Source organism: Panthera uncia, chromosome X (genome assembly GCF_023721935.1).
Source record: "Panthera uncia isolate 11264 chromosome X, Puncia_PCG_1.0, whole genome shotgun sequence".
Taxonomy (NCBI): Eukaryota; Metazoa; Chordata; class Mammalia; order Carnivora; family Felidae; genus Panthera; species Panthera uncia.
In genome coordinates, this window is record NC_064817.1 from 40,055,709 (window position 1) to 40,127,797 (window position 72,089).

General features: G+C 41.3%; 2 protein-coding genes and 1 non-coding gene across 4 annotated transcripts; 1 reads left to right on the forward strand and 2 right to left on the reverse strand.

The window, feature by feature from the left end:
- Nucleotides 1-11,440: 11,440 nt before the first annotated feature.
- Nucleotides 11,441-11,505, reverse strand: LOC125932466 (small nucleolar RNA SNORD43). Its single transcript, XR_007460627.1, has one exon. It is a non-coding gene; the product is annotated as a small nucleolar RNA SNORD43 (small nucleolar RNA).
- Nucleotides 11,506-25,435: 13,930 nt separating this feature from the next.
- Nucleotides 25,436-55,279, reverse strand: ZNF182 (zinc finger protein 182). 2 transcript variants are annotated; one of them, XM_049643770.1, is made up of 6 exons: nt 55,049-55,279; nt 54,625-54,712; nt 53,691-53,749; nt 33,014-33,140; nt 32,607-32,702; nt 25,436-28,364 (listed from the first exon to the last, which is right to left on the reverse strand). In XM_049643770.1, exons 3-6 carry the CDS (start codon nt 53,703-53,705, stop codon nt 26,734-26,736), a joined length of 1,869 nt encoding a protein of 622 aa, XP_049499727.1. In that variant the 5' UTR covers nt 53,706-53,749; nt 54,625-54,712; nt 55,049-55,279; the 3' UTR covers nt 25,436-26,733. The 2 variants fall into 2 exon arrangements, with proteins under 2 accessions (XP_049499727.1, XP_049499726.1); XM_049643769.1 differs by having other exon boundaries at nt 54,625-54,808.
- Nucleotides 55,280-60,868: 5,589 nt separating this feature from the next.
- Nucleotides 60,869-63,389, forward strand: LOC125932363 (sperm acrosome-associated protein 5-like). The gene is made up of 4 exons (XM_049644887.1): nt 60,869-61,054; nt 61,476-61,634; nt 63,104-63,182; nt 63,286-63,389. Exons 1-4 carry the CDS (start codon nt 60,910-60,912, stop codon nt 63,383-63,385), a joined length of 483 nt encoding a protein of 160 aa, XP_049500844.1. The 5' UTR covers nt 60,869-60,909; the 3' UTR covers nt 63,386-63,389.
- Nucleotides 63,390-72,089: the final 8,700 nt, after the last annotated feature.

Below are 72,089 nucleotides of genomic sequence, written 5' to 3' on the forward strand. Positions count from 1 at the left end.
GGCCAGCTCCCTGGCATCAGGGGCTGCCCCTTTCGCACCAGCATCCCAGAATTCCCCTCCTAGCTACTTCCAGGAACAGTCCCTGCAAAGGTAACCATCATCCTGACTTCTCTCAAGCTAGATTAGCTGTGTCTGTGTTTGAACTTTATCTAAATGGCATCACATGGTATGCCCTCTTTTAGGTCAGCCTTTCAGCCATCATTATCTTAGGAGATTCACCCACATTATTGCATCTACCTGTAGTTCATTTTCATTACTTTCTAGTATTCTGTTCTATAGATGTGCCACAGATCTTTTGTCCATTCTACTGCAGATTGACCTTTCTTCTTACTCGCGGTATAATTGACATAACATTATATTAGTTGCAGGTGTACAGCATAATGATGTGATCTTTGCATACATTGCAAAATGATCACAGTAAGTCTAGTTAACATCTGTTACCATACATAGTTACAAAAAATTCTTTTTCTTGTGATGACAACTTTTAAGATCTACTCTTTTAGCAACTTCCAAATATGAATTCTTTATGCACTTTGGACATTGGTCCCTTATCAAATATGTGATATGCAAATATTTTCTCCCATTCAGTAGGTTGCCTTTTCATTTTGTTAATAGTTTCCTTTGCTGTGCAAAAGATTTTAGTGTGATGTAGTTCCACTTGTTTATTTTTGCTTTTATTTTGGTAGCAGGCATGGGGGTGGCCACACTGAGTTCTGTTTGCTTGTGGGATGTTGCATACCTGTGAGATATGCTGACCTCCAGTCAATTTGGTGGTATGAAAATGGGGGCAGTTTCAAAGTTAACTGGATTCTTCCACCCTCATTTATTCCAAAAAAAAAAAAAGTTTTTTTGGTTGTGGCAGAGATCATTAAAGCAGAAGGTCCCCAATGGGGAAAGGCACATTTCAGGAGACAGAGTTCAGCTGCCTCTCCACACCAGGGAATTGTCCTTCCTAAGCTAAACCCCAAAGGTCCTAGGGTGTGAGAAGCCAAATTCCATCACAGATGGACTCCAAACAAAAATCAACTACTCTTTACAAACGGAAATCTAGAATTTTATTCTGTTTGTTCTAGAGAGCAATGGTTACTTGAGTCAAATGTATGGAGAAGTTATTTTATTTACATTTTTTAATGTTTATTTATTTTTGAGACAGAGAGAGACAGAGCATGAGCGGGGGAGGGGCAGAGAGAGAAGGAGACACAGAATCCAAAGCAGGCTCCAGGCTCTGAGCTGTCAGCACAGAGCCCGATGCGGGGCGCGAACTCACAGACTGTGAGATCATGACCTGAGCTGCAGTCGGACACCCAACCGGCTGAGCCACCCAGGCGCCCCTTATTTAAAGTTTTGATACCCAAAATCATGTTTCTAGTGTAATATAGGCTTGACAGAGACAGAAACCAAGGGCATACTATCAGTACCAGATACACCCTTTACAGCTAACATTAGCCATAGGTGGAGACTGGTGCAGTAGCCCTTAAAGGGGCCCAACCATGTCTATCCCACTCACATTAAAAAGCGAAAAGAAAAAGAGTAAGATTTTTTTTAGCTACACGACAGAACTATTCAAAGTACACAAGTAGTAACTTTTCATCTGTTCAGTGCCAACTTTGTCTCACACTATGTACGGACAGTGAGCTCCACATTGCCTTTCACTGAGTCAGAGTCTTACATTGCCTGCTCTCCCTCACCTACCCCTGGCATCTTGATGTGGTACAGGCCAGAGCGACAGCATTCCTGCTCTGTTCTGCTCTTCTTCACCTAGGCCAGTCTGGTTCTCAGCTAGAAAATGGAAATTTGTGTACAAGGTTACTACACCAAGGAAGAGTCACTGAAGCTTTCACTTACAAGAGACCGCCATTCTCTGTGCCAGTGTGGTTAACACAGCCAGAGGCCAGAGGGGCCCAGAAGAGCCTCTGCTCACAGTTAAGTCTTTGCTGTGCTGGACAGAGTGGCTGCAGCAAAAGTTATTGGTCCATTGGGTATAGGAGAGTAGTTAAAGTCGAAGAGGCAGGTCACCTGGGGGCAGATCCCAGTTCCTTCATCATCCAGCTGGGTGGCTCTTACCCAGACCCTGAGGCCCTCCCCAATTTCCCCTGTAAGTCAGGCCTGCTGCCAACCTCACAGAGGAGCTGTGAGGATTAAATGACAGCAAGTATGTACCTTCCGTGGCACTGTGTCTTCCCCTAGTGATTGATCATTAGACATTGGCTGTTCTTGTTCCAAGTCTTTTCAGAAGAACACGCAAGCCATTGACCAGTGTTCCAAGAAAAATGGATCTTCAGGTTTCACAGAGGAGACCAGGTAAAAAAAAATCAATGATTTAAGGCAGAATATGATCAATGCATGACCTAGATAAAGATGAACCTAATGTCATGGAGTTCAGGTCATGTTATTTTGAGCTAATTCTTTAAAAATGGGAAGATTTAGTAGACTGACTTCAGAGAGGTGAAATTCCAGGAAGGAGGCTTCACATGGACAAGAAGAAGGAGATGTGAAAGTGTGGGATGTACTTACAGCCTGAAGCCCCATCTAAGATGATTCATGAGACTTAAGACAGGAAACCCAGGGTGGGGCCCCTTCACAGGGGTGGGAATCTTATTTGGAATACACAAGAGAGTCATTGAAGGGAGAATGTGCATATAACGATCCTAACTTGCTAGTAATCACAGAAATCGTAAGATGAGGTATGGAAAGTGGCCACAGAAATTAGGTGAAGTAACGAGAAATTTTTCAGGCCCAGGTAGGAAATTTCTTTCCTCTTCCACACATTCAGAAACCCAAATCTTAGCACACTTATGGTATGCTGGGATTATGCTAAGTGAAGAGATACGGAGTACTATAAAATGGAGTCTGCTCTGGAGGAGCTTTAAAATCTATCTGGAGGGGGCACCTGGGTGGCTCAGTCAGTTAAGCATCCAACTTCAGCTCAGGTCATGATCTCGCAGCTCGTGAGTTCGAGCCCCACATCGGGTTCTCTGCTGTCAGCGTGGAGCCCGCTTTCTGATCCTCTGTCTCCCTGTCCCTCTGCCCCTACCCTACTCACACATGCATGCTCTCTCTCTCAAAAATAAAAAATAAACGTTAAAAAATCTACCTGGAGGACACCCCCATAAATAGTGATTTTCACACAATGAGGAACCAAGAAGACAAATGTTGGGCTCTGGCTGGGAGGGTAGTGTGGCCCAAGGCTGCTAGCACTGAGATGGGGGAAGAATTAGGGTGGAAATGGAACTACTATAATGAAGATCCCTCAAAGTGCTTTGACTCAAACAGACAGAGGCTCATTTTCCCTCCCACAAGAGTCCAGGGTGATTGGTGGCCCTCTGTGGGTAGAGGGTAACAGGCCACACTGCTGTCCCCCAAAGCACTGCCCCTATCTGCTGCACGGTGAGACTTCTTGGGTCCCAGGCCACCAGGGGGAAGAGTATAGGTCCCATTGGCAGGGTGGTGACTGGAACTGGCTCCTGATACACTGGGAAACCATGTCACACAAGGTCTCTTGCAATGCAGCTTCTCAGTCCCCCAGGGGCACAGGCTGAACCCTAGTCCCTAATAGAGGATCCAGCACTTTGCTGACTGAGAAATGACTCCAAGAGTCAATGCACAACAGCATTTCAAAAGTACTATGCATCTGTCACCTGGGTGCTGCTCAAGGTGGGTTCCCAAGGAAGTGGGGGACTCGCTACAGTTGAGAAGGTGCAGAAAGGGCCCGGGGAGTGGGGATCTCAGCCACAATCTAAAGAAGTGTATTCCATTGCACGTGGACAGAAATGGTGGTGGGGCACACAGGAAGGGCTGAAGCAGAGCAGCTCCAGTGCTGGCTGGGGGTCACTCTTCCAAGAGGGTGTGAGCAGAGGTTTCCCAGACGGTGGGGACAGGGCTGGATGATCCCTCAGGGGGTAGGCCCCAAGAAGCCCACTGAGTGAAGGGAACAAAAGAGGGTGCTTCTCCACCCTCTGCAACAGAGAGAGGCTTGACAGGGACATGCAGGCCAGGTGGAAGCCTCCTGTTGGGGGCCAGCTGGACTCTTCCAGAGGAATCCTGAGCACGTCCCATCTTCCCAGCTCTCTGCCAGGCTGCCAGTGTGTTGAAGACTTTGGGCTCTGCCTCCCTTTGGAAAGGAGACAACGTGTGATGGGTGGGGTCTAGGGTCAGCATGATGGCCTTTTTGTTTGGGTGAGATGGAGGGAGGAGTTGATAAAAGGAAGTATTGAGTCATTGTCCTGTTCTGGGTGAGGATTGTTAGGGACTTGTGCTCTGTCTCACACAAAGCAAAGAGAGAGGTCTCAATATGTCATTAGGGAACAGGGAAATGCTTTGTAGTGCCCTGGATGAATTTCAGTGCAGTAGAATACATAAATATAGTTCTAAAATACTCCTCAGGGCACGTGGGTGACTCAGTTGGTTAAGCATCCAACTTTGGTTAGGTCATGATCTCCTGTTTCATGAGTTCAGGCCCCACATCAGTCTGTCTGCTGTCAGCACAGAACCTGCTTCAGATCCTCTGTCTTCCTCTCTCTGTCCCTCCCTTGATCTCTCTCTCACTCACTCACTCTCTCTCACTCTCTCTCGCTTTCTCTCAAAAATAAATAAACACTTGGGGTGCCTGGGTGGCTCAGTCGGTTGAGCATCCGACTTCGGCTCAGGTCATGATCTCACAGTTCATGAGTTCGAGCCCCGTGTCGAGCTCTGTGCTGACAGCTCAGAGCCTGGAGCCTGCTTTGGATTCTGTGTCTCCCTCTGTCTCTGCCTCTCTCCTGCTCATACTCTGTTTCTCTGCCTCTCAAAAATAAGTAAACATTAAAACTTTTTCAAAATAGACATTAATTATATTATACATTTCGCAGTTTCTGTCCTTTTTTATCATGACTTTGCTGTGTTGCAGTAGAAGACCACATGCTCCATCACTTCTCTTCTAGGGGAAATTTTTCTAGGGCAGACTCAGAAGTTGCCCCATGGAAGAAGGTGATGTGACTACACCAAATTCCCTCCCAGGTTAGGCTTGCCTCTAACCTTTTCATTACAGCTTCCATCTCCTCTGTTGTGGGGTCTGTACATTTTTAAAGGATTCCCCCAGTAGAGTTACATTGGGTGACAGTTTCACCCAAATATTTCTGCAGCCTTATTAATGGCCTTGGTGGGCCCAGCAAATGTTATAATACCTGTGAGCAAGTAGTTGTGGTTTGGGTGGAAAGTAGTTGTGGATTTGGGTAGAGACACACCCATGCAGAGAGTGGTTAGATTTCTCCACGGGATGGGGCCCCTGGGTGGCTTAGTGGTTAAGCATCTGACTTTGGTTCAGGTCATGATGTCACAGTCCGTGAGTTCAAGTCCTGCATCAGGTGAGCACAAGCCTCACTTCAGGTGAGCTCAAGCGCCACATGGGCGAACATGAGCCCCTGTTTGGGTGAATATGAGGCCCTCTTTGAGTGAGCCCTGCTTCTCCCTCTGCCCCTCATGAGATTATCTCTCTTTCTTTCTCTCCCTGCCCCTTCCCCTTGCTCACTTGCTCTCTTTCTCTCTCTCTCTCTCTCAAAAAAAAAAAAAAAAGATTTCTCCATGGGATCATATATGAGTTTTGTGAGAATTTTCCTTGCTGTAACACCTAAGAGCTCTGCTCGTTCACTGTGGCAGCCAGTGTTACAATTGTTGCAGAGCCTCCCTCCACTCTGAGTGTAAGGTCAACTTGCCCTTGGTGTTGTGAGAGAACGTTAAAGAGGAATTCCCAAGCTGATTGAGAGAGAGAGAGAGAGAGAAAGTGGGAGAGGGGCAGAGAGAGAGAGGGAGGCACAGAATCTGAAGCAGGCTCCAGGCTCTGTGCTGACAGCTCAGAGGCTTGAACCCACTTGAGGCTTGAACCCACGAACTGCAAGATCATGAACTGAGCCTAAGTCAAGACACTTAACCGATTGAGCCACCCAGACGCCCCCAAAGCTATGCTATTTTTTAATTGAGGTATAATTGACATATAACGTTATATTAGTTTCAGGTGTATAACATAATGATTCAATATTGTTATATACCATGAAATGATCACCACAAAAGTCTAGCTAACATCCGTCACCATATATTGTCAAAAAAATTTTTTTCCTTGTTCTAAGGACTTAAAAAAATTTTTTTAATGTTTATTTAGTTTTGAGTGAGAGAGAGAGAGAGAGAGAGAGCACAAGCAGGGGACAGGCAGAGAGAGAGGGAGACATAGAATCCGAAGCAGGCTCCAGGCTCCGAGCTGTCAGCCCTGAGCCTGACATGGGGCTCGAACCCATAAACCGCGAGACCATAACCTGAGCCGAAATCAGATACCCAACCGACTGGGCCACCCAGGCACCCTACCTTGTGCTAAGGACTTTTAAGACTTGCTCTCTTAGAAACTTTCAAATATGCAATACAGTATTATTAGCTATAATTACCATGCTGGACATTACATCCCCAGGACTTATTTATTTTATAAATGTAAGTTTGTACCTTTTGACTCCTTTTACCCATTCGCCCACCTCACAACCCCTGACACTGACAGCCATCAATCTGTTCTCTGTATCTATGTGCTTGGTTTTAGTTTTTGGCTTTTTTAAGATTCCACATATAAGTGAGACCATATGGTATTTGTGTTTCCCTGTTTGACTTATTTCACTTAGAATAATGCTTTGGGGGCACCCGGCCAGATCAGTCAGTAGAGCATGTGACTTTTAATCTCAGGGTCATGAGTTCAAGCCCCACATTGGGCATAGAGCTTACTAAAATAAAATAAAATAATAGGATAATGCTCTGAAGGTCCATCCATGTTGTTGCAAATGGCAAGGTTTCATTTTTTTTAATGGCTGAATAATATTTCATTATATATGCCATATTTTTTAATCCATTCATTTATCAGTAGACACTTAGATTGTTTCCATATTCTGTATTATAAATAGTGTTGTAATGCACATGGGGATGCATATATCTTTTTACATTTTTTAATGATTAAATTGCTTTTATTGTATTGTTATTTTTGTTTTAATCTTTTTTCTTTTTTGATTTCAGTGTAGTTGACCCACAATGTTACAACTACTTTCAGGTGTACAACATAGTGATCCAACAAGTATATACATTATGCTAAGCTCATCTCAAGTGTAGCTACAATCTGTCACCACACAATGCTATTACAATACCACTGGCTATATTCCCTATGCTGTGCCCTTTATTCTTGGGATTTATTCATTCCATAACTGGAAGCCTGTATATTCCCCTCCCCTTTACCCATTTTGCCCAGCCCCCCACCCTACCCAGTTGGTAACCATCACTTTTTCCTCTGTATTTATAGATCTGATTCTGCCTTTTGTTTGTTTATTCATTTGCATATATCTTTTTGAATTCATATTTTTGTTTTCTTTGGATAAATATCCAGAAGTGAAATTCCTGGATTATATGTAGTTCTACTTTTACTTTTTTTTTGAGGAACCTCCACACTGTTTTCCACAGTAGCTGCACAAATTTACATTCCCACCAAGAGTGCACAAGTGTTATCTTTCCTCCACATCCTCACCAACACTTGTTATTTCTTATAACTGCCATTCTAACAGATGTGAGGTGATGTCTCATTGTGATTTTGATTTGAATTTCCCTGATGATTAATGATGTTGAGCATCTTTTCTGTGTCTGTTGGCCATCTGTATGTCTCCTTTGGGAAAATGTCTATTCATGTTCTCTGTCCATTTTTTAACAGGATTGTTTTTTTGATGTTGAGTTATATATGTTCTTTATATATTTTGGATACTAACCCTTTATCAGATATATCATTTGCAAACATCTTCTCCCATTCACTAGGTTGCCTTTTTTGTTTTGTCAATGGTTTGGGGTTTTGTTTTGTTTTGTTTTGTTTTGCTGTGCAAAAGCTTTTTATTTTAGTGTAGTTCTAATTGTTTAATTTTGCTTTTGTTCCCTTTGCCTTAAGGGATATAATAGAAAAATGTTGCTACAGCCAATGTCAGAGAAATTACTGTCTATGTTACCTTCTAGGATTTTTTTATGGTTTCAAGTCTCATGTTTAGATCTTTAATCCATTTTGAATTTATTTTTGCATATGGTGTAAGAAGGTGGTCCAGTTTCATTCTTTTGCATGTTGCTGTCTAGTTTTCCCAGTGCAGCTAACATCCTACTCAGTGGTGAAAAATGGAGATATTTTCCTCTAAGATCAGAAACAGGACAAAGATGTCCACTCTCACCACTTTTATTCAACGTAGTACTGGAAGTCCTAGTCACAGCAGTCAGACAAGAAAATGATATGAGTCATTCATATTGATAAGGCAGAAATTAAACTGTCACTATTTTCAGATGACACAATACATATGCATAGAAAAACCTGAAGATTCCATCAAAACCCTACTAGAAGTAATAAATTCAGTAAAGTTTAAGGATACAAAATTAACACCCAGAAAATAATATTGTTTCTATACTCTAGCAACAAAGTAGCAGAAAGAGAAATTAAGAAAACGGTTGCATTTATTATTGTACCAAAAAGAATAAAATACCTAGGAATAAACTTAACCAAAAAGGCAAAAGTCCTGTACTTAGAAAACTATAAAACATTGATGAAAGAAATTGAAACTGACAAAAATGGAAAGATATACTTTGCTCATGTATTGGAAGAATTAATATTGTTAAAATGTCCATGCTACCCAAAGCAATCTATAGATTTGATGCAATTCGTATCAAAATACCAACAGAGGGATGCCTGGGTGGCTCAGTCAGTTAAGCATCCGACTTCGGCTCAGGTCATGATCTCCCAGTTCGTGAGTTCGAGCCCCGCATCGGGCTCTGTGCTGACAGCTCGGAACCTGGAGCCTGCTTCGGATCCTGTGTCTCCCTCTCTCTCTGCCCCTCCCCACTTGTGCTCTGTCTCTATCAAAAATAAATAAAATATAAAAAAGCAATAAAAAAACTTTAAAAAAACCCAAAAAACAAAATACCAACAGAATTTTTCACAGAGGTAGAAAAATGATACTAAAACTTCTGTGGAACTACAAAATACCCAAAAGCCAAAGCAATCTTAAAAAAAAAAATGAACAAGGCTGGAGGTATCACAATCCCAGATTTCAAGATATACTACAAACCTATAGTAATCAAAACAGTATGGTGGCAGCACAAACATAGACACATAGATCAGTATAACAGAATAGAGACCCCAGAAATAAACTCACACTTACTTAACAAAGGAGGCAGGAATATACAGTATGGAAAAGAGTCTCTTCATTAGATAGCGTTTTCATTTTGTTGATGATTTCCTTTTTTTTTTTTTTTTTGCATTAGCTTTTAACATTATATAGTCCCACTTATTTATTTTTGCTTTTGGAGTCAGATCAGATCCAAAAAATCATCACCAAGACAGATGTCACATAGCTTCCTGTCTATGTTTTCTTCTAGGAGTTTTATGGTTTCAGGTCTTAAATTCAGCTGTTTATTCCATTTTGAGTTGTTTTTTATGCATGGTGTAATATAGTCTAATGCTTTTGCATGTTGCTGTACAGTTTCAAGAGCCTTTATTGAAGAGACTGTCCTACTAGCATGTGATGCAGTCCCTAATGGCTTTGTTCTCTGCCATGACAGTTCCTCTATTAATGATCCATTTTCGGGGTGCCTGAATGACTCAGTCAGTTAAGTGACTGACTCTTGATTTCAGCTCAGGTCATGATCTCATGCTTCATGAGATTTAACCCCACATTGGGCTCTGTGCTAAGTGTAGAGTCTGCTTGAGATTCTCTCTCCCTCTCCCTCTGCCCTTCCCCCACTCATTCTTTCCATTCTCTCTCTCCCTTTCTTTCTCTCTCACTCAAAATAAATAAATAAAACATCTAAAAAGTTTTCTTCAGAGGAGAGGAAGATGGTGGCGGCATAGGAGGACCTTAGGCTTGTGTCATCCCACGAACACAAGATAACCATCAAATCATCCTAAATATGCCAGATATCAGCCTGAACACTGACAGAACACACTCCACAACTAAAGGGAGAGAAGAAGCCACACTGAAGAGGGTAGGAAGTACAGAGATGTGGTTTAGGGGAGAAACGGATCGTGGCTGGTGCAGAAAGGAGGGAACCATGGTCCTGGAGAAGGGTGAGAGAGAGAGAGGAACACACAACGAGAATGTTTCCCCAAAACTGTTGGCTTGGAAAAGAAGAGGGGCTGATTTTTGTGAGTTCTTACAACCAGTGGGGCCTGGAGTTTTAAGTTCAGCAGCCTTGGCTGAGATAGAGCCTGAAAGGCACTGCACTGCTCCTGGAGAGAAGGCAGGGAAACCATTCAGAGGCAGACAGTGTTGGAACAGTGATCTGAAGAGCTCCTGGGGCACATAGTGAGGGAGATTATTCATTCTTCTTGCAGTGGATCCCTGAGAGGCATATAATTTTTCCTAATGTTCTCTTATAATTATTTTTTATTTCTGTGGTGTTGTTTTTTATTTCTCCTCTTTAATTTGTGATTTTTAAAATTTATTTCGGTACTTTCTCTTTTCTTTTTGCTGAGTCTGGCTAGAGACTTTCTAGAGTATGGCTACTGCAGCTTTATTTTGACATTCATTATGTGATAAATGTTTCTCCATCCCCTCACTTTCAATCTGCAGGTGTCTTTAGGTCTAAAAGGAGTCTCTTGAAGGCAACATATAGATGGGTCTTTTTTTCAACCATTCTGACACCCTATGTCTTTTGATTGGAGCATTTAGTCCATTTACATTCAGAGTAATTATTGATAGATATGTATATTGTGCCATATTTTTACTTGTTTATGGACATTTCTCTGATCCTTTCTTGTCTTTATCACTTTTGTTCTCTCCTTTGTGCTCAAATTGTTCTCTTTTATATTTCTTACAGGCCTGGCTTAGTGGTCATGAACTCCTTTAGTTTTTGTTTATCTGGGAAACTCTTTATCTCTCCTTCTATTCTGAATGCAGCCTTGCCAAAAACAGTATCCTTGGCTGCAGATTTTTCCCACTCAGCACTTTGAATATATCATGCCACTCCCTTCTGGCTTGCCAAGTTTTTTTTGTGTTGTTTTTTGATAAATCTGCAGCTAGCCTTGTGGGTCTTCCCTTGTAAGTTAAGAACTTATTATTATTATTAGTTTTTTTACCATGAATGCTTTTATTTAATCATTTTTGTTTACAACTGAAACTCTGGGAACTCAAAGTTAACATCCTTGCCCATGAGCTTCTTATAGATGCCAGAGAAAGTTTCAACCTTGTATTCCACATTGTTCTGCTGTTTATCCCAATGTATCTTTATGAGCTGGCTGCCATCCAGTTTCACATGGATTCTCTTGCCTACAAACTCTCTTGAGAAAAGTAAGTCCTCCAGGATCACATCGTGCACGGCTATCAATGTGCGGCTCCTGGGATGCTTTTGCTTATTTTTTGTACAGCTTTTTCGAGTTGACTTAGAATTCTCCTCTGAGCAATAAAGACAACATGCTTCCCACTGAACTTACATGACAATCAGCACAGAGTCTCTATCTGCCCATCAATAAATTCATCATCTGTGTAAAATTTTATTTTTAAGTAATCTATACACCCAACCTGGGGCTTGAACCCACAACCCCAAGATCAAGACTTGCATATTCTACTACTGAGCCAGTCAGGCACCCCTAGCTAGGACTTGTTTTGTCCTGCTGCTTTTTAATTTAATTATAATATGTCTTGGTGTTGGCCTACTTTTGTTGATTTAGATGAGAGATCTCTGTGCCTCTTGGATCTGGATGTCTTTTTCCTTCCCCAGAATAGGATGTTTTCAGCTATTATTTCCTCAAATAAATTTTCTGCTCCCTTTTCCCTCTCTTCTTCTGGGACTACTATAATACAAATGTTATTACGTTTGATGGAGTCACAGAGTTCCCTAAGCCTATTCTTGTGTTGTGTAATTCTTGTTTCTCTTTTTTTGTCAGCTTCGTTATTTTTCATTAATTTGTCTTCTAATTCCTCTGCTTCTTCCAGCTTACTGTTCACTGTATGAAGCCTATTTCCAATCTCATTTATTGAATTCTTCCTCTCTAACTGATTCTTTTAAAACTCTTTTATCTCTGTGGTAAGGGTCTCATGAGTATCTTCCATTCTATGAGTATCCTTATGATTGTTGCTTTAAATTCTCCATCAGACTGGGTGGCTCAGTCAGTTAGGCTTCTGACTTCAGCTCAGGTCATGATCTCTCAGTCCATGAGTTCAAGCCCCACATCCGGCTCTGTGCTGACAGCTCAGAGCCTAGAGCCTGCTTTGGATTCTGTGTCTCCCCCTCTCTGCCCCTCCCCATATCACACTTGGTGTCTGTCTCTCTCGCTCTCAAAAATAAACATTAAAAAAATAATAAATTCTCCATCAGGCATGTTACTTATATCTGTTTTGCTTAGATCTCTGGCCATGGCCTTTTCTTGTCCTTCATTTGGGATAAATTCCTCCATCTTGGCATTTTATCTAAGTCTCTTCCTTCTTCTCTGTGTTAGAATAGCCAGTCATGTTTCCTATTTCTGAGAATAATGGCTTTATAAAGAAGAGGTCATGTAGCACTCAGGGAATGTTTCTGGTATGTGCTTCATACACTCTGCTCTTGTATTCTAGCTGCTCTGTCCTTCAGACCAGGCATCTGCAGAAGCTCTCCTTGTTTCCTGTGGACACTGTTTGGTCCCTGGTCTAAATGTAGTCGGTATTGAGTAGATGTGCTCTGGTCTGCTTGTGAAATGAGATCTGACATCACTCCCGCCAGAACTGGGGCCTCCATCTCCTCAGCAGCTTTCTGATGCCCCCAAATATTGTCTTTTATCCACTTTTTTATTTGACCTCAGCAGGAAAGTTGGTCTGCTAAAAGCTTCTCTGTCATCACCAAAAGCAGAAGTTTCTCTAATTAGATTTTTGTTTCTCGTCCAACATGTAACTTAAACCAGGTTGAATGCAGGCATTCTTTTTGTGAACAGAGAAGATGTTCCCACAAAACGTTTCCTCATCATCCAGGGATGGCTACTTAGATGGAGTCATGTGTCATTACAAAATCAGTGATGTTTGAGGATGAGGAAGAAACTTAGCTTTCAAAACCTAAAAATAAAAGATACCGTGTAGTGTTGCATCCACACGACTCCTGAAACAGAATGCTACGGGCACCAGTGACAGTCACAACAAAGTTTATTACAATGAGAGGCAAGGCCGACCGATCGGGACCAACACTCTTGATAAGAGTGCGGCCCCGAACAGCCGGGGTACAGAGTTTTTATAACCGATCACATCGTTTTATCATCACCTGGGAACAGAACAAAGAAACAATTTCCAGATGAGTTAGAAACAGTTGCCTAATGAGGTGTTTACTTTAGACTTTCTGCCTCTAAGTTGCAACCAGTGGATCTCCTTGACCCTGCCTCTGATGCTCTTTTCTTTGAACTTTTGCTTCCTTAATTGGTGAAGCCTAATTTACAAGAGTATGAGGCGTAATTTATAAGAGTAAAGCAAGGCTGTTATCTCTTAACCTTCAATGTCAACACAAAGCTGTTATTTTTCAAGCTAAGCATTAGCCCTACACTACAATTTAACCCTTACAGTAGGACACAATAATCATAAGTACCAAATTGTTGGGGGAGCCTTCCTTGCCCCCAGAGACCAGGTGGCTGTAATTCTCCAATATCACATCTCCACACAGAGTTTTATGAGCAGGGCCCAGGTGCTGCCACTCTTGCCAGGTGAAGTCCTCAACCTTATCTTCAAATGTCATTTATCTTGTGATTGCTCCATCTGAAATGATCATCTGTTAGAGAAGGTCATCAAGAGGATGTAACCACCAGGTGGCCTGTGAGCTAGAACCAGGCTGTTGGAGGCTCCTCACCTCCTCTCCTGTCATGTCCTTGGAATGTATACTCTGCCCACCATTCCCAAGTGAGCGCTGTTTGCAAGGATGCAGCCTCAAGAGAGTGATGTGTTGTGGAGACTACTTGGATTGTATACATGACTAAACCCCCTTAAGGCCTCTCTATAAACTGTTAAAATTCTGGCAGGCAGACACGGAGATCTGATCATCTTATGACCACCTAAGACAAGCCTCATAAGTTCCCTTGCTTATTAAAGCTGTCACTTACCAATATGGAGTGGGTTGTCTCTTTCTTTGGTCTCTCATTGCACTCCATGAATGGGGGCCAGTTTGTGAAACAATAATTGGTGAGCCAAACAAAAGTCCAAACAAATGCATTGGTTTGCAACCCTCTTGGGAGCTCCCAGAGTACAATCTGAAACTGGCCACTGGTACTCAGAGGACAGGGAGAGAACAAAGGAAGAGGCAGGCCACTCCAGGTTAGTATGTAGCAGGTTTAATAAGCAAAGGAAACTTACATACAAGATTTGTCTTAGGCAGAAGCAAGATGAGTATATCCCTGCACCTACCCAGCAAATCTTAAAAATTTATATAGAGAGAAGCTTTAACTGTGTTTAGTCAAGTATACTATGCAGATGTTCTCAACACCACATCATTATCTCTGGACAGATTTGGATCTCTTTGGGGCCTATCTTTGGAGAAGCCTCTGGGAGTAGGAAAGGCAAGTGGAACCTGAACTTCAAGGAAAGGGTGGGGAGGAAGGGGCCTTCAATTGCCCTGGGTCCAGCTTACAGGTTAACTGTCAAATACTTCCTCTTGATGACTTTCTCCAACAAAATGGGCCTTGGGAAAAAGACATCCATAGGGGAAATCCCGAGGTGGCCATCAACCTCTCTGTGGGTAAGGGTGGCCCAGATATTAGATGCTTGTGGACTACTATGTGAGTAGGGGGATGCCCCATAACACTTGCTGGTTTGATGTGCTTGTTTGAGGAACAATGCAGAGTGTACTGCAGCAGAGAATGGAAAAAAAATGGCTGCCGCAGTGGGCTGACCACCTCTGTAAACAGTTCATCTGCCCAACTAGAGGCTGAAACTCAAGTTAGAAAGTTGGGAGAAGAGCTGAAATTAGAAAAGGACATGCAGTTGTCCACTACTTTGCTACCTTTGGGGCTGACAGACAAGGTGGAGGAACAGGATAATAAGTTGGAGACCTTAGCATGCCATTTTGCAAAGCTAGGAGGGTACAAACTGCTACAGATTAAGGTCTGAACACTTGTGGAAAAATCTGATTAGGATGCTGAGAGGTAGAATCCCTGGGAAAGTGAGGAGAGTGGAGAGGAGGGTATTGTGGTGATTGACAGTGGAAGAGACAAAGTGCCCCATGCTATATGACCCCTGATACAAAGGAAAATTTTAAATAGTAATTATCCTGACTTCTTTTTTTAATGTTTTATTTATTTTTGAGAGAGAGAGAGAGAGAGAGAAAGAGAGAGAGACAGACAGAGTGTGAGTGGAGGAGGGGCAGAGAGAGGGAGACACAGAATCTGAAGCAGGCTCCAGGCTCCGAGCTGTCAGCACAGAGCCTGATGCAGGGCTCGAACCCATGAACTGTGAGATCATGACCTGAGCTGAAGTTGGATGCTTAACCAACTAAACCACCCAGGTACCCCGCCCCCCCCCCCCCGACTTCTGATAATAGAGAAATATATCCCAAACCCCCTAGGAAAAAAATTTGCATTCTTTCTCTGTCCCTTAAGATTGTAAATCTCATCCTGTCTTTGAAAAGTAAACACCCCAGGAGATAACTAAAACACTGCCCACGATTGCCTGAGACTGAAGAGAAAAAAAGGGGAAATAGGCTTTGAAAAATACTACTACAGAAGCTACCTTGCCCCAAATCCATCCCACAGTTTCCAGAGGGTTACTTGTTAAAGGCAAATACAAATCATAAGTCCCCACAAATGTTAATGAAAAGTTTTAGCCAGGTAAGTGGGTAACCTTAACTTGTTCCATCTGATAAGTTTTAATATCAATAGTGTGCTCATGTAAAACTAAAACTTAATTTTCTTTCATCTGCTAAAAGAACAAACTTTTCTTGTACTATTGACCTGTTCTTAATGAAGTCGTGAAAGGTTTTTCTTACCTTTTAAGTAATCTGCCTCAAAAACAAAGATTCTGTGTTTTATCAAAATAATTTCCTGTGTTCAATGTTGTCTTTATGTCTTTGATTACTTAAGAAAACAGTATTCTCTATTGAAACCACTAAGGTTTTGTAACGATGTAACTTTCTGTATTTGCTTTTGAAGTCTTTGTTACTGATTAAATGGACAACTAAGTATTGTTTCACAGTGATCTATGATTCTGTTTAATCAAGTGTTTTAAATTATTTTGATATTTTTAGGGGCGCCTGGGTGGCTCAGTTGGTTAAGTGTCTGACTTAGGCTCAGGTCATGATCTCATGATTTGTGAGTTCAAGCCCACATTGGGCTCTGTGCTGACAGCTCAGAGCCTGGAGCCTGCTTCAGATTCTGTGTCTCCCCCTCTCTCTCTGCCCCTCCCCCACTCGTGCTCTGTCTCTCTCTCTCTCTCTCTCAGAAATAAAAATTGAAAAAAATTAAAAATTCTTTTGATATTTTTGACAAATGTCACAAATTCTGAAGTTTTTTTTACTTCAAACTAACTTTGGGATTTTCTAGACAATCCCTGGAACATCTCAAAAGATGTGTTCTCTCCTTATAAAAGGAAGATATTAAACTAATTAGGCTTATTTGATATGTTAAATTACAAGGGAAGCATTGTCAAATAAGAAGTGATGCTGAACTTTCATTAGGTTATATTTATATATGTTATATAAGTGCTCCAGAAATTGTATGAAATTTCTAAAACTCTGATATACCCTGGTATAATGTTATCGATCATAATTCTAGTTATTTTTTTTGTTTTATTTTATTTTTTATTTTTTAAAATTTACATCCAAATTAGCATATAGTGAAACAACGATTTCAGGAGTAGATTCCTTAATGCCCCTTACCCATTTAGCCCATCCCCCCTCCCACAACCCCTCCAGCAACCCTCAGTTTGTTGTCCATATTTATGATTCTCTTCTGTTTTGTCCCCCTCCCTGTTTTTATATTATTTTTGTTTCCCTTCCCTATGTTCATTCTAGTTATTTTTTAAAGGATGTCACAGAAATAGCAAACTTTCCCCCCAGATCTTTCTTACCACTTTTCTCAGACTCCTTCTCTCCCAGCAGAGCCTCAGGAAGCCTGTCACTCCCTGCCTTTATATAATTTAGAGTTGTTCTCTCAAAAAAAAGAAAGAAAGAAAAAAAAGAAAAACTTTCCTTGTCAATTGGATTTTAATTAACTCTCATCAGATCTTTAATCATGACCATTTTTAAGTCTTTTGTCATCTACAGTTATTCTTTTTCTGTACTGCTTTTTCAAAAGTGTTACTGCAAAAGTGTTCCTACAAAAGTGTTTCACCTTCAAGGAGATTCGCGGAAAAGTCTCTAACAGGTACTGGTTTCTGGTAACTAAGAACTTGCCTTCATGTGGGAGGAACAACAATGGACCTTTCAAGTGCTTCCCTAAGGCTACTTGCACAGCCCCACAGTGTGTCCTGGGATGGTAGCCGGAGACCTGTCCCTGTTCTCTTTCCCCACATTGGGTAAAATGAGCCCATTACATTGATGATATAATGTTAACATGTGAAGATTTTCTTCTGCTGTAGGACACGCTACTGACTTTGCTGGAACATCTGTGAGTAAGAGGATGAGTCATTGAACCCACAGATAATTCAAGTCCCAGGCACAACAGTAGTTTTTGGAAGTTGTTTGGGTAAGATGCTCATTGTCTCAGACAATGAACTTGTGACAATGTCTTATGATTGATAAAATATAAGCCTATCCAACCCCTAAGAACATGAAAGAAATGCAAGCCTTTGTAGGAATTTTGGGTTTGGGGAGGACTTTTATTCTCCACTTGGCACAGTGCCTTCCTTCATCCCTTATACTGCCTGGGAAAGAAAGGGCAGGTGTGGGACTGAGGATCAAAACAGCAAGCCCCCTTTGAGAAGACAAAAATACTAATGAAGCAGATTAAAGCTATGGGAATCTCCCAAGCCTGTAGGGCTACCCATTGAGTTAGATGTGGCTCCAGGAGATATGGATTGGGTACTGTGGCAGAAGCAACAGGAGAGAGAACCCATAGGATTTTGGTCCCAGCTCTGGAAGGGGGCAGAAGCCCAACATACCCCCATAGAGTGACAGCTTCTAAAGGTATACACAGCACTCCTTCAGGTAGAGCCTCTCATGAAGAAAAACATATCATGGTAAGAACTTGCCTCCCTATCAAAGGGTAGGTTGAGAGTATGCTCCATCTACCCACCTCTGCCATGGTTCAAACCCCCACTTTGACTAAGTCACATGCCTATTTGCGACAGAAGAGTATCCCGTCTCTCAGCCCACTGGTTCTAGAAATGCAGGTGCTACTAGGCCCTTTAGAGTATGTAGATCCTCCAAATGCCCATGCGCCTACTCCTGTGGCAACTCTGCAGCCTGTAGAGTGGGAGTGTGGGGAATTCCTGTCGATGCCTGGTATACAGATGCCTAAAAACAGGACCAAGCCACAGAAGCCATAAGGCTGAACTCAGAGTAGTTTGGTGATTGCTCATGAGCTCCAGCTGTTAACCCTTGGCACTGACAGTTGGGCTGTTCTAAAGGGGTTTAACCCTATGACTTGGACAATGGGAAGCCAAGTAGTGGATGATCATGAATAACCCTCTTGGGGTCAGGATAGGTGGAAAGGCATTTAGATTCACCTTTGAGAACCTGAGGCAGTCTTTTCAGTCTTCTACATCCTAGGTCATAAGGCACTGACACCCCCTGGCAATCAGGCAGCTGATGCCCCAGCTTGAGTACAAGCTCTAACAACAGAGTCTTCAATAGATATAACAGATTAGGTGCATAGCAAGAGTGGCCACCATAGCACCCATGTGGGGTGGCATATTGCCCTTGAAATGCAGTGACTTGGTCAATGCAATAGAGCATGTATGTTCTAAACAGTGCCCAAGGCAGCTGCTGATAAAAGTCTGAGAACATCCATGGGAGTTTTCAACTGGTGAGAGATTAGCAAATTGATTATATTGGTCTCCCTTCCTCTGAGTGAAGGTTCTAAATATGCCTTTGTTTGTATGGACGCTGCATCTGGCCTAAGATTTCCCCCATCACTGTGCAAACCAGGCTGCCACCATTAGGGGATTAGAAAAGCTGCATAAGTACAGATACCCTCATTGACTAGACAGTTATGGGGGTCACAGTCCAAAGGTCATAATGTGCAAGATTGGGCAAAAGAATGTGGCATTCAACAGAGGTTCCATCTCCCCTGTAACCCACAGCAGCAGGACTGATAGGAAGAATGCAATATTAAAGCAGCAGATTAAATTACTAACAAGTAGGGGTGTGCCTGGCTGTCTCAGTTGGTGGAACATGCAACTCTTGATCTTGGGGTCATGAGTTCAAGCCCCACATTGGGCATGAAACCTACTTTAAATTAAAAAGTTTTAAGTGAAATAAATTACTAACAGGTAAAACCACATTGGCCAGGTGAACTAAAGTACTGTTGTAGCCTTTAAAACATTAATGATCAACCAGTAGGGCCTGTTGCCCCCTATGCCAGTCAGGGGACAGTTTCTGAGACACCCAACACTAATAAGGTATGGAAGTCATAGGAGACAGTCATTGCCCTAACTTTCACCATGGATCAGCATGCTATGCTGCTCAGAACACACCTAGGAAAGGCATTACCTACTGGAATTTGCAATGGGACATTTCACCAGGATGGTCAAGTTCCTAAAATTTCCAATCTACCTTTCCTCAAGGCCAGGTGGGCACATTATGTTTTCCACTAGTATGATCATCTGGCTACCATCCTCGTCCCCTCCATTGGCCTGGAGGGTGTTATAGCATGTATAGAAACCTTACTAAATTCACCCGACAAAATGATAGCAAAGTCTTCATTTTATTTAATACTGAAATGTCTCTAATGAAAAAACTGTCCTCCAGAAAAGGACATTATTACTGCTTTGCAAAGAGGCACCTGTGCCATTATCCAGTGTTGTGTGTTCATACCTGATGAGTCTGCTAATGTATCACCCTTATTAAATCACATGAGTGTACAAGTGAATGTCTTGAGTGACCCATCCCCAAGCCTATAGGAATTAATAACTCAGTGGTTTGGGTCATGGGGTTCTTGGTGGAAAAAACTTGAGGAATTATCTTAATCCGGGTTTCCTTTTGCATGTGCCCATACTGTTGCTGTGGGTGTCTGCCTACAATGCTGCCAGATAGCCTCCAAAGGAGCCTCTTCCATGCTAGTGATACCTCTTGCTGACTGATCAGGGCCCATTTCAGAAGAGGGGCATGTGTAAGATTATAAGAGCCAGTCACAAGGGCTGGAATGTTGGAGGAGGTCATCAAGAGGACATGACTACCAGTTGATTCGTGAGCTGGACCCAGGCAATGAGAGGCTCCTCACCTCTCCTGTCCTTGGAATGTACACTCTGTCCACCATTCTCACAGTGGGAGCCATTTTCAAGGATGCAGAATTCAGAGTAGTGTGTCAATATATGGCTGGTATATGTGACTGAACCTAGTTAAGACCTCTGTAAACTTAAGATCCTGGCTGGCAGGTGTGGAGATCTACTCATCTTGCAGTCACCCAAGACAAGCCTCATAGGTAATTTCCCTTGCTTATTAAACTTACCACCTACCAATCAGAAATAGTCTGCCTCTTTCTTTGGTCTCTCCTTGCCCTCTGTGTACAGGGGCCAGTTAGCAAACCAAAATCATCCCTAGGTGATGAAAAGATATATGGGACCTTCTTGCCTGTAAAGTGCTGAAAATGTTCAGGGGTGAAAAGGTCCTGATCCCTTTTGGACACTGGAGGTGCTTGTTCTCTCACCTCCCAAGAGAAATGGCTAGACTTCACCAGGATATATATAATTGGGCAGCTTTATTATGTAGTCCATGAGTCTACCTCTTTCTCAGTATTCAGAGGCCCCCAAGTCCAAGCAGGTGCCGTAAATTCTGAATCATGTCCTCTTACAATTGATCAAGTTACCAAACCAGACCTCATCTTCACATTTGAGAAAGAAGAGCCTTGGATGGCAGAAAAACCTAAAGTTGCATAGGTGAGAACTGGGAAGACTAGGGATGGTGCATGGAAGGTTCCAGCTGGTGAGGGAGGTTTCTTTGACATGCCATCAACATACCTTTGGTCTTCCTTAAAGGAGAGGAGGTAGGCTTCCAATGATTGTAGGACGTGGGTGTGAACCCCTCACAGATTAAATGACCTTTCCACATCCATCCCCACCCCCACCCCATATTCTTTACTTAGCTTTGAGAAAGAACCATGGCTGCCTTCTTTGTCCTCAAAATCTTGTAGCTGCCTCTTTCAGCTGGAACAAGCCCTTCTAGGTCATACTCCCTTTCCCTGGCCTTTTCATTTTCTAACCCTCCAGTTATCACCTGTCCCTTTTCTTATGCATTCCAGCATCTATATATCTGTCCTTCACTTTGTGACCTTTGTTTCTTCTTCCTTCTCTCACCCTTGTGAGAAGCCCCAAGCTGTTTTCTCCCTGTTTTACAATCAGATTCCACCCCACCGACATGTAAACTCCTTTCAAGGATCTCCATTACATGGCCCCATCTGTTAGTCTTCTGTTCCCCAAAATTGAAGCCATGGTGTTTTCTAGTTGATGGCAGTACAAAGAAAAACAGTTTCTGTGTTTGAGCTTATATTTAGCAGCCTTGCAAAATTCACTTAAGTCTATTTCTAGATGCTTTTGGGTTTTTCTGTGTGTGTGTGTGTCATCTGTAAAAATTGAGAGCTTTATTCCTTTCATGACTCCTCTCCTGTCTTGCTGTATTTCATGAAGGCCTCCAGTACAGTACAGTGTTGAATAGAAGTGGGCACAAGAAGCCCCCTAGTCTCATTCCTAATCTCAGGGGAAAAATTTTTACTGTCACCATTAAGTTTTTGTTTTCTTAATACACCCTTTATCAGACTAAGCAAGTCCCTCCTATGCTAGTTTGCTAAGAATTTATATATGGATGGGTATTGAATCGTATGAGATCCCCTTTTCTGCATCTATAGAGATTACATGATTTTCTCCATGAATTACATTGACTAAATGATCTTCATTGGCATAAAGTTTTTTCATAATTTCCTAATTTTTTTAATGTTTATAAAATCTGTAGTGAAGTCCACTATATCATTCGTAATTTGAAAATTTGTGTTTTCCCATTTTTTTCTTGATCAGTCTAGGGTTTCTCACTTTTATTAATCTTTTCAAAGAATTCCCTTTGATTTTCGCTTATTGCTTGTCCTCTAGAGGACATGAAAAAAAGTATGATGGAGGAAACTCCTCAGTGTTAAGCATAGATAGGAAGCTAGAAGCTTGAGATATACCAAAACTCATAAGGTGTGAAGTATAAAGAATAAGTAAGCAAGCTGCTTTTGAAGCACAGGCAGAATTCATAAGATGTGTTAAATACAGTTGGCAAGTAAATTAGTAGGTGATAGGATACACTAAAGATAAATAGAATGGAATATATGATGGAACAAACAAATGTTAAAGATAGTAAGGAATGCAAAGACTAGGTCATAAGGTATCCTAACACCTGAGCCAACAGCTAAGTTTTACTTAAATTCACCACTAGTTGGTGACGCTCAGTATTGTTCCATGGATCACAGATAAAACCTGGGACCGTGCGGGAAGCTATTGGTGAGTTACAGTGGAGGCAAACAGGGTATGTCATTGCCCCTGAGCATTTTCAGTCTGACCAGGCCCCTTGTTTCAACTTCAAACTCTGGTCCTCATAATCCAGGAGGCTGATGCAAGAGATAGGGAAACACAAAGGGAGAGCAAAGATAAGGTGTATGAACATTACATAACAAAGGATTCAGGAAATGTGGTCCTTCACCGTTTGTATCCTATTCTAAACTTACCCATCTCTTCTCCTTTGCTTCTTGGTGGGTTTTTAAATACATATATCTTAGTGTTTTTAAACTGACAATAAGCCACATGCCTTGAGCATTTTATTTTGGTCTGTGAGCCCTTCTATTCTAAGACCCCTGGGATAGCTTGCCTGGTAGTATATATTGGAGTCCATCACTGTATCAAGGGAATGTCTCATATTAACAATTCCCAAAGGATGAGGTGAGAAAAGATCATAATTCACAGTTTGTGGACAGTTTGTCTTATTTACTAAAGAAATAAGACAATATGAAGTAACTGGTTAAAATATTGGGGGCCCAATACTGATCTGGGTGGTTATAGGGCCAATCAAGGGTCACAGGACCGATCTTAGGGATTCCAGGGTAGTCTTGAGGGTCCTAGGAAACAAGTTGAAGAAACATTATGTATATCATTTTAGAGATTTTAGCTAAAGCAAGAAGACAAATAACTGGCATAAATAATGGGAGACAGGATTCAGGGCTGGCACAGCAGAGCTGATTTGGGGGTGCTATCGGGGATACATTTGTGATAGGGCCTCTCCCTCTCCCAATGTATACAAATAAGAACAAGAACATAGAACATGGAAGGGACATTTGTTGAGCACTGTGTCCCAAGCATGGGCTGTTCCCATCCCGTATACCTGTAATCACCGTGGGGTCCTCAGGGCAGCGCCTCTTTGTGCAGAAACCTGTGACCACCTCCTGCCTCCTCCACTCAGTCCTCACCAAACCCCTATCACCATCAGATCCCACGTCACTGAGACCCCAAAACCCTACGGCCCAACACAAGTCCCTGTTACGACAGATCCAGTGGTCTGTCCCTCGCTGATACCCATATTCTTCCTCTTCACACTTGCTAATGGTCTGCCATATTTTGCCGCTCGTCTGACTGCTCTTTACTCTGCCCCGTTCACCATCATTCCCACTAGGTTTTCTATCCCAACTTACTCCACTCTATCCACATTTTCAACCCACTTTCTGCCCATTCACTCAAACTACTCACTCCCACTCTTCCCAGCATTACTCATATTGACTTATATTCTACTCTTCTCCAGTAACTCACCCCACTGGCTATTTATACAATTTTCTCCTACTCTTCCCTGTTTGCCCCCACTCTGCCCCCTCATTACTCCATTCCTTCACACCTGGCCCTTCCCTACCCTCTTCTATTTTCCCCTAATTCCAACCCACTTATCCACATCCTGCTGTTCACCCCCACCCTTTCCCCCTAGGTCCATGCCCCATTCACTTCGACTCACACACATGGCCCATTCGTTTGCCATCTGTGCCCCAGGAAGCAGGAGTTCATAATCAACCTGGAATGGTAAGATCTGACCCCTATCCACGCCCCACTTCAGGATGACCTGAAACCCCAGGAATATTCTTTATTTAGTGGGAAGATGAAATGCTTCATTTTTAGTGCCTTTGGGCATCATCCTCTCAGCAGACTGTACCAGAAGCAATAAGTCAGTCCCACATTTCTTCCAAGCTCTTTCTCCCTGGAAAGGCACTAAATGTGACATATCTGATTCACATAGCTCATAAAAAGTGAGTCCATGCTTCATTTTCTTGCAGGATAATTTAGGGGAAAAAACAAGGCTTGGAAGGGCACAGGCATGGTCCCAGAGGTCTGATTCATTCACCTGTTTTGTTAAATCCAAACACTGACCATGCCCAGTTTTACATAGCTTGGGTTACCCAGTTCCACCAGAGATAGCCCCAGTGAAAAGCCACAGAATCATGAGGGCCACAAATATGGTCACACAGTTGGACCTCTTCTTCTGGAGCAGACATACTGTTACCTGGTCTTTGGCTGTGTCCATTCGGACCATGGTTCTCAATATGTCACCAGCAGCAGTCTGACCTAGGGGGCAAGCTACCCAATTTCCTTGTGTACTCATGATTTTATCACTTATAATACAAATACGCAAACACAAATGAAATCTATATCATTGTGGTAAGATATGGAAAGACAGTGGTGGGCTTTGTTACAGAATATTTTCAGATGTCTCTGTGCACACTAAATAAGAACGTATTCCAGTCTTGGGGTGCCAGAGTGGCTCAGTCAGTTGCATGTCCGACAACTGACTTCGGCTCAGGTCATGATCTCATGGTTTATGAGTTCAAGCCCCACACCGGGCTCTCTGCTGACAGCATGGAGCCTGCTTAGGATTTCAGTCTCAATTATTTCAGGTTTACATGATGTGGTCCCAGCTGACCTAAGAATCACCTTATTGGACCCCCTCAGGAAAGTAATGCCTGTGTACCTTTGGAACTGGCTAGATATCGGTTTTTCTGGCAGATTATTCACTCAAAAAATGTAACTCCACATTGAACATATATGTATTAAATGCTATGAAATCCTGGGGTGCTTGGGTGGCTCAGCTAGTTGAATGTCCAACTTCGGCTCAGGTCATGATCTCATGGTTTGTGAGCTCGAGCCCTGCATAGGGCTTGCTGCTGTCAGCACAGAACCCGCTTCAGATCTTCTGCCCACCCCCGGCCCCTTCCTCGTTGGTTCTCTCTCAAAATAAATAAACTTCTTTAAAAAATGTTATGAAATCCTATATTTAGAATATAACTTCATTATCACAGCTGTGGAACAAAATATGCATTTTAAAAAGTTTTATTTATTGAAAAGGTAGTACATCCACATAGCACGATTTTCAAAAATTATGAAAGGACATACACAGTTGTCTCCCTCCCAACTCCATTCCCCCAGCCACCCATTTCCCCTTCCCTTTCCCAGAGGTAATAGGGTTCCCAGCTTCTCATGTATCTTCCCAGAGATAGTTTATGCATATATGCTCAATTATGTACTTGCCATTTGTTCTTTTTATGTATGAATGGTAGCATATTATATTCACTGTCTTGCACCCTGCTTTTTGCACCTAATGATGTATGTTGGAGATCTTCCACATCACTGCCCAAATGATGCCCAGGTTCTCTTTCTACATTTATTCATTTTGTCTACCTGGGAGTTTGTTATATAAGCATGCTGAGATTCCAGGATCCAGACCCGTCATCTGGACAGCTTCCAACCTCTTGTTTTCACAAACAGTGCACCAGCGAGTATTTGTTGTGTTCATCATTTTGTACATGCATGAGTATATACATTCCTAGAAGTGGAACTGCTGGCTCAAAGCCATTGCATTTGTGGTTTTCATTACTTTGGAATCATTTTTGTTTGAATAAGAGTTTTTCCTGGACATGCTGTTTGATAAGAAGCCAGGGCCACGTTCTAGGCAGGTAAGAGTTTTTCTTACAATTGGGATGATTTTTTTTTCTCCATTTGCTATTTCTTTTAGAGTTGATTTCTCCAGTCAGTAAACAGGTGCAGCCGAAGGGTTCTTCACAAGGAACACTCCCTTCTCTTGCCCCAGCCCCTGCCAAGTGCTCCTCTCAGGAGTACAGACTACTTTCTACAAATATGGCTTGTCTGAGCGATTCCTTGTCGAGGCCTCTGTCTCTCCTCAGACCCCAAGTGGGTCTAGGAAACATCCTATCTCCCACCTGCCCACGCCCTCTGCTACTCTTGTGGATGTATGTGGTCTTACACTCAGAGTATATCCTAAACCTCAACTAAGAGTCCTTCCCAGTGCTGTCTCACATCTGCAGCCTTGAGTGTTCTCTCTAAAATCTGCTGCACCATCGCTTGCTTCCCTCTGCCTCTGGCAGCACTCCCATCAAGGTTTTAGCTATCTCCTCATTTTGTTAGATACAGAGATTATACTTCTGCTTTTTATCCTGGTAGTTTCTGGGTGAAGAATGAGATGAAAAAAAGAGAGGCTGGCTTTATTCCCCATATTTAAACCAGAAGTCCAAACATACTTTTAAAATGTTAACTAAATTGACAAAAACTTCCTTCAGTGAACATTAACATTTAACAGGCACCACTGATATACTCTCTAATGTGCAATGAGCTTTGACTTCCGGCTGTGGCCTTTTCCGTGGGCTTTCTTTCCCGTATGTGTTCTCTGATGTACGATAAGGTTTGATTTTTGGGTAAAGGCTTTCCCACATTCTGTACACTTGTAGGGTTTCTCTCCAGTATGAGTTCGCTGGTGTACAGTGAATGTGGATTTTTCTCTGAAGGCTTTGCCACACTCAGAACATGCATAGGGTTTCTCTCCTGTGTGTGTTCGCTGATGTATTATGAGCTGTGACTTTTGACTAAAAGCTTTCCAACATACGGGACATTCGTAAGGTTTCTCTCCTGTATGAATTCTCTGATGTATAATGAGCTTGGACTTTTCTCGGAAGGCTTTGCCACATTCATTACATTTATATGGTTTTTCTTCTGTATGAGTTCTTTGATGTATAATGAGGTATGATTTCTGGGAAAATGCTTTTTCACATTCACTGCATTCATAGGGCTTCTCTCCTGTGTGACCCCTCTGGTGTAGCATAAGATAGGATTTCTGAGAGAATGCTTTCTCACATTCATTACATTCAAAAGGTTTCTCTCCTGAATGGGTTCTCTGATGTACACCAAGGTTTGATTTTTGGGTGAAGGTTTTCCCACACACATCACACTCATAGGGTTTTTCTCCTGTATGAGTTCTCTGATGCACGATGAGGGTTGACTTCTCATTGAAAGACTTCCCACATTCGGTACATTTATGAGGTTTCTCTCCTGTATGAGTTCTTTGATGTATAATGAGAGTTGACTTATCACTGAAAGTTTTCTTACACTCATTACATTCATGTGGTTTCTTTCCTGTATGAGTACTATGATGTATAATTAGATCAAGCTTCTGTATGAAAGACTCCCCACATTTAGTGCATTCATAAGTTTTCTCTCCTGTATGGGTTTTCTGATGGACAATGAGGTTTGACTTCTGTGTGAAGGCTTTTCCACATTCGTTACATTCATAAGGCTTCTCTCCTGTATGAGTCCTGTAATGTATGATGACAGTTGACTTTTCTCTGAAGGCTTTTCCACATTCTGGACACTCAAAGGGTCGCTCTCCTGTATGACTTCTCAAATGTATAATGAGCTGAGATTTTTGGCTAAAGGCTTTTCCACATTCAGTACATCCAAAGGGTTTCTCTCCTGTGTGAGTTCTCCAATGTACAATGAGGTGTGACTTCTTGCTGAATGTTTTCCTACATGCAGTGCATTCAAAGGGTTTCTCTCCATTTTTAATTCTCTCTTGTAGACTAAGACCTTTCTTTCGCCTCAGGGCCTTCCCACATTCTTTATATCCATGGGGTTTTACTCCAGGAGTTGTTTTCTCATACTCAGTGTGGAAGAATAATTTTGCACATCCATTATCATGTTTCTTTCCTACAGAACTTCTGGTAAATAGGTCTAAATTATCTACCATATTATTTCCAAATGACTCATGTTTATGGGATCTTTGTATTGAAGCCACAAAGTCTGTACTAAGATGAAGTACATTTCCAAATTCATTATAGTCAGGGCCAGTCCTGGTGATAATTGTTGTCTTGTCAGGGAATCCAATTTGCATCAACAAATACCTATCTTGGTCATCCTGGTGCTGTCTCTCAATCTGTTCATCAACTTGATAGGCTTCTAGAAGGAAGTACAATAAACCATTTTTGTAACTTAACATTATGTAATGGAACTTCTTTAAAAATCCCCTACCATATAAAAGCCAATACTATTTTTGTTTGGGTGCAAAAACGTGATTTTATTAAAGCATGGGGAGAGCTGGTATAATTATCTCATTTTATGAGTTCCTAGAGAGAATTTTGATGGTCAAATCCTGTTCTTTTACTAAAGAAGTAAAAGAACACCTCCTAGTCTTTTTGTTACCAAAAACAATCTTACCTTGATATCTCAGTCTTTCTTACCTCTACTTTTACATCATCTCTGATTTCCATCAATTCTGGGGACTTTATCACCCTTCATTTATCATATGAACTCTTAACTGTACCGACTTACACTATTTTCTAACTAGGTAGAAATACAACAGTGTGATTAGTGGACTCAAATTTTACAATCCTGAATCCACATTCTTAGTGAATAGGATAAAGATCTAGAAAGATTAGCCTTACAAAAACAAAGATCACCTTAAAGATCTCTGCCCAATCTGGAGTCATCCAAGCTTGCAGTTTGTCAACACCACCTTCTGCTCCTATCTACATTCTTTTCACTAAAAACCCTTCCTCATGTTCTATCACTCACATAGCCCAGTCTTCCATATTTTGCTATGATCAGAATATCGATAACTTTCAAGGAGCAATTCAGTCTTTTCACAAAAGCTTACTCTGATCTTCCTATATAATTTTTGTTAATTTCTAAAGTAGTCATCTGTACCACTCATTTAGACAGTTAAAGTTGCAAAGCCTTGCCTTAAATATACCATGTTTCACCAATTGCAAGATGCATATTATTTCACATTTTAACATCTCTGAATCCAGATGTACCTTATAATCAATGACATCTCATAAATTAATTGGTGGCAATTTTTCTTAGTGGTATGTATTAAATTTAATTGGATCTTGGGGCACCTGGGTGGCTCAGTCAGTTGAGTGGCTGGCCAACTCTTGATGTGGGCTCAGGTCATGATCCCAGGGTTGTGGGATCAAGCCTCGTGTTGGGCTCTGCACTGAGCATGGAGCCCACTCAAGATTCTCTCCCTCCCTCTGCCCCTCTCCCTCACTCACACACTCTCTAAAATTTAAAAAAATCAACTGGATCTTGAAGTCAATAAAATATGCTAAATACTTTTTGCATATATACTGAATTTTAATCATTTTTGTAGTTTAATTTTTTCCTACCTTCTCCTAAAATTCTGTATGAAAATTATCAAATGTACAAAAAAGATGAAAGAGTAAAAAAAGACTCATTACCATTTAGATTTAACAATGATAACACTTACAATAGTAATACTGAAGTTTAAAATGGATCATGTTCCTATGACATCCTTAATTATATTAGCAAAGCACTAGTTCTTAACCAGGCATGAACATCAGAATCACAGGAAAAGCTTTTACAAAATACATCTGATGGGACCCAAGCTCCACCAAGCATCTACTGAATCTGGACCTCATTAGGTGGTAAGAAGCAGCATAGTTAGGGTCATAAGCTCTCTATCAAATCCTGGCTCAACCATTCACTTGCTCTGTGACCTGAGCAACTTACCTAATCTATTTGTATTTTATTTCCCATCTGGAAACAGGAGTTGTAATAGTGCTTACTCAAATGTTGATAGGATTAACCTGCTTATAACAGGGCATGCATGGCACATAGGAAGTACTTTCAACTGTTTGCTAGAACAACTGATGCTACTACTACAATAACAACTACTATTATGATTAAGAGCCACTATACTCCTATAAGAAGAAATAAGGAATATGTCAATATATTCAACATGTTCTTGACCATTAAGTGAAAAAAAGGTGAATAAAACTGTACATAATAGGCTACCATTTTTCTAAAGAAAGAAATATATAAATATATATTTATATGGGCTCATCATATAAACAATGGAAGACTATACCTTTAAATTTTAATAAATGATTACTTACAGGAAAAAGGAAGGAAGAGAATGAGATGGAGGGAAAGCAGCTGAACTTCTTTAAATATACCTTGTTTTCTAGATTTGACTTTAGAACCAAGGCAATATTTTATATAATCATAAGCAAAACTGAATTTAAAAGGCTTCCATAATAATAATTATACCCTCATCTGTATTTCCAAACAACCATGCTGAAAAGTCTTGATTCTTAATGGCACCAACATGATTACCTCAATTAATTGAAACCACTATAGACATTTAGCAGTTTCAGAATAATACTAACAATATTACCATCAGATGTTAAGATTAACAAAGTAAAAACCTTTAAGCAGAGAATTTGATTTGGAAATACCAATTTGAACAGATGATATACTTTCTCTTTAAAATCTTTTTTTTAAAACATAGTTCCTAGCTTTGTCAATAAAAAGGCCTAGAAACAATTCCATAATGTCTAAATTGTGGTCTGAAAACACTATTTACCCCTAAAAAACCAGGGATCCTTAGAGAAATGGCTGATTCCAGGCCGGAGATGGAAAATATATAAAATGAGCTTGGAACATCTTGTAACAGAAAGCAAGGAAGCAAAGACTCAGGAGCCAACTTGAAAGGGTTTCCACTGGCCAGAGACAGGGCAGTTTGATTCACAGTAAGAATAAGGCAGTGGATTAAAAAATAAAATATGGATCCTCAAAAAGGACATATTAGTCACCTTTTGAATGATTCTACAAAACCAACTCCTTATTTTTTAAAACTGGTAAATATATGGAAAAACATATGCAACTCATATGGAACTCATGGAACTAACATGTAACCAAATAATAGATGAAGGGCAATCCTCTTTATAGAAATATTCCAGCTAATCAACAAAGAAGGAATGATAGAATATCACCACTTTGCAAACATTAATGAATTAATAGATCTGAGCAATAATCACCGATAACTCATCATTACAATAGACAACCATGCCTCCTGATGGAAGGATGTTATACCAGCTAGGAAGTAAACTTGCTAAAACATAAAACCCTGAATCTGATCAAATTTCAAAATCTAACCACCAATTTACAAGAAAAACAAGGGACAGAGGAGTATGTTAAATACCACCATAGGGGACTTAGCAAAGTCCAGAATGTGGGAAACTAAAAGACAACCAGTTACTTTATAAAAATAAAAGAGGAGGGGCGCCTGAGGTGGCTCAATTGGTTAAGCATCCAACTCTTGGTTTTGGCTCAAGTCATGATCTCATGGTTCATGGGATCAAGCCTCACATCATGCTGTGCGCTGATAGCACAGAGCCTGCTCGGGATTCATTCATATTCTTTCTTTCTCAGTTCACACTGTACTTTCCCTGTTTCAGACCTAGAATCAGCAGCTTCTCCAAGGATGTTCGATTCCTTTTTAGTGGGGAATGGTACTGAGAAATCAGAATCTAGGTGCTGGGTGTGCTTATAGCTACTTGGATTCTTGTTTCTTATAACCTACAAATGATTCCTGTCCATCTTTTTTTCCCTTTTATTTCTTTAAAGTTTACTTATTTACTTTTGAGGTATAGAAGAGATAGTGCGCCACATTTTGTATGGTTCCATTTATATGAAATTTCCAGAATAGGAAAAACCATAGAGGCAGAAAGTAGATCAGTAAGTGCCAGGGGCTGGGGGAAGGAAGAAATGCAGACTGACTGATAAGGGGTAAGGGTTTCTTTTTGGGGTGATGATAATGTTCTAGAATTAGATAGTGGTGATAGTCTCATAACTGGGTGAATATCCTAAAAATCACTGAATCTGCAGACTTCAAAAGAGTGAATTTTATGGTCTGTGCATTATATCTCAATAAAGCTATTTTTTAAAAAAGATAATCAAGATTTTCTAGGAGAGCAAATGTGATAGGAATATCTAAAATGAGTGGAATCAGGTAATCCAATATGGAATTAGAGCCTTTGTTCCTAGGCCTGTGACTAATGTGGGTCTGGCTTTAGATAAGGCAGCAAGGGAAATGAGAATGGGAGAAGTGGCAGGGCTTAGGGGCAGGGACATGCAGCTAAGACACTTCCATGCCGGGAAAAGGAGCTGTGCAGAAATCTGTGGGTGAGCACCAACTTAAGGGGAGTGGTCTGATGAGTATGGGACAGGGGTGAGGATGTCAGTCTTATGTCTGAGAATTTCATGTCCCTAACTAACAACATCAAATGGTCACAACCTTTCTCAAGACATTCCTGAAAGCCCTTTCAGAGGTCCTTACTCCTGGGTGACAAGGTGGCACTTAGTGTCACCATCGTCTGAGTCAATCCCGCTTACCTGGAAAGTCCCAAATTGAGATTTTTGTCTCTGCCAGGCATGGCTCTTCTACCTCCAATTTGAGGATGAGGTCTGGTTTGGTAACCTGCTGCCCTGCTAATGAGAAATGACAGTGACACCTCCTTGGTCTTCAGAGCCTCTGAGAAAGAAGAAGGTGGAGTGTGGGGCAGCACAAGAGACCTATCAATTGACATAATGGTCAAGTCAAACCACTTCACCTGGGTTTTGAGTTCACAAACACCCTGTCAGGAAAGCAAAGGGGGGAAAAGGAACTTTGATCCCCAGAATTCAATGTCAAACTTCTCAAGCAGTTCAGAGGTCTTACAAGATTTCAAAATTGAGAAAGGATACACCCTCTGTCAGAGACAATCACAAACAGCAAAGTTACCTGAGGAAGCCATTCTTACCCACAGAGACCAGGTTGCTATAGGTCTCTCGCATCACTTCTCTGTACAGAGACTTCTGTGAAGCGTTCAGGTACTGCCACTCCTCGTGGGTGAAATCCACAGCCACATCCTCAAATGTCACGAGTCCCTGTAATTGTACATTCCTTTTATTCTAAAATACTGATCACCGGGTGAGGAGGATGAAAGGAACTTCTGATTGGGTTCCCAGTTCATGATGATGACTTAATACAAGAGGCCTACATTGTTGGAAAATCACAAATCATGGTAGAAAAACTACTCCATCAAATATATGGAATATTCTCTAAGTATATCGAATATACAAAAGAGAATGTGGTATTCGCACAAGGATAGACAAATAGTCCAGTAGAACTAAAAATAGAATCCAGGGGCACCTGGGTGGCTCAGTCGGTTAAGCGTCCAACTTTGGCTCAGGTCATGATCTCATGGTTCTTGAGTTCGAGCCCGATTCAAGTTCTATGCTGACAGCTCAGAGCCTGGAACCTGCTTCAGGTTCTTTGTCTCCTCTCTCTCTGTCCGCCCCCCTCCAAAATAAATAAACATTAAAGAATTTTTAAAGAATCCAAATGTGTATGGATACCTGAGTTATGAAAAAGTTGGCCCTACAGAGCAGTGGGGAGAGGATGAGCTTTTCAAATAAATGTGGATGGATTACTGGATTATCTACATGGGGGGAAAAAACCACACTTAGCCACTAACTCACTATACACAAAAATCAACTACAGATAAATTGTAAATCTAATGTGAAAGATAATACAATAAGGTGGCTAGAAAACAATAAAGGAAAATGTTTTCATAGTCCTGGGGTAGGGAAAGAATTCTAAAACAAGATGTGAAAAGAGCTACTCATAAAGAAAAGGCTTTAAAATGTCACAAGATTAATAGCACCGCAGTCAGGGAAATACAAATCAAAACCACAATGAGATATCACCTCACGCCTGTCAGAATGGCTAAAATTAACAACACAAGAAACAACAGGTGTTGGCAAGGATATGGGGCAAGGGTGGTAGGAATGTAAACTGGTGCAGCCACTCTGGAAAACAGTAGGGAGGGTCCTCAAAAAGCTAAAAATAGAACTACTCTATGATCCAGCAATTGCACTACTAGGTATTTACCCAAACAATACAAAAATACTAACTTGAAAGGGATACATGCACCTCAATGTTTATACCAGGATTATTTACAATAGCCAAATTATGGAAAGAGCCCAAATGTCCACTGACTCATGAATGGATAAGGAAGAAGTGGTATATATATACGACAGAATATCACTCAGCCATAAAAAAGGATGAAATCTTGTCATTTACAACATGGATGGAACTAGAATTATGCTAAGTGAAATAAGTCAGAGAAAGATAAATACCATATGATTTTACTCATACATGGAATTTAGAAAACAAAATGAATGAGGAAAGGAGAAAACAAAAGAGGGAAAGAGGCAAGCCAAGAAAGACTTTTGACTATAGAGACCAAACTGACGGTTATCAGAGGGGAGGTGGGTGCAGGGATGGATGAAATGGGTGATGGGGATTTAAGGAGTGCACTTGTGATGAGCACTGGATGTTGTATCTAAGTGTTGAATCACTAAATTGTACACCTGAAACTAATATTACACTGTATGTTACCTAACTGGAATTTACATTTTAAAAAGGTACAGGGCACCTGGGTGGCTCAGTTGGTTAAGCATCCGACTTTGATTCAAGTCATGATCTCATGGTTTGTGGGTTTGAGCCCTGCATCAGGCTCTGTGCTGACATCTCAGAACCTGGAGCCTGTTTCAGATTCTGTCTCCCTCTCTCTCTGCCCCTCCCCTGCTTGCACTCACTCTCTCTCTCTCTCTCTCTCTCTCTCTCTCAAAAATAAAGAAACATTAAAAAAATGTTTTTTAAGTACAAAAGTAAAAAGGCAAGCTTTAAATGGGAAGACTATCTGCTACACTCGAAAGTGATAAAGGGGGCGCCTGGGTGGCTCAGTCAGTTAAGCATCTGACTTCAGCTTAGGTCATGATCTCACGGTTCATGAGTTTGAGCCCCACGTCGGGCTCTGTGCTGACAGCTCAGAGCCTGGAGCCCACTTGGATTCTATGTCTCCCCCTCTCTCTCTGTCCCTCCCACACTCTCTGTCTCTCACTCAAAAATAAATAAACATTAAAAAGTGATAAAGGGATCTTATCTGGAACATAACAAAAGTCCTACAAATCAATAAGAAACACACAACACAAAAAACCAGAGAAGAGATGTGAATATGTACTTCACTAAAAAGAAAACCTCAATGACCTATGAACATAAGAAAACGTACTCAACCCCATTAGCACTCAGGCAACCACTTAAATGTACTCAATGCAATTAGCACCCACATAAATGAAGTTTTAAGCCATGCTGAGACACTACTATGCCCCCACTAGAAAGGTTATAATTAGGGGCACCTGGGTGGCTCAGTCAGTTAAGCGTCCGACTTCGGCTCAGGTCATGATCTCGCGGTTTGTGAGTTCAAGCCCCGCGTCGGGCTCTGTGCTGACAGCTCAGAGCCTGGAGCCTGTTTCAGATTCTGTGTCTCCCTCTCTCTCTCTAGACCCTCCCCCATCCATGCTCTGTCTCTCTCTGTCTCAAAAATAAATAAACGTTAAAAAAAATTTTTTTTAAAAAAGAAAGGTTATAATTAAGCAGACTAAAATATTGTAAGATTGTGTTGAAATGAGAACTCTCACATACTTAGTAGGAATATAAACTGGCAGAGTTGCTTGGGGAAACAGTTTGACACTGTTTACTAAAGTTAACGATTTCCATATGTTATGACCCAGCAATAGAATTTACTTCTAGGTACACGGCTTAAAGAAAATCATGCACATATGCTCTAGAAAACAAGTACAGGGATGTTCACACAAGCACTACTTCTAAAACGAAAACTGTGGAAAAAAATCAAATGTCCCTCAATACACAACGGGTAAATTGTGGCACAGTCACTTAATGGGATTCTGGGTGGTAATGAAAATAAATGAACTACAACTACACATCCAACACAGATGAATCTTGCAGATGTACTGATGAACAAAAGAATCCAGACACAAGAGTACATGCTGCATGATTCTATTTAAAAATAGTAAGAGAACAGGCAGGGCCAATCCATGATGCTAAAAATCAGGAGTGACTGATTATCTTTGTGGGTGGTACTGATTGGGAGAAGGCATGAGTGTGGATTGAGGTCCTCGTTATGTTCTAATCTTGACCTGGAGGGTGACTACACGGTGTGTTCACTTTGTGATAATGCATCAAGTTGTTCACATATAAACTGCATTTCACATATAATTAAATGTACTTTATCTCTTTATACTTAAACATTATTTCTGACAAAAGTGCAAAGGTAGGGGCGTCTGGGTGGCTCAGTCAGTTGAGTGTCCAACTCCTGATGTCGGCTCAGGTCATGACTGCACAGTTTGAGGGTTTGAGCCCTTCCCTGGATTCCATGCTGACAGTGCAGAGCCTATTTAGGATCCTCTCTCTCCCTCTCTCCCTGCCCCTCCCCAGTTCCCGTTCTCTCTCTCTCTCAAAAATAAATAAATAAACTTTAGAAAAAGTGCAAAGGCAATTCAATGGAAAATGGGAGTTCCCATTTCAACAAATGGTGCTGGAACAACTGGATATAAATACGCAGAAAAAACCTCCAGTAAATACCTCCAATATATATAAAACTTAGACTCAAAATAGATCACAGACCTAATGCAAAATCTAAACCTATAAAATTTCGAGAAGAAAATATAGGAGAAAACCTTTTTAACATTAGGGTAGCCAAATATTTCTTAGGTGGGACAGTAAAATTCAAAGACACTGTTAAGAGAAGAAAAAGCCACAGAATGAAACAAAATATTTACAAATCACATTCTGGCCAAAAAAAAAAAAATTAAGATATAGTTATATTTAGAATACATAAAGAACTCTCAAAACTAAAAAAACGCAAAAGATATTAAGCCAAAACAGATATACAAATTACAAATAAGTACATATAAAGATACTTAACATCAGGAAACTGCAAAATAAAACCACAATGAGAGAGGAGTTCAAGATGGCCCTGTGGGAAGACCATGAAATCACCTCCTCCCATGGACACAACAAACTTCCAGCTATACGTGGAATAATTTTCCTCTAAAAAGGACCTGAGAACTAGATGAACAGCACATCCACAACAAAAGACAAGGAGACACACTGAGAAGGGCAGGAGAGGCAATGACAGAGCCTTGCCTGGGAACCCACCCACCCCAGACGTGGTGACCCCACAATCAGAAGGGATCCCAAAAATATGGAACTCTACTCAAAGAGTAAAGGGATTGTGCCCCACTTCAGCAACCCCCAACCCTGGGGGCCAGCATCAGAAAAATAAGACCCCAACATGTCTAGTTTTGAAAACCAATGGGGATTAAGATCAGGAGAATCATAGAACTACAGGGAACATATAGATCCCACTCAAAGCAGCTGTCACAGAGGCAGGAACTTACAAGGACTTTATCTGGGGATGGAAGCACTGGACAATGGCATTTTAGCAATCTCATCCTAATTTGATGGTGATGAAACCAACAGGCATCATTTTTGGTGCTTACTAGCACCAGAGGCCATGCTCTGCCCACCCCATGCCATAACTGGGCTGGATTAGCACCCCACGCACCCTGCATAGTGCCCAACCCACAACAGGGCTGGGCTAGCACCCCAAGCACCATGCAACCTTTGCAGAGACCAAGCCACAGGAATGACAGGTGAAGCATCCCAAGCCCCATCCTCCCTGCTCAGTGGCCAAGATGCAAACAGGCCAGGTCAGTGACCCATCCCCACCTTCCCACATAGTGGCTAAGCTGTGAATGGATAGGGTGAGTGCCATGAGCCCTGCCCTCCCCATGCAGAGACCAAGCCACAATGGATGGGCTAACAGCTTGAATCCCACTCTCCCCCATGAAGCAGTCCAGTCACAACAAAGCCAGGCAAGTGCCCTGAGTCCTGACCTCCCCACACAGCAGCTAAGGCCGGCCCTATCAGAGCCAGCATGCACATGCAGCCCACACAAGAGACACCCACAGAGTGCCAGACTCTGGTGGCCAAGGGAGAATTCTGGGCCACATGGAACATTTCCTACACAAGACTGCTCCTTCAAGACTGAGGGAGGTAGCTGTTTTACCTAATATATACAGACAAACGCAGAGAGACATGCAAAACGAGGAGACAGAGGAATATGTTCCAAACCAAAGAAGAAGGCAAATCCTCAGAAAAAGACCTTAATGAAATAGAGATTAGCAACCTACCCAATAAAGAATTCTAAGTGATGGTCGTAAAGATACTCACTGATCTCAGGAGAAGAATGGATGAACACAGTAAGAACTTCAACAAAAAGAAAAAAATATATAAGTACCAAACAGAAGTTATAACTAAACTGAAAAATACACTAGAGGGGTTCAAAAGTTGAATGAATGAAATGGAAGCACAAATCAGAGGACCATAAGACAAAGCAATGGAAAACAGTCAGAAAGAGCAGCAAGGTAAAAAAAGAACTAAAAGTAAGGCTATCTTAAAGGACCACAGGCACAACATTAAGCAGAATAATATTTGCATTGTAAGAGTTCCAGAAGGAGAAGAGAAAAAGGATCGTAAATTTCTTGAAGATATAGTGGCTGAAAACTTCCCTAACCCGGGGAAGGATACAGACATTCAAGTTCAAGAAGCCCAGAGAGTTCAAATTAAGATGAACCCAAAGAAAAACACACCAAGACACATTATAATTATAATGGTAGAAGTTAAGGATAGTGAGAAAATATTTTTTTTAGGTTTATTTATTTATTTAGAGAGAGAGAGAGAGAGAGAGAGAGAGAGAGCATGCGTGTGCACGAGCCAGGAAGGGGCAGAGAGAGAAGGAGAAAGAGAGAATCCCAAGCAGGCTCTACACTGTCAGCACAGAGCCCGATGTGGGGCTCAAACCCACAAACCATGAGATCATGACCCAAGCCAAAACAAGAGTCAAAGGCTCAACCGACTGAGCCACCCAGGCACCCCAAGGATAACAAGAAAATCTTAAAAGCAGTAAGAGAAAAGCAACAATACTATGTACAAAGGAGACCCCATAAGGTTTTTAGACTTTTCAGCAGAAACTTTGCAAACCAAAAAGGAGTGGGGTGACATATTTAAAGTACTAAAAGGGGAAAAAGTGCCAACCAGGAATTCTCTACCCATCAAGGTTATCATTCAGAATTGAAGGAGAGATTAAGAGTTTTCCAGATAAGCAAAATCTAACAGTTCATCACCACTAAACTGGCCTTACAAGAAATGTTAAAGGGACTTCTCTAAGCTAAGAAGAAAAGGCACTAATTAATTTTAAAATACATACGAAAGTGAAAATAGAAAAGGTAGGTAAAAATTAAAGGTAGTAGATCAACCACTTATAAAGCAAGTATGAAGGGTAAAAGACAGAAGTAGTAAAATTAATTGAAAATAAAACAGTTAAGGGATACATAAAATAAAAAGTAAACTGTATCATCAAAAATCCAAAATGTAGGAGGGAGGAGTAAAAATTTAAAGCTTTGGAATGTGTTCAAAATTAATTTACTGTCAATTCAAAAATGAGTTACATACATGTTATATGTGAACCGAACAGTAACCACAAAGAAAAAAATTACAGTAAATACATAGAAAGGAATCTAAACATAACACTATAGAAGACAAACCAGAAGGGAAGAAAGAGAAGAAGAAACAGAGGGGAACTACAACAGCCAGAAAACAATTAACAAAATGGCAATAAGTACATATCTATCAATAATTAAATGTAAATGGACTAAATGCTCCAATCAAAAAACAAAGGGTGGATAGATGGGAAAAAAGCCCTTTTATAGGCTACGCACAAGAGACTCACTTCAAACCTAAGGACACACACAGACTAAAAGTAGAGGGGCACCTGGGTGGCTCAGTTGGTTAAGCTTCCAACTTCGGCCCAAGTCATGATCTCGCAGTTCATGAATTCAAGCCCCGTGTGAGGCTCCATACTGACAACTCAGAGCCTGGAGCCTGCTTCAGATTCTATGTATCCCCCTCTCTCTCTGCCCCTACCCTGTTCGTGCTCGCTTGCTCTCTCTCTCAAAAATAAACATTAAAATTAAAAAAAAAGAAAGTAAAGGGATAGAAAAGGATATATCATGTAAGTGGAAATGAAAAGAGAGCTGGGATAGGAATACTTGTATCAGAAAAATTAGACTTTAAAACAAAGACCATAACAAAAGACAAAGAAGGGTACTACATAATGATAAAGGGGTTGATCTAACAAGATGATATGACATTTGTAAATATGTATGAACTGAATATAGGAGCACCTAAATATATAAAGCAAATATTAACAGCAATAAAGAGATAAATAGACAGCAATACAATAATAGTAGGGGATTTTAACGCCTCACTTAAATCAATGGATAGATCATCCAGACAAAAAAATCAAAAAGAAAACATTGGCCTTAAACAACACACTAGACCAGAGGGACCTAATAGATATATACAGAACATCCCATCCAAAAACAGGAGATGGGACGCCTGGGTGGCTCAGTCGGTTATGCATCCTACTTCAGCTCAGGTCATGATCTCACAGTTCGTGGTTTCAAGCCCCACGTCAGGCTCTGTGCTGACAGTTCAGAGACTCAAGCCTGCTTCGGATCCATCCTGTGTTCATTCCCTTTCTCTCTCTCTCTCTTTCTGTCTCTCTCTCAAAAATAAATAAACATTAAAAAAACAGGAGAATACACATTTTTCTTGAGTGCACAGGGAACATTCTCCAGGATGGACTACGTGTTAGATCACAAAACAAGTCAATAAATTTAACAAGACTGAAATCATATCAAGCATCTTTTCCACAACTGTATGAAACTAAAAATCAATTACAAGAAACAACTGGAAAAACACAAACATGGAGACTAAACAACATGCTATTAACCAATGAATGAATCAAAAAGAAATCAAAAGATAACATGAGACAAATGAAAATGGAAACACAATGTTCCAAAATCTTTGGGACACAGCAAAAGCAGTTCTGAGAGAAGTTCATAGCAATACAGGTCTACCTCAGGAAACAAGAAAAACGTCAAATAAACAATCTGTCTTAACACTTAAGGAAATAAAGAAAGAACAAAGCCCAAAGTTAGTATTAGAAAGGAAAGAATAAAGATCAGAATGGAAATAAATGAAATAGACACTAAAAAAAAAAACAGAAGGATGAATGAAAGTAAGAGATGGTTCTTTGAAAAGGTAAACAAAATGAACAAACTTTTAGCCAGACTCAAGAAAAGAGAGCCCAAATAATAAAATCAGAAACAAATGAGAAATTAAAACTGATACCACAGAAATACAAAGGAAAAGAGAACACAATAAAGTTATATACTACCAATTAGACAACCTAGAAAAAATGGACAAATTCCTAGAAACATATAATCTTCTAAGACTAAATCATGAAGAAATAGAAAATCTCAATAGACCAATTATTAACAATGAAATTGAATCAGTAATCAAAAACTCCCAATAAACAAAAGTCCAGGTCAAGTTGGCTTCCTCAAATTATTCCAACTCTTGAAGAGGAAGGAACATTTTCAAACTCACTTTACAAGGCCAGCATTACCCTGATACCAAAACCAAAGACACTACAAAAAAATTACAGGCCAATATCCCTGCTGAACATAGATGCAAAAGTCCTCAACTAAATATTAGCAAACCGAATTCAATGTCAATAATAACATGTAAAGGATCACACCCCATGACCAAGTGGGATTCATTCCAGGCATACAAGAATGGTTCAACATCCAAAAATCAATGAGATACACCAAAAAAAGCATGTGACAAATTTCAACATCCATTTATGATAAAAACCCCCAACAAAGTGGATATGCAGAGAAGGTATCTCAACACAATAAAGGCCATATATGACAAGCCCACACCTAATTTCATACTCAACAGTGAAAAGCTGAAAGCCTTTACTCTAAGATCAGAAACAACCCAAGGATGTCTACTCACCACTTTTATTCAAAAGAATACTGGAAGGCCTAGCCACAGTAATTAACACAGAAAAAGAAATAAAAGGCATCTAAATAGGAAGAAGTAAAACTGTCACTATTTGCAAATGACATGCTATTACATTAAAAACCCTAAAGACACCACCAAATAACTACTCAAATAAATTCAGTAAAGTTGTAGGACACAAAATTAATAATCAGAAATCTGTTGTGTTTCTATACACTAAAAACAAACTATCAGAAAGCCATATTAAGAAAACCAGATTTACAAGTGCATCAAAAGGAACAAAATACCTAGGAATAAACAAGGTAAGGCCATGGCCAGAGATTTAAGCAAAACAGATATAAGTAACATGCCTGATGGATAATTTAAAGAACAATCAGATGGGGGTGCCTGGGTGGCTTGGTTGGTTAGGCGTCTGACTTCAGCTCAGGTCATGATCTCACGGTCTGTGAGTTTGAGCCCTGCGTCGGGCTCTGTGCTGACAGCTCAGAGCCTGGAGCCTGTTTCAGATTCTGTGTCTCCCTCTCTCTCTGCCCCTCTCCTGTTCATGCTCTGTCTCTCTCTGTCTCAAAAATAAATAAACGTTAAAAAAAAAAAAAAAGAACAATCATATGGATACTCACTGGGCTTGAGAAAAAAATAGAAGACATCAGTGAGATGCTTACCAAAGAGATAAAAGAGTGAAAAACAAATCAATCAGAGATGAAGAATGCAATAAATGAGATCAGAAACACACCTGGTGCAATGAACAGCAGGTTAGAAGAAACAGAAAAACAAATTAGTGACCGAGAGGACAAACTAATGGAAAATAATAGAGCTGAAGAAAAGAAAGAGAAGAATTATGCAACACGAGAAATAGACTTAGGGATCTCGGTGACTCCATCAAACATAACATTCGTATTATAGGAGTCCCAGAAGAGGAAGAAAGAGAAAAGGGGGCAGAAAACTTATTTGAAGAAATAAGAGCCGAAAACTTCCCTAACCTGGGGAAGGAAACAGACATCCAGATCCACAAGGAACAGAGATCTCCGATCAAAATCAACAAAGGTGGGCCAACAGCAAGACATATTGTAATTAAATGTGCAAAATATAGTGATGAAGAAAAAATCTTAAAAGCGGCAAGACAAAGTCTTAAGGGGTGCCTGGCTGGCTCAGTCAGTACAGCATGTGACTCTTGATCTTGGGGTTGTGGGTTTGAGCCCCAGGTTGGGTGTAGAGATTAGTCAAGAAATAAAATCATAAAAAAATAGTCCTTAACTTATAAGGGAAGACCCATAAGGCCACCTGCAGATTTATCAACAGAAACTTGGCAAGCCAGGAGGGAGTGGCATAATATATTCAAATTGCTGAATGGAAAAATCTGTTGCCAAGAATACTCTATCCAGCAAGGCTATCCTTCAGAATAGAGAGAAAAATAATTTCCTGAACAAACAAAAACTAAAGGAGCATGTGACCACTAAACCAGCCCTGCAAGAAATATTAAGGGGGAGTCTTTGAGTGGAAAGGAGAGACAAAAGTGACAGTACAGGGGTGCCTTGGTGGCTCAGTTAATCATTCGACTTTTTAATGTTTTTATTTATGTTTTAGAAAGACAAAGCGTGAGCGGGGGAGGGGCAGAGACAGAGGGAGACACAGAATCCAAAGGAGGCTCCAGGCTCTGAGCTGTCAGCACAGAACCTGACATGGGGCTCAAACTCATGAACCATGAGATCATGACCTGAGCCGAAGTTGGCCGCTTAACTGACTGAGCCACCCAGGCGCCCCAATCATCCGACTCTTGATTTCAGCTCAGGTCATGCATGATCTTGCAGTTCCTGAGATTGAGCCCCACGTCAGGCTCTGCGCTGACAGCACAGAGCCTGCTTTAGTTTCTCTCTCTCCCTCTCTGTCTCCCCCTTCCCGGTGCATGCGCTCACTTTCTCTCAAAATAAATTAAAAAAAAAAAACTTAAAAGGGGTGCCTGGGTGGCTCAGTCAGTTAAGTGTCCAACTTCGGCTCAGGTCATGATCTCACTGTTCATGAGTTTGAGCGCCACATCTGGCTCTGTGCTGACGGCTCAGAGCCCGGAGCCTGCTTCAGATTCTGTGTCTTCCTCTCTCTTTGCCCCTTGCCCACTCACGCTTGGACTCTCTCTCAAAAATAAACAAACATTAACAAAATTAAATAAACAAAAAAATTCAAAAGTGACAGTATAAAGGCAGGAAATACAAAAGCAGTAAAAAATATTTCTGCATATTTCTGCAAAATCAGATCATTTCTGTAAAAATCAGTGAAGGAACTCAGACAAAAAAAGGATATAAAATATAACATACCTAAAATGTGGGGAGGAGAAAAGAATGGGTTCAAACTGGAATGACCATCAATATACATTGCTATTTGCAGAAGATGTTATACACAAACCTAATGGTGACCATCTATCAAAAACCACTAATAACCATGAAAAGAATAAAAAGAAATCCAAATATATCACTAAAAGACAATGAGCAAAATGGGGGGGCTGGGTGCCTCAGTTGGTTAAGCATCCAACTTCAGCTCAGGTCAGGATCTCACGGCTCATGAGTTCGAGCCCTGCTTTGGGCTCTGTGCTGACAGCTCAGAGCCTGGAGCCCACTTCAGATTCTCTATCTCTCTCTCTGCCCCTCCCCTCCTCACACTCTGTCTCTCTCTCCTTCAAAATAAATAAACATTAAAAAAAATTTTAAAGAAAATTAGCAAAACATGAGAGAAAGACAAGAAAGGACCAGAGAAAATCTCCAGAAACAACCACAAAACAAGCAATACAAATAAAATACGTATCTACCAATAATTACTCTGAATGTAAATGGACCAGAAGGGAGTGGCATGATATATTCACAGTGCTGAATGGGAAAAATCTGCAGCCAAGAATATACTCTATCCAGCAAAGCTATCATTCAGAACAGAAGGAGAGATAAAGAGTTTTCCAGACAAACAAATATTAAAGAGTTTGTGACCAGTAAACATGCCCTGCAAGAAATACTAAAGGAGACACTTTGAGTGGAATGGAAAGGCCAAAAGTGACAAAGACCAGAAAGGAACAGAGAAAATCTCCAGAAATGATGACAAAACAAGAAATAAAATGGCAACAAATACATATCTATTAATAATTGCTCTGAATGTAAATGGACTAAAAACTCCAATCACAAAAATAGGGTGTCAGAATGGATAAAAAAACAAGACCACCTATATGTTGCCTACAAGAGGCTCATTTTATTTTTCACTTTTTGAAGATTTTATTTTCTCAGTAATCTCTACATCCAATGTGGGGCTTTAACTCACAACCCCAAGATCAAGAGTCACATGCTCTACCCACTGAGCCATCCAGGCACCCAATACAAGAGACTCATTTTATTTATTTTTTTAATCTTATTTTTGAGAGACAGAAAGACAGAGTGCAAGCAGGGGAGGAACAGAGGGAGAGGGAGACACAGAATCTGAAGCAGGCTCCAGGCTCTGAGCTGTCAGCACAAAGCCCAACATGGGGCTCAAACTCATGAACCGCGAGATCATGACCTGAGCCAAAGTTGGATGCTTAACCAACTGCTTACAGGAATTAATTGATAATAATACAAAATAGTAGGGAACTTTACCATCCCACTTACATCAAGGGACAGATCATCTAAATGGAAAATAAATAAGGAAACAATGGCTTTGAATGACACACTGGACCAGATGGACTTAATGGATATACTCAGAACATACTATTCTAAAACAGCAGAATACACATTACTTTCAAGGGCACATGGGACATTCTCCAGAATAGATCACATATTAGGTCACAACACAGACCTCAACAAATACAAAAAGACTGAAATCATACCATTCATACTATGTGGTTCTCTGAACCACAACACCATGAAACTTGAAGTTAACCACAAGAAAAAATCTGGAAAGACCATAAATATATGGAGGTTAAACAATATGCTACCAAACAACGAATGGGTCAACAAGAAAATCAAAGAAAAAATTAAAAAATACATAAAACAAATGAAAATTAAAACACACTTCTCCAAAGCCTTTGGGATGCAGCAAAAGCTGTCCTAAGAAGAAAGTATGCAGAAATACAGGCCTACCTCAAGAAGCAAGAAAACTCTCAAATAAACAACCTACCCTTACACATAAAGGAGCTAGAAAAAGAACAAATGAAGCCTATCACCAGCAGAGGGAAGGAAATAATAGAGATTAGAACAGAAATAAATGATACAGAAACTTAAAAAATAATAGAACAGGGGAACCTGGGCAACTCAGTCAGTTAAGCATCCAACATTGGCTCAGGTCGTGATCTCAGTTTGTGAGTTCAAGCCCTGAGTTGGTCTCTGTGCTAACAGCTCAAAGCCTAGAGCCCGCTTCAGATGCTGTGTCTCCCTCTCTCTGCCCCTCCCCTGCTCACACTGTCTCTCTCTCCTTCAAAAATAAATAAACATTAAAAAAAAATTTATCCAAGGGATACGGTATGCTGTTTTGAAGGGGCACATGCACCCCAATGTTTATAGCAGCACTATCAACAATAGCCAAAGTATGGAAAGAGCCCAAATGTCCACTGATGGATGAATGGATAAAGAAGATGTGGTGTATATATATACAATGGAGTATCACTCGGCAATCAAAAAGAATGAAATCTTGCCATTTGCAACTACGTGGATGGAACTGAAGGGTATTATGCTGAGTGAAATTAGTCAGAGAAAGATAAAAATCATATGACTTCACTCATATGAGGACTTTAAGAGACAAAACAGATGAACACAAGGGAAGGGAAACAAAAATAATATAAAAACAGGGAGGGGGACAAAACAGAAGAGACTCATAAATATGAACAAACTGAGGGTTACTGGAGGGGTTGTGTGAGGGAGGATGGGCTAAATGGGTAAAGGGGAACTAAGGAATCTACAGCTGAAATCAGTGTTGTAGTATATGCTAACTAATTTGGATATAAATTTTAAAAAATAAATAATTAAATTTAAAAAAAACAGAACAAATCACTGAAACCAGGAACTATTTCTTTGAAAAAAATTAATAAAATTGATAAACCTCTAGCCAGACTTATCAAAAAGAAAACAGAAAGGACACAAATAAATAAAATCACAAATGAGAGACAACACAGAACAACCAACATCACAGAAATACAAGTAATTATAAGAGAGTACTATGAAAAACTATATGCCAACTAACTGGACATCCTGGAAGAAGCAGATAAATTCCTACAAACATATAAGCTACCAAAACCAAAACAGGAAGAAATAGAAAACTTGAACAGACTGATAACCAGCAAACAAACTGAATCAGTAATCAAAAAACTCCCAACAAACAAAAGTCCAGGGCCAGACAGCTTCATAGGCTAATTCTACCAAATATTTAGAGGTTTTTTAAAAAATTGCCTAATTAAAGCTTATCTATTTATTTATTTATTTGGAGAAATGGAGAGAGAGCGAGTGAGAGAAAGCACAAGTGGCGGAGGGACAGAGAGCAAGGGGGAGAGAGAGAATCCCAAGCAGGCTCCACATTATCAGTGTGCAGCCACACACAGGGCTTGAACTCATGAACCATGAGATCATGACCTGAGCCAAAATCAAGAGTAAGATGCTTAAGTGACTGAGCCACCCAGGCTCCCCTATTTCCACCAAACATTTAAAGAAGTGTTTATACCTATTCTTCTCAAACTATTCCAAAAAACAGAAAAGGAAGGAAACTTCCAAATTCATCCTATGAAGCCAGCATTACCCTGACACCAAAACCAGATAAGACACCACTAAAAAAGTACAGGCCAGGGGCACCTGGGTGGTTCAGTCGGTTAAGCATCTGACTGCGGCTCAGGTCATGATCTCACAGTTTGTGAGTTCAAGCCTTGCATCGGGTTCTGTGCTGACAGCTCAGAGCCTGGAGCCTGCTTCAGATTCTGTGTCTCCCTCTCTCTCCCCCGCCCCTGCTCATTCTCCCTCTCTCTCTCAAAAATAAATAAACATAAAGAAAAAAATGTAAAAATAAAATGAAACAAAAAATAAAAATAAATAAAAAAGAGTACAGGCCAACATTCCTGATGAACATGGAGGCAAAAATTATCAATAAAATACTACAAAACCAAATCTAAAAATACATGAAAAATATCATTCACCACAATCAAGTGGAATTTATTCCTGAGTTGCAATATTTGCAAATCAATCTACATGTTACAGCACATTAAGAAAAGAAAGGTTAAGGGGCATCTGGGTGGCTCAGTTGGTTAAGTGTCTGACTTCATCTCAGGTCATGATCTTGCAGTTCGTGGGTTTGGGCCCCACGTCTGGCTCTGTGATGACGGCTTGGAGTCTGGAGCCTGCTTTGGATTCTGTGTCTCCCTCTCTCTCTGCCCCTCCCCCAACTCATGCTCTGTCTCTCAAAAATAAATAAATGTTAAACATTTTTTAAAGAAAAGAAAAGAAAGGTTAAGAACCATATGATCATTTCAATAGATGCAGAAAGAGCATTTGACAAAATAGAACATCCATTCATGATGAAAACTCTCAGGAAAGTAGGTTTAGAGGGAACATACCTCAACATTATAAAGGCCATATATGAAAACCCCAAAGCTAACATCATACTCAATGGGGAAAGACTGAGACCTTTTCCTCTACAGTCAGGAACAAGACAGGGATGTCCACTTTCACCACTTTTATTCAACACAGTACTGGAAGTCCTAGCCACAGTAATCAGACAACAAAAAGAAATAAAAGGCATCCAAATCAGCAAGGAAGAAGTAAAATGTTCACTGTTTGCAGATGACAATATACCATACATAGAAAACCCAAAAGACTCCACCAAAAAATTGCTGGAACTGATAAGCAAGTTTAGTAAAGTTGCAGGATATAAAATCAACATACAGAAATCTGTTGCATTTATATATTCCAATAATGAAGCAGAACAGAAATTGAGCAATCAGTCCCATGTACAAGTGCACCAAAAACAATAAGATATTTAGGAATAAAAACCTAACCAAAGAGGTGAAAATATCTGTACTCTGAAAACTATAAAACACTGATAAACTAAAGATGACACAAAGAAATGGAAAGACAATCTGTACTCACAGATTGGAAGAACAAATATTGTTAAAATGTCTATTATCCAAAGGACAATCTACACGTTTAATGCAATCTGTATCAAAATACTAACGGCATTTTTCACAGAGCTAGAACAAACAATCCTAACATTTGTATGAAACCACAAAAGCCCCTAAACAGCCAAAGCAACCTTGAAAAAGAAAAGCAAAGCTGGAGGCATCACAATTCCAGACTTCAAGTTATATTACAAAGTGATCAAAACTGTGTGGTACTGGCACAAAAACAGACACACAGATCAATAGAACAGAATAGAACCCACAACTATATGGTCAATTAATCCTGGAGAAAGCAGGAAAGAATATCCAATAGGAAAAATAGTACCTCTTCAACAAATGGTGTTGGGAAAACTGGACAGCAATATGCAGAGGAATGACACCGGACCATTTTCTTACACCATACACAAAAATAAATTCAAAATGGATAAAAGACCAACTATAAGACCTGAAACCATATAAATCCTGGAAGTGAACACAGGCAGTAACTTCTCTGACATCTGCCACAGCAACTTCTTGCTAGATATGTCTCTGTGCCCAGGGAACAAAAGCAAAAATAAGCCCCTGGGACTATACCAATATTAAAAGCTTCTGCACAGCAAAGAAAACAATCAACAAAACTAAGAGGCAGCCTAGAGAATGGAAGAAGATATTTGCAAATGACATATCCAATAAAGGGTTATTGTCCAAAACATATAAAGAACTTATAAAACTCAACATCCAAAAACCAAATAATCCAATTAAAAATGGGCAGAAGAAATGAATCGACATTTTTCCAAAGAAGACATCCAGATGGCAGACACATGAAAAGAGGCTCAACATCACTCCTCAAATCAAAACTACAATGAGGTTTCACCTCACACCTGCCATTATGGCTAAAATCAACAACACACGAAACAACAGGTGTTAGCCAGGAAGTGGAGAGAGGGGAACCCTCTTGCACTATTGGTGGGAATGCAAACAGGTGCAGCCACTTTGGAAAACAGCTATGGAGGCTCCTCAAAAGTTAAAAATAAAACTACCCTATGATCCAGCAATCGCACTATTGGGTATTTACGCAAAGAATACAAAAACACTAATTCAAAAGGAAACATGCACCCTGATGTTTATAGCAGCATTACCTGCAAAAGCCAAATGATGGAAGCAGCTCAAGTGTCCATCAACTGATTAATAGAAAATGTGGTGTATACAATGGAGTACTACGTGGCAATGAGAAAGAATGAAATATGGCCCTTTGTAGCAACATGGATGGAACTGGAGAGTGTGATGCTAAGTGAAATAAGCCATACAGAGAAAGACAGATACCATATGGTTTCACTCTTATGAGGATCCTGAGAAACTTAACAGAAACCCATGGGGGAGGGGAAGGAAAAAAAAAAAAAAGAGGTTAGAGTGGGAGAGAGCCAAAGCATAAGAGACTGTTAAAAACTGAGAACAAACTGAGGGTTGATGGGGGGTGGGAGGGAGGGCAGGGTGGGTGATGGGTATTGAGGAGGGCACCTTTTGGGATGAGCACTGGGTGTTGTATGGAAACCAATGTGACAGTAAATTTCATATATTAAAAAAATAAATAAATAAATAAATAAATACTTAAAAAAAAAAAAAAGAAAAGAAAATGTGGTGTATACATATACAATGGAATTTTACCCAGCCATTTAAAAGAATGAAATCTTGCCATTTGCAACGACATGGATGGAGCTAGAGTATTATGCTAAGTGAAGTAAGTCAGAGAAAGACAAATACCATATGATTTCACTTATGTGGAATTTAAAACACAAAACAAACAAGCAAAGGGGAAAAAGAGTCAAGTCAAGAAACAGACTCTGAACTATTGAGAACAAACTGATGGTTACCAGATGGGAGGTGGGTGGAGGGACGGGTTAAACAGGTGATGGAGATTAAGGAGGGTACTGGTTGGGATGAGCACAGGGTGTTGTATAGAAGTGTTGAAATACTATATTGTATACATGAAACTAACATTACACTGTATGTTAACTAACTGGAATTTGAATAAAAACTTTAAAAAAGTGTGGTACTGGCAGAGGGTTAGATCTATAAATCAACAGAACAGAGTCCAGAAACAGATCCACAAACACAGCCCATTTATTTATGACAAAACTGCAAACGCAATTCAAAAGAGAAAAATTATACTTTCAACAAATGGGGTTAGAACAAATGGAATTCCATATGCAAAATAATGACCCTCAACTTAATCCTTACACCTTATATAAAATTTAACACAAAAGAGATCACAGATCTAAATGGAAAACCAATAACTATGAAACTTATAGAAGAAACAGGAAAAAATCTTCATGACTTAGGATCCAACAAAGAATTATTTTTTAATGTTTATTTATTTATTTTGAGACAGACAGAGAGAGCAAGAAGGGGAGGGGCAGAGAGAGAATCCCAAGCAGGCTCTGCACTGTCAGCGCAGAACCCAATGCAGGGCTTGAACCCACAAACCCTGAGATCATGACCTGAGCCAAAATCAAGAGTCAGATGCTCAACCCAATGAGACACCCAGGCACCCCAGACCCAGCAAAGAATTCTTAAACGTGATGTTGAAATAACCGTGTGTGAAGGAAATAATTCATATATTGGCCATTTTCAAAATTAAAAATTCTTGCTCTGTGAATAACACTAAGCAAATGAAAAGACGTGGCTTGAAGAAATATAGACAAAATATTTACAAACGTATCTGACAAAGGACTTGTGTCTGACAAAGGACTTGTAAACAATATACATAAATAACTCTCCCCAATTTCAAGAGCGAGAAAACAATCCAATTTTAAAATGGGCAGATGACTTGATTGAACACTTCGCCAAAGAGGATATACAAAAAGTAAAGAAACATATAGAGGTCTTAAACATCATCAGCTATTAGTGAAACACAAATTAAAGGCATGATGAAACAATAACTATACTACTAGAATGACTAAAATTAAAAATACTAACAATACCAGGGCGCCTGGATGGCTCAGTTGGCTACGTGTCCAACCCTTGATTTCAGCTCAGGTCACGATCAGCCTGCTTGGGATTCTCTCTCTCCCTCTCTATGCCCCTCCCTTGCTCACGCTCATGCTCTCTCAAAATAAATAAATAAACATTAAAAAATACTGACAATACCAAGTGCTGGCAAAAATGTGAAGCAACTGGAATTCTTATACATTGCTGGTGAAAATGAAAAATGATTCAACTATTCTGGAAAACAATTTGGCAGATTCTTAAAACGTTAAGCATACAGTTACCATAAGACCCAGAAATCCAATATTTATTCTAGAGAAATGAAAACATATGTGCACACAAAAACCTGTGTATGAATATTAAAGTGGCTTTACTCGTAATTGCCAAAACTGGAAATAATCCAAATGATTTTCAACAGGAGAATGGATAAATAAGCTACGGTACATCTATACCATGGAATACCACCCAGCAATAAAAAAGGAAAGAACTGACAACTTGTCTGAATCTCCAGGGAATTATGATGAGTAAAAATTTCCTCCGACTTAGGCTCAGGTCATGATATCACAGTTTGTGGGTTCAAGCCCCGCATCAGACTCTGTGCTGACAGCTCGGAGCCTGGAGCCTGCTTCAGATTCTGTGTCTTCTCTCTCTGCCCCTCCACTACTCACTCTTTCTCTCTCTCTCTCAAAAATAAACATTTAAATTTTTTTTAAAATTTTTTAAGTGAAAGAAAAACATTGGTTGGCTGTGAGCACCTGTAGGACTTTGTCTCTTGGCTAAATGAGAATCCAAAGTCTGACCAATAAAATTACTTCAGAAAAACGATCTCAAGAAAAGCAAGTTCCCTGACATATTTCATTCCCAAAGGATACTCTGACACCATGTCTCCAGCTCAGTGAGAAATGCTGTAAGAAATATCTGCAGGAGGGGCGCCTGGGTGGCTCAGTCGGTTAAGCATCCAACTTCAGCTCAGGTCATGATCTCACTGCTTATGGGTTTGAGCCCTGTGTCAGGCTCTGTGCTGACAGCTCGGAGCCTGGAGCCTGCTTCAGATTCTGTCTCTGTCTCTCTGCCCCTCCCCTGCTCGCACTCTCTCTCTCTCTCTCTCTCTCTCTCTAATATAAATAAAAAATAAACATTAAAAAATTAAAAAAAAAGAAATATCTGTAGGAAACCAGCGACTGCATTTATCACTAGGCTGTGGTTGAAGACAATTCCACCAACCACATGAAGACTCAGAAAAGAAATGCCTTGGAAGGCAAACACAGGAAACCTTTACTTCCCTGAGAACTCAGTGCACTCTCTCCTGAGGAGTAAGGTGAACCAGGTTCCTGGTTACGTTTCCCTCTGGCTGCCAGAAGCTCAAAGAGAAATCTGTAAGTCAATGTTAGTATCTGTCACACCCTAATGTCTACATTCTAACTTGGCCTTGCTGTCTCTCATTTTCCCTGATCCTAATGCTTATTTACAAATAATTTCCTATTAGGTCAGAGATTCCTAAGTCGCTCATCACGTCCATGGTTAAAAAAAAAAAAAAAAGGGGGGGGGGGGGAAGAAACAGCATACTTACCTGGGGTTTGGCCATTTCCTGATTTTCTTGGGAAAAGGCAGAGATGTGTGAAAGCTGAGCTGGAAGAATGGAAAAGTGTACAGCATATGAGAGAACCCATAAGGTTTATATGCCCAGAATTATCTGCCTAGAAATTCCCCTCACACTAGCGGGGCATGAGGCCATTCTGTGGAAGTTTGGGCAACCATGTAGTTTTCAACAACCACCTGTGTATTCTTGACTCTCTTCCTTACATGAGCATCTAACACAAAAGGGTTTTTTTTCTATATATACTTGTGTACTGACCCAGAAATTGTAATTCTAGGCATTCTACCTAATGAAATAATGTATTCTAATGCATCACAACTTCTCTGTAAGTACCTTCACCTCAGCACTGACTTTCTGAATGCCGAAGTTAATCCTGTGACTCATAATAAGCGATCAGTAAGGAAATACAAGGAGTGAAATGTTACAGACCTATTAAAAATGTTGTATGGAACTGTATGCTTTAGTATTTGTATATTTCTCTGTACGTATATCTAAATTAAGTTTTTTTAAATGTTAGAGAATAAATTTTTAAGCTGAATCACAGTAAACTTCTAAATGAAAATAAGTTAGGTTATAAAATTGCAGGAACCCATTTCAAACTGTTAAAAGTTTAAAAACGCATACCCCGAATACCCACTAAAAACTTGCTAAGAATGGACCGGACATTTAAATGCAGGGGGATAAAAATCAATTCCTTTTGATTTTCTTTTCTTCTATTTTTAATCTGTAATTCAAATGTGTTAGTATTTATCATACACCAAGTAAAATGAACTTTTAAAAACTATCATCCCCATGACGTTTTAAAGCCCCATGATCCCCCCAGACCCCGCGACACCAGGCCTCGCCCACCCCAACCCCCATGCCCCGAAGTGAGTCCACTCAGGTACCTCTTCCTTCTCCTCCTCACCTCACTGGGGCCGGCTTGCCCAGGAGCCAGAAGGAAGCCTTCGGGTGCAGATTCACTTCGGCTGGAGCATTCACACCAGGCCCCTACGCTGGGGTGTGGGCGAGGGGAGAGGGGAGAGGAAAAGGTGGGGCGCGCCTAAGGAGGCGCCTGATGAGGAGTGCGTAAGAACCCTTAGCGCAAGTCACTGTGCCGGAAAACGTGTTAAAGTCAACGTTTAATAAGCCCCATTCAACCCTGACTAGTCCCGTAACTTTGTCCACCATCATGCCCCAGAGACCTTCATTCAGTCTCCCATCACCCCACAACTCCCCGCATCAATGATCCTCCCAAATCCCCCTTCCTTCGTTCCTCCAGAACTCCCCATCACTTGGCCCATCACCCCTAGCACTCGCCCTCTCAACCCATCCCCCCTCCTCTTTCTCACCCTCTCGACAATAGATTTTCTGCTCACTACAGAGCAGACCATTAGAAGAACTGGCCCTGAGCAACACTTCCGCTTCAGGACCGACTCGGGCTCCGCAGCCTACAGGGCTGCAGCAGGCTGGTGTGCGCACGCTCAGCGGGGTCTTTGAGCCCGCGTCAGCCAATAGTCACCACCAGGCCCCCTCCCGCCGGCGGGACGCGAAAGAGATGGGGCTGGGGCGCGTGCGCCTGCGTCTGCGCCTGCGCCTCGCCTGCGCCTGCGCCTGCGCCTGCGCGGAGAGAAGATGGCTGCGCCCGCGCGGCTGCTTTGAGGTGGCCGTGTCCACCGTGTCTCTTCACCTCGCTGGCTGCCATCACCTATGGAGCAGGTGTTTATTTTGTTCTGCAGAGGCCGTCATTCCTGAGATTTCAAAAACCATTTTCCTTATGGCGAGGAGGGGAATTGCCCAATTAAGAAAAATTCTGGCAGGCAGGAATTTGGTATCTTGAACCCGAAGGGCAGCATCAGGTTTACAGGTGTAATTGAACACGAAGACGGGATGCGTGGCAGCATTGCCCAGCGTGCACAAAGGCTGGGAGGTAAGGAAAGGTCACACTGACTCCATCCAGTGGCTAGAGCTGGGGGTTTGAAGGACAGTATACAAACAAACTAAAGATAAATAAACGGCCACCTAGAACACACCCACCCCGGGGTGTAAGGAATGTGTTAAGTAGTGACTGACGAAAGGATGCTTTCTTTGGATGGGCAGGATCGAACTCCTTTCGTTGGAGGTGACAGACACGCTGACCAAAAGGAGCCGGCCACACGAATAGCTGAAGCAAAGAGCTTTCTGGTGGAGGGCACGGCAGTTCCAAAAGCCCGGAAGTGAAACCTAAATTGGTGTGTTAGAGGAACGGAAACCGTGGCAGCTTGTTGGGAGTGTAGGAGGTGTGAGGGTGGGAGAGGTGGGTGGGGCCAGATGCTGTAGGGCCTCCTCTGGCAGGAACAGAGCTCATGCTTCATTCTAGACATAATGGGAAGCCATAAGAAGGGAAAGATTTTTAAAAGACCCCTCAGAAGTAATCAAGAATTCTTGTTGATCGTGAGTCTTGCACCGCTAGAACATGAGCTTCACAGGGATGTGCTTAAGCACCTCCTGAATGACACATAGTATTCTAGACGTTGGGAATATAGCAAGGGAAGAAGACAGAACTAACCAAACAAACATTTATGGAGACAGTCTGGTTTCAAACACCCACCTACCAGCTTTGTAACCTAGGGCAGAACTCCTCTGTGCTCTTTCCTTATCTATAAAATGGGGACAATGACAAATGAATTGATACTTATCAAGGGTTTAGAACAAGACTTGGCACATAGTAAGTACTGCATGTTTTATTATTATTTAAATAAAAATAGAAATGTATATGCATAAAGGTTTTTTTAATAAGAAGGAAAAAATGGGGCACCTGGGAGGCTCAGTCGGTTAAGCCTCCGACTTCAGCTCAGGTCATGATCTCACAGTCCGTGGGTTCGAGCCCCACCTCGGGCTCTGTGCTGACGGCTCGGAGCCTGGAGCTTGCTTCGGATTCTGTGTCTCCCTCTCTGCCCCTCCCCTGCTCATGCTCTGTCTCTGTCTCAAAAATAAATAAAAACATAAAAAAAATAAGAAGGAAAAAATTAAAAGATAATCTACAGGCTACTTTGGAGAACAGGCCACAGAGGGCAAGGGCAAAAGCAGGAAAAACACTGTGGCTCCTGCCAACAAGCCCAGCAAGTGATAATGGGACTCAGACCTAGCTCAGTATCTCCTGAGTGCCACACACTGTGTGAAGCATATGACGTGACCTGCCTCAGATAGTCCCCACCATCTGTGAACACTCCCATGGCCCCCACTTGTCAGATGAGGAAACTGAGTCCCAGAGAGACTCAGTAACTTGCCCAAGGTCACAGAGTTTCCCAGGGTTGGATTCTTAACTTCTACCCAATAATATTTTTTCTTTTGTTTATTCAATATCCCCCAGAACTTTTGGAAAGTATCTGAGGGTCCTCATCCCAGAACCATTAAAACTAACCAAGGAACATTTTTACCAGAAATATGGGTGGAGCAGAGTGCTTGGGTGGTTCAGTAAGTTAAGTATCTGACTCTTGATTTTGGCTCAAGTCATGATCTCACGGGTTTGTGAGTTTGAACCCTGCATCAGGCTCTGTGCTGATGGTGCGGAGCCTGCTTGGGATATTCTCTCTCTCTCTCTCTCTCTCTCTCTCTCTCTCTCTCTCAAAATAAAATAAACTTAAAAAAATGTAGGGGGGGAGGGTGCCTGGGTGGCTCAGTCAGTTGAGCATCTGACTCTTGATTTCAGCTCGGGTCATGATCTCTCAGTTCGTGAGATGGAGCCCCCAGTCGGGCTCTGCACTGACAGCGCAGAGGCTGCTTGAGATTCTCTCCCTCTCTGCTCCTCCCTCCATCTCAAAATAAATAAATAAGCACTAAAAAAAAAAAAAGGGAATATAGATGGAGCTCCCTAGCAGGCAAAGAGAAAAAACAGAGGAGTAACTCCTATCTCTTGCTCCCTGAAGGATCAGCACTTATCAGGTACAAACATGTCAGCTCTCTAAATGCATTAGAAGGTGGGAAGTTGGAAGGGCTGGACCTGTAGGTCCCATCCCATCCCAACCTAGCCTCTTCCATCTTAGAAGCCCCGTTCCCCACCACCTTGTACACACACACCCCTGTGTTTAGGGAGAATCCTTTGGGTTGGTGGGTATTGGGGTACAGTGATTGCCAGCTCCAGAAATGTCCCTAAGGCAGTGATACAGCCCCTCAAAACTGTTTCAGAGTTCATAGTGCACATCCATAAGCTATGTGAGACCAGCTTTTCTGCGCTGAAGAGCTCAGACTCCCACTCTTTCCTGAGCATCCTCTGCCATCAGTCCCTGCAGATGCAACCTCCTCATACAGTGGTCTAAGCAGCAGGTAGCAAGGTGAAAGGGTGTGGAAAGCTAACAGGAACTGGTCCCACCACAGAGTCTGTACAATGTGATGCTCCCACCCACAGGCCCCCCACCTCACCAGTTAGACATCATTACAATTGCTCTCAATACACATTTTATCAAGGGGTGCCTGGTTGGCTCAGTTGGTAGCAGGTGACTCTTGGTCCCAGGGTCATGAGTTCAAGCCCCACATTGGGTGTAGGGCTTACCTTTAAAAAAAACATTTCATCGGGGCGCCTGGGTGGCTCAGTCGGTTGAACATCCGACTTCAGCTCAGGTCATGATCTCACTGTTTGTGAGTTTGAGCCCCGCGTTGGGATCTGTGCTGACAGCGCGGAGCCTGGAGCCTGCTTCAGATTCTGTGTCTCCCTCTCTCTGCCCCTTCCCCGCTCATGCTCTGTCTCTCTTTGTCTCTCAAAAATGAATACACGTTTAAAAAAATAAAAAAATTTTCATCAAAACTATGGAAGTGTGGCTAATTGTGAGCAACCATTTTGGACCATAAGGTGGCAAATGAGTTTGTCAGAGAAACAGCACAGGAGCCAGTTTTCTGGTGATCTTGAAGCTGCCATGCTAGCTCTGAACTACCTGAGGGGAAGAGGGATCCCCTTCCATCCTTTTGAAGCCACTGGTATTTGTAGTATATACCATCACTGGTAATATGAATCCTGAACAATAGATCAGTCTTTTCTGTCTTGGCCAATCTGAGTGTCATTAAATGGGAGACCTATGGGACTGGTTGGGGGTGGGGGTGGATAATGGTGAATGAAGGACAAATTGGGAGTGAATGGTAGCAAGGAGAGACAAAGGGTGATGGGAGGGAAGTGAACGAGTAGAGTGGAGTGAAAAGTGGGCAGCGTGGAGCAGCATGAGGAAATGACTATGCATTAGATTTTGAATTAATTTGAGATTATGGATGAGACTGAGTAAATGATGGGAAAATGAGGCATGGTCTAAGGTGACAGAAAGTGAAAGTGGAAGCAGACTGAGTGACTGCAGCAATTCAAGGCAGTGAATGTGAATGGAGTTGATAAAGCAGTAGAGTGCAAGTTGTTTTGAGTACTAAGGATCAAAGTGTGAATAAATGATGGTTTATGGAGCACGTAAGAGTGAGAGAGGTGGATTCAGGAGGAGAGTGGGAGTGAATGGAGGTAACGTGAGGCATAGAAGGAAGAATGGAGAGCACGAGGGACAGAATAAGAGGGACTGAAGATGTATATGTGGTAGAATGTGAATATATGAATCAGGTAGATTTGAGTGGTGACACTATGAGGGAGAAGGGGAATGGCTAGAGGTGAATGAGGGGCAGACTGGGACTAGGTAGGGGTGATTTGGGGCTCCAGGAATGTCCAGGGATCCCAGTTTCAATCAGCCCAGGTGAATGAGCTGATGCATGTGCATGAATGGAGCTAATGTTGGGCAGAATGAGAGGGAATAGAAGCAAAAAACAGAAGATGAGTAACTGTGGTTATTATAAGCCAAAGAGAAAGATGAAGGTCACATGGCCCCAAGTGAATGAAGTCGGGGGGCGATGGATGAATGGGGCCCAGTATTAGCAAAAAGTGGTGAATTCAAAGGCAGAGTGTGACTGAATGAAGGTACTATGGGGCAGAATGGAAACAACTAGCCATGAAATCATGAGCCAAACAGGAGTGATAAGTGGGAATGGGGTTACATTGGAAATGAGTTTAAATGAATGAGAGGCAGAGTAAGAGTCAATGGAGTCAATGAAGAGAAAATGAGGAATGGGGGTGACCAAGCACAGAATGAGTATATATGGGTAATTTGAGCTAGTGTTTGGGAGTATTACAGGGCAGAGTTCCAGGAAACGGGGGTAACAAGGGAATAGTATTTGAGAGAATAGAGGTGAAGAAGGGGCAGAGAGTGAATGAGAGAAAGAATGAGGCCCAGAGTCAATTAACAAAGCTGAAGGATGGGCCATGTGAGAATGAATGGGTGTCATTTCATGCACTGTCAAGAAGTGGAGGAGAAAGTAGAAAATGAGAGCCTGAGAGTGAATTGAGGTGAAGGAATATGATGTGAGAGAACTGAGGTAATATAAGGAGAAGGTTAAGAAATTGTGATAATATGAGGCATAGTGTGAATGAATGTAAGTGGATGAGAGACAGTATAAGTGAATGGGGCAATAAAAGAACAAGAATGGAGGTGGAAAATTAGTAGAGTGTGCATATATATGTAATGTGTCATGTGTAATACATAATGCAGGGCAGAGTGTGATTGAATGGGGGTAATGTGGGACAGATTCCAGTAAATTAGGATGGAACAATGCATAAAAGTAAAGGAGGAGCCAAGAATGGGTAAATGGAGGTAATGAGGGTCAGAAGATGAGGGCATGGTGGCCATATTGCGCAGAGCATGAGAAATCGAGGTGGTAGTAGACACAATGTAGTGAACAGAGCTGACTGCTGAGCGGAGTAGGAGGAATGGAGGCGATGAGGGGCAGAGTGAGTGGATATGGAGGTAATCAAGTGGTACAGCATGATTAATGACAGCAGAGTGTAACAGTGTTAAGGAATGTGGGGGGATGTAGGCTGATAGTGAGTCCCAGTGCCTGAGTCCTATCTGTCCTTTGTGTCACCAGTTCCTCTCTTCCTGCGTCTCTTTGTGACATCTCAGGGTTTCTCCCTGTTTTTGTCTCCTCCCATCTTTATGCATATGTCAGTATCTTTCTCTTTTCTTGTGTGTATGTCTCTAACAGAAATGGCACTGGGAAAGGTGGTGAGGTGTCTAACCCTCTGGCTTCTCTGTTCCAGAATCTATTGCATAGCCATTTGCTCATACAGCCCAGAGTTCCAGAATGCCCTTATTTCTGGACATAGCAGGGTGAGTCTGGAGCAAAGAGTTGGCCAGGAGGGCCTGTGGGTGTTATAATGAAGGGTTTTGTTACTGTGAAGGTCACCTTAGCCATGCTTATGGCTGCTATTGTGGATGCCAAGATCTATGAACGCTGTGAACTGGCACTGAAGCTGGAGAGGGCAGGCCTCAACAGCTTCAAGGGCTACACCGTTGGAGACTGTGAGACCCCAGCTGCCCCAAGTCCCACCTACACCCCGAGCTGCCCACCACATTCAGACCCAGTCCCCCCTTTGTCATTTATCACCTCCCCAGCCCAGGGCATGATCCTCTCGGTCACCCCATGACTGACTGTGATGGCTGGTTTAACTTACTCTAATGTCATTACTATCATTGCCTTCACAACAATCATCCTCATCTCCACCATCAATACCATCACTACCATCAAAGTCATCACACATACTATCACCACTGCCATCACTGATATCTCACCAGAATCACCAACATCAAAACCACCACACCAAACCAAGATCCTCACTCCCACAACTGAGATGACAATGATCACTGTCCCCTCTCCCTCATTCTACCATCCCCTATTTCCAGGACCCATGCCTACCTGATACCTATTCCTTATTTGACCCAGGGATGTGCATGGCACACTATGAGAGTGGTTTTGACACTTCCTTCGTGGACCACAATCCTGACGGCAGCAGTGAATACGGCATTTTCCAGTTGAACTCTGCCTGGTGGTGTGACAATGGGATTACACCCACCCAGAACCTCTGTCACATGGATTGTCATGGTAAGGCAGCACTGGGGACACCCTGAAGCCCTGCCTGCCCCACTGCCCAACACACCAGAATTCAAGGCTGTTAAACCATGATCTCTAGTAACAAGCAGAAAAATGACAGGGAAAGGAGCAGAGTTGCCTGGGCTGTTAAAAGACACCATCCTGTATCCTTACCAACTACATTTAGATGTTGTCCAGGTCAGGAGGGCTCAGAACTCCTATACCTCACCCAGAATGGAGGCTGCAGTTTTCTGTGACTCAGGAGATAGGAAACGTAGCTCCATGCAGAATGGAGGGGGAGATGTTCCTGATTTGTGGATGAGGTTGTTCAGGCCCCAGGGGAAGAAGCAAATATCTGGCTGTAGGAACATAAATAAGTTACCTTCATGCAGAAAGGAGAGAACTTTCCAGACAAGAGTGTGGTGTTATTGAGGACAAAATTTAATAGCAATAGTTGTTCAGGGTTGGCCAAAATGGTGCTTGAGGTCATCCAAGACAGTCCAAAATGGAGACTGAGGTTACTGAGGGCCAGACCAAATGGAGGTTGAGGCAGCCCAAGTCCTGCTACAGTAACATGTGAGGTAACCCCAACAGGATTGGCCAGCTTGAAGGTTGAGGTTGTCTAACACTGGCCACCATAGAGGTTGACGTTATCTAGGACAGGGTAACATGAATAGTAAGGCTTTTCAAGACTAGCTAAAATAAAGGTTAAGGTTCACTTTGAGTCAACATGGAAGTTGAAGTAGTCCAGGATCAGCTATAATGGAAGTTGAGGTCCTAGACTGGTTAACATGGAAGTTGGAATTATTTATAACCAGTCAAAATAGCAATTGAGGCTGTTCAGGACTGGTTAACACTGTGGTTGAGATCATTAACCTGTCAGAATGGCAGTAAAGGTCACCCTGGTTGAGCAGTTGAGAACATCTGGACCATGATGGCTGAGGTTGAATGGAACTAGTCAACATGGAGATTGAGGTCATTTGTAACTAGTCAAATGGGAGTTGAGGTTATCCAGGATCTGACAACATAGTGTTTGAAATCACCAAAACTGACCAACCTTGCAGTTTAGTAGCTTTCCAACCAGCCAAGATGGTGGTTAAGGTGATGTCAGACCAGCTGCCATTGCAGTTGAGATCATCCATAACCACACATAATTACAGCTGAAGTCATCCAGACCTGGCCAACAAGGAGTTTGAGGTCATTAGGACCAGCCAGTATGGTGGCTGAGGATATTCATAACCAGTCAATATGACAGTCAAGTTCATCCAGGATCAGTCAACATGAGTTAAGGTTCTACAGAAACAGCCAACATAGTAGTTGAGGTCATTCATAACCAGCTGACAAGTGAATCAAGGACAGTGAGAATCAGCCAATGTAGTGATTGAAGTTATTCAAGCTCCCTGGGCCCACCATACACTGTCACCCTGTCCCCAGTGCACCAGATCACTATATCCCTCTCTTCTTCCCCTCCTCCCTACCAGACCTGCTCAACCGCCATCTTCTAGATGATATCTTGTGTGCCAGGCAGGTGGTGTCCTCACAGAATGGTATGACTGCTTGGTAAGTTCATGGAGGTGTCTTGGACCCTGGGGAGCTGGGATAATGGCACTGCCACCGCACAAGCCTGTCCACTTCATCCTCCCTCCCTCTCTTCATTTCCCAGGGATTCTTGGATCCGGCACTGCTACGGGCATGATTTATCTGAATGGCTCAAGGGATGTAATATGCATGCAAAACATGACTCAAAGAAAATTAATTCATGACTCATTCCAAGAGATAGAAATTTTATTTTCTCCTTTCTTTCTTCTGTGGATTTAATAGTGCTATCTAGATTTAATAGTGCTATCTATAAACAACATAAGAGGCCTCGGATGCCCAGCTCTTCATTTTCCCAATGGAGGTGTCCCCATTTAATCACTTCCTCCAGATCACTTGAGGTGAAGGTAATAGCATAGCTTCTCCTGGGTTCAAATACCATCTTTACCACTTACTAGCTGTGTTGCCTTGCGCAAGGCATTTAATTTCTCTGTGCCTCAGTTTCCTCATGTGCAAAATGAGGATGATAATGGTAGTAACTATTTCATGGGATTATTGGGAGCATTAAGTGAATTAATGTTTGTAAAGCTCATAAAGTGCTTCGTACACAAGGCAGTTACAGGTCTGGAGATAGAAGGGTGGCATGAGGGGCTATGAAAAGTGGCTTCCCTTAAAAAAGCATCATCAGGTGCCTCGTTAGTGCAGTAGGTAGCGCGTCAGTCTCATAAAAAAGCATCACCCGGGGGCGCCTGGGTGGCTCGGTCAGTTGAGCATCCAACTTTGGCTCAGGTCATGATCTCACGGTCCGTGAGTTCGAGCCCCTCGTCAGGCTCTGTGCTGACGGCTCAGAGCCTGGAGCCTGTTTCCGATTCTGTGTCTCCCTCTCTCTCTGCCCCTCCCCTGTTCATGCTCTGTCTCTCTCTGTCTCAAAAATAAATAAACGTTAAAAACAAAAACAAAAACAAAAACACATCACCCGGGGCACTTGGATGGCTCAGTCAGTTAAGTGTCCAACTCTTGATTTCAGCCCAGATCATGATCTCACAGTAGTGGGATTGAACTCCCACATCAGGCTCCGTGCTGGGTGTGGAGCCTGCTTAAGATTCTCTCTCTCTCTCTCTCTCTCTCTCTCTCCCTCCCTCTACTCCTCCCCCACTTGCTCTCGCTCACTCTCTCTCTCTCTCTCAAAAAAGCATCACTCTCACTCGAAGTCACTACAGGGTCTTCAATTAAGGTAGATACAACTTCTCCAGGGAAAATAAGATTGGTTCCATTTTACATGGGAAGATCAGTGGGAATCAGTTGAAAGTATTCATACTGTCCTGCATCTTCCCATTCTACACTCAGCCCCCTACTCCCTCTTTGACCATAAGTACCCTAAATTTCAAATGATAGACTGGGAGTTTAGGCCAGGAATTCAATGGATGCCCAAAGTAATAATTTCTTTTGACAGAATGCCTGGATTTTGGTCTGTGTCTTGGGCGGAGAATTTTAGGAATTTAAACTTGCCATTCTTTCTCTTTGTACCAGCCCCATAAGAAGCAGCCACTCCTGGTCAGGGAGCGGGGGGTGGGGGGAAGCAGTCCCTTATGTCTTTTGTACTCTTTGGCTGGGGGTGGATACTCAGCTACCCAAAGCCTTGTTTTCAGTGTTTACTTTATCCAAGGTAAGCAGATGATCATTAAAGCAGATATCCACCAATGTAAGAATGACCAAGCCCCCTTCCTTAATGCCAACTTGATTTCCCCTGCCTTTGGCCCCAATCAGATGACCAAATTTCGCATTTCCCTGGGGATCCATCCATAAAAGGTGCCGTCACGCTGGGTACCAATTTTTGTATTCATTAAAAGCAGCAGAAATAAACTCTGGTAGACTTAAGTAAAAAGCAGATCTCCTAAAAGCGTATCAGGTAGTTCCATAGTATTTCTGGAAAGACTGAATGCATGACCAAGCCCAGAATGGGGCAGGGGGGGAGGAGGTCCACACATAGAAATAAAGCCAGAATCTTGACTGTAGAACAGGCTGGAACAGAAATACTGGCATTATCAACTGTTACTACTTCTGGAACCTGGATTTGATGCCCTAGTGTTGTTTTCTTTACATTATTCTGATTATGCATCCTTTCTAATAACTTATAACATTTATAGTATATTTATAATCACTGTTTCTTTAGTGGTTATCTTTAAATCTGTAACTTTGGTTACAGATATCACTTGGTAAACCCTTTTTTTCTTGTGGATGGCACTTATTCCCTATCATAGGAGTCGTCAAAATAGCTATTCTTAATAGATTTTATAGGGGTGCCTGGGGCTCAGTCTGACTTCATCTCAGGTCATGATATCATGGTTCATGGGTTCAAGCCACGCATTGGGCTCTGTGCTGAGAGCTCAGAGCCTGGATCCTGCTTCAGATTATGTATCTCCTTCTCTCTCTGTCCCTTCCCCATTTTCATGCTCTCTCTCAAAAATAAACATTCAAAAAATTTTTTAAATAGATTTTATTTTTTTTTTCTATGAGAGTTTGGTATTAAATTTGGAATATTTCCCTCATATCAGTCTCAGGGCACTATGTTTATTGAAATTAACTAAATTGGGTTCCTCTTGATATCTGTGCCCAAATTTACAGTGAGGTTTGGCTTCCAGCTGAAGCCTCTCATATATTCAAGGCCCTGTAAACTTAAAAGACCTCTCTGATGTAAAGTAGTCATTCAACATACACCCATGATAGCAAGTACAGAGGGCAAATTTTTTGCATCAAGATCTTGGCTCATGCTATTCCTTCCTCCTAGAATATTCTTACCCCTAGTATGGCTGGCACCTCATTTTCAGATCTAAACTCAAATGTCACCTCCTCAGAAAGACCTTCCCTGACCATCTTAGCTAAATCAGGATCCCCTCCCAACCTGCCTTTTTCTTTTCATTTGACTTTATGAAGGATTTCCCATGTTCAGTTCTGTCCCAAAGTTTCTCTTCTTTCTGAGATCTTTAATCCATGATGACCTTTAACCTCTAGAAGAAAGTTTTTCTCCTATTCAAGAGGAGTCAGAGGGTTTCTCTCCTCTGTGGGTTCTCTGGTGTACAGTGAGTTTTGACTTCTCTCTGAGGGCTCTCTGAAACTTATCACACGTATAGGGTTTCTCTCCTGTATGAATTCTTTGATGTATAATAAAATATGATTTCTGGGAGAAAGCTTTCTCACATACATTACACTCATAGGGCTTCTCTCCTATGTGAATAATGAGATGTGATTTCTGTAAGAATACTTTATCACATTCATTGAATTCATAAGATTTCTCAAATTTCTCTCCTATATGAGCTCTCTGATGCAATGTGAGATAGGACTTCCAGGAGAGGACTTTTCCACATATAGTACATCCATCAGTTTTTTTTCTCCTGCATGGATTCTTTGACGTACACTAAGACTCATCTTAAGGGTGAAGGCTCTTCCACAGTCTGAACACACATAAAGTTTCTCTCCTGTATGAATTATTTGATGTCTACACAGTGTTGATTTGTCTCTGAAGGCTTTGCCACATTCACTACATTCATATGGTTTCTCTCCAGTGTGTGTTCTCTTATGTCCACTGAGGTGTGCCTTTTGATTGAAGGTTTTCCCACATTCAGAACATTCATAGGGTTTCTGTCCTGTGTGAGTTTTCTGATGTATGATGAGTTTTGCCTTTTCTAGGAAGGTTTTGCCACACTCCTTACATTCATAAGATTTCTCTCCAGCATGAATTCTTTGATGTCTATGCAGTGTTGATTTCTCTCTGAAGGACTTGCCACATTACCTTCAAAAGGTTTGTCTCCTGAATGCGTTCTCTGATGTACATGGAGAAGTGCCTTCCTTTTTTAAATTTTTTTTAATGTTTATTTATTTTTGAGAGATAGTGTGTGTGTGAGTGTGTGTGTGTGTGCGCACGCACGGGGAAGGAGAGAGAGAGGAGACAGAGAATCCCGAGCAGGCTTCACGCTGTCAGCACAAAGCCAAACACAGGACTCAAACCCATGAACTGTGAGATCATGACCTGAGCTGAAGTCGGACGCTCAACAGACTGAGCCACCTAGGTGCCCCACAGAGATGTGCATTCTTGGTGAAGGTTTTTATGCCTTCTTTACATTCATAGGGTATCTCTCCTGCATGTGTGATCTGATGAAGCAATAAAGAGTGAATTCTTGCTGAGAGTTTTTCTACATTCAGGAAATTCATAGGTTTTCTCACCAACTTGTGTTACATTATGCTGAACAAAGGCTGGGTTATGATTAGACCTTTCCCACCCACATTATAGTCAGGGGGTTTCATTCCATTATTTTTTCTCATGCCTGCCATGAATTAATAATTTCCCACATCCATTACATTCATAATATCTCTGTGTTGCAAAGCCTCTATTGTGACTGATTAAGCCTAAATTATCTTTAAAACTTTTCCCATAGGAGATACATGTGCATATATATATATGTACATATATATATATGTATATATATATAATTTCATGACCTCGCTCCTTAGTCACCTTTTTCTCTTTAATGGCTATAGCTTGCCTCAGGTGTCTGCTCCAGTTTTTCTGGTGCCTCTTCAGCTGGTCAACATGCCCGACTTCTAGAAAGAAGAATAAACCATACCCTGTAAATATACCTTTTTTTTAGAAGGATAACTCTGATAAGGTTGACTTGTTTTCTTTTAGGTACAGATACCAGGCAGAAAGAAATTCCAAATACATGTTTCCTATACTCTGAGCTTGAGGGAAAGAAGGCACACATTGCTCTAACAGAAATTGGAACAAGAAAGGAACAATAAATATAAGTGACTCTGTTTAAGAAAAATGCCTTCAAATTGAGGAAAGACTGTGAAAATAGGTTTAGAGAGCCATAAATAAGAAAAGGGATTTTGAAAAGGAGCAGATCCAGGAGTTTGAGGGAGGGGACTCAAATAGAATGGGAAGAATCTTTCAGGAAGGCTGAAAGCAATGAATGTGACCAAGAGAATGAGCAGAAGTACAAGGCAGATTGTAGTCTGGTTCCTCACCACTTCATTCCAAGATTACCATGAAACAGCAACCCACAAGACTAACGATTTGGAGTTAACAGAAAAAGTTCATATGCTTAAGGAAGATATTTCCCAGCTTTTAAAGATGTCTATCCCTCACTGACCCACTGGGGTCTTACTCATCATCTCCATCTGTCCCTTTCTTATTTATCTGTATAACTCAAGCTTGGAATTTCTCTCTTTATGATCCAGAGTCCTCCCTTCTCCAAACAGGTAATCACATCTGGTTTGGTAACAGGATACCCTGCTATGGAAATGATATATGATTTGGGCACACCCATGTGGGCTTCAGGGCCTCAGAGTAATTAAGAAGTACCTGTTGATAAGCATAAATTTCACATGAGAGATGAAAATACACTCTGTTCAGTATAAGAGGGATTAGGAATCTTTAATCCCTGGAACTTGAGGTCAAAGTATTGAAACACTTCAGAGATGTAATGTTATCCTATTTGGTACACTGTAAATTACTCAGGGAAGCCATTCTCACACACAGTGACCACATGACTATAGTTCTATGGCATCACATCTCTGTAAAGTGTCCACTGAGAGGAGTCCAGATGATTCCACTCCTCCTGCGTGAAGTCCACAGCCACATCCTCAAATGACACCAATCCCTGGAGTTGCATACTTCTGTTCAATAAGTTTGATAGAAATTTAAATGATAATATATTTTAAGATAAAAGGAATATTCTTCAGAGAGAGGCTACTGTTTAATAATTTCAAAAAAGTATTCTCTGAGATGTTTGCAATACCTATCGCTAGTGAAGGGCTTTTATATTCTAGAAACCATAAAGAACTCCTACAAATCAAGATGATAAATACAAGCAATCCAATAGAAAAACCAGGAAAAGGGGCGCCTGGGTGGCGCAGTCGGTTAAGCGTCCGACTTCAGCCAGGTCACGATCTCGCGGTCCGTGAGTTCGAGCCCCGCGTCAGGCTCTGGGCTGATGGCTCGGAGCCTGGAGCCTGTTTCCGATTCTGTGTCTCCCTCTCTCTCTGCCCCTCCCCTGTTCATGCTCTGTCTCTCTCTGTCCCAAAAATAAATTAAAAAACGTTGAAAAAAAATTTTTTTAAAAAAAAGAAAAACCAGAAAAATATGTGAACAAATACTTCACAAAAGATGATGTCCAATTGGCCAATAAATATATGAAAAGGTGCTCAACAGCTTTAGTCATCAGGGAAATGCAAATTTAAACCACAATGAAAAAGTTAGAGAGGGAGAGAGCCAAACCATAAGAGACTCTTAAAAACTGAGAATAAACTGAGGGTTGATGGGGGGTGGGAGGGAGGGAAGGGAGGGTGATGGGCATTGAGGAGGGCACCTGTTGGGATGAGCACTGGGTGTTGTATGGAAACCAATTTGACAATAAGTTTCATATTTTATTTTTTTTTTAATTTTTTTTTAACGTTTATTTTTGAGACAGAGAGAGACAGAGCGTGAACGGGGAAGGGTCACAGAGAGAGGGAGACACAGAATCTGAAACAGGCTCCAGGCTCTGAGCTGTCAGCACAGAGCCCGATGCGGGGCTCGAACCCACGGACCGTGAGATCATGACCTGAGCCGAAGTCGGACGCTTAACCGACCGAGCCACCCAGGCGCCCCATAAGTTTCATATTTTTAAAAAAACACAATGAGATACAACTGTATGCCAAGAGAATGGCTAAAATTAAGACCAAAAACCCAAATGTTGGCAAGGGTGTGGAGCAGCCAGACTCTCATATATTGCTGGTGACAGTAAAATGTAAAGTAGTATAGCCACCTTGGAAAACATTTTAGCTGAATCTACTAATGCTGAACATACATCTAACCTGGGACCCAGCAATCCCACTCCTAGGTATATATCCAATGGAAATGAACACATATCAAGACATGTACCAGAATATCCATACAAGTATTATTTGAAATAGCCAAAATGGATAATCAGCTGTAGAATGGGTAAACTGTGATATATGTATACCATAGAACATAGTACACAGTAATGGAAAGAACAAACTAATGGTACATAAAATAACAAGGATGAATCTCAAAAACATTATGATAAGTGAAAAAAGCCAGACACAAAAGAATAAATGTATGGTTCCATCTATATGACATTCAAGAACAGGCAAAAATAATCTATGATTATAGCTATCAGAAAGAGGTTACCCATGAGTCAGGGGTTAGTGATTGGAAGTGGCATGAAGGAGGCTTCTGAGCGGCTTCTCACTTTCTGTTTTCTTAACATTTATTTATTTTTGAGACAGAGAAAGATAGAGCATGAACGGGGGAGGGCCAGAGAGAGAGGGAGACACAGAATCTGAAATAGGCTCCAGGCTCTGAGCTGTCAGCACAAGCCCGACGCGGGGCTCGAACTCACGGACCGCGAGATCATGACCTGAGCCCAAGTCAGCCGCTTAACCGACTGAGCCACCCAGGCGCCCCTCTGTTTTCTTGATTCAGGTACTGGTTACACAAGTATTTCCAATTTGCAGTTCATGAAACTATACACATTATACACTTTTCTCTGTATGCTATGCGTCAATAAAATGTCTACCAATGTCTACTTCCAAAATTTTTATCTAATATTTCCACAAAAGTTTTAAAAATAGTAAGACAAAGATTTAAGAAACATGCAACTCTTGATCTCGGGGTTGTGGGTTCAAGCCTCATCTTGGGGCTTAAAATTTTTTTAATTAAAAAAATAAACCACAGGAAAAAGACCAATGTATGTAAAAGAACAATTCACAAAAAAAGGAAAGAATATGAAAAGCTGCTCCACCTCACTGCTAACTAAATAAGCACAAACAAAAGAGATATCTTCAACTAGCAAATGGCAAGGATTAAAAACATGACAAAAGGATTAGAAAGAGTATTTTCATTCAGAGATAGAGCTAGAGTATTATGGTAAATGAAATAAGTCAGTGAGTCAAAGACAAATACCATATGATCTCACTCATATGGAGAATTTAAGAAACAAAACAAAAGAAAAAGGAAAAAAGAGAGCCAAACCAAAAAACAGACTCTTAACTATAGAGAACAAACTGATGATCACCACAGGGAGGTGGACAGGGCAATGGGAGAAATAGGGGATGGGAATTAAAGAGTACACTTCTCGTGGTGAAAAAAAGAAAACAGAATAAAATAAAATAAAATAAAATGGAAAAAATAAAATAAAATGAAAAAAATTAAAAATAAATAAAAGTATTGAAAGCAAAATATAATGAAGAAAACAAAAAATAAATAAAAAATAAAATGTCTCTTTCCTCCAAAAATAAATAACATAGAATAAAATAAAAACATGACAATAGGATTAGAAAGGGTATTTTTATTCATTATTAGTGGGAGTATAAACTTGCACTAACTTTTCCAAAGGCAATTTGGCAATGTCTTTGAAAGTTCAAATATATGCCCACCTTTTGAACCAAAAATTCTAGAAATGCTCATCACAGTATAAAAAGACAGGACAAGAAAGGTTACTGCCATGCCATGCATCGTGGCACATACATACAAGGGAAAAACATGCAGCTGTCAAAAACATCTGTCTTGATAGTGAAATATCTTCTATCAACAAGTATTCATGGAGCAAGGACTATCCCAGCTAAGCAGGTAACCAGCTCTGCAACCCCATGCCACTTGCTTATCCACTCTGGGACTCAGTTTCCTCATCAGATGTGGATAATAAAGGTACCCACTTCTTAGGGTGGCTGTGAGGATTAAGGTGGTCATGTGTATAAAGTACTTGGTAGAGTGCCAGTGCAATGCAAGTTCTTTACGTGTTAGCTCCTGTTACTACCACTAATATTATCATCCTCCTCCTCATCTGTAGTATCATGACCATTACTCCTACTACCTTCACCAATATTATTATGTAAAGGAAAGACAGGGAGTTGCAAACAGTTTGTATA

Bases quoted from the DNA above. Each gene is read 5' to 3' on its own strand.
- ZNF182 (XM_049643770.1), bottom strand. The intron at 32,703-33,013 runs GTAAGAATGGCT...ATTTCTCATTAG, and splicing joins TAGCAACCTGGTCTCTGTGG to CAGGGCAGCAGGTTACCAAA. The intron at 28,365-32,606 runs GTAAGCGGGATT...ACTTCCTTCTAG, and splicing joins CTCAATTTGGGACTTTCCAG to AAGCCTATCAAGTTGATGAA.
- LOC125932363 (XM_049644887.1), top strand. From the start codon at position 60,910: ATGAAGGGTTTTGTTACTGTGAAGGTCACCTTAGCCATGCTTATGGCT. The intron at 61,055-61,475 runs GTGAGACCCCAG...TATTTGACCCAG, and splicing joins GGGCTACACCGTTGGAGACT to GGATGTGCATGGCACACTAT. The intron at 61,635-63,103 runs GTAAGGCAGCAC...CCTCCCTACCAG, and splicing joins CTGTCACATGGATTGTCATG to ACCTGCTCAACCGCCATCTT.